General features: G+C 43.7%; 1 protein-coding gene across 1 annotated transcript; it reads right to left on the reverse strand.

Annotated features, from left to right (window-relative positions):
* Nucleotides 1-9179: 9179 nt before the first annotated feature.
* On the reverse strand, nucleotides 9180-52181 carry Slc38a1 (solute carrier family 38 member 1). The gene is made up of 15 exons (XM_035439210.1): nucleotides 52060-52181; nucleotides 40122-40197; nucleotides 39723-39838; nucleotides 21387-21460; nucleotides 19429-19521; nucleotides 19060-19141; nucleotides 17661-17746; nucleotides 15593-15651; nucleotides 15367-15477; nucleotides 13921-14000; nucleotides 12750-12850; nucleotides 10859-10977; nucleotides 10213-10354; nucleotides 10021-10118; nucleotides 9180-9281 (listed from the first exon to the last, which is right to left on the reverse strand). Exons 1-15 carry the CDS (start codon nucleotides 52179-52181, stop codon nucleotides 9180-9182), a joined length of 1461 nt encoding a protein of 486 aa, XP_035295101.1.
* Nucleotides 52182-72089: the final 19908 nt, after the last annotated feature.

The raw sequence follows: 72089 nt of genomic DNA on the forward strand, positions 1-72089 counted from the left end.
GGCTCCAGCACTCTGGTGGCAGAGGCAGAGTTTGTGATCTCTGTAATTTCAAGGTCAGCCTGATTTTCAGAACAAATTCCAGGACAGCCATGGCTCCACAGAGAAAATCTGTCTCAGGAAGAAGGAGGAAGAGGAGGAGGAAGAAGAAAAGAAAAGTCTTGAAGACATAGAAATGAGGGACACTGGCAGTTCCTGGGTGATCTTTCACTGGAACACTACACAGCCCTGCAAGCGTATTTAATCAGACCTATGGTGGGTGAATAAAATGACAGCTATGTGCTATACAGTATATCAACTGTAGCCATCCAAGTCTCTTCTCTTTATCAAGCAGACTTCTGTTCCTGAAGCTTGCCTAAGGCTGTCACAAACTACAGGCTAACACCAGGATCTCCAGCAAGGCCTTCCTTCCCCAGAGTCTCATAAGAGAGAGATTGTGCCAAGGCCCTTAAACTACTGACATGTCCAAGAGGAGACACTTGGGCACAGACTTTTGAGTTGACCTTCCCCAGACATATTTCAAGCTGCACCAGTAGACTGAGGGTGAGTGTTCAGGATTGTTTTCAATCCAGAAGCAACAACTTCATGTACTCCAAGTGCCAACCCAAGGTTAAGCAAAACAGAATCCCAAAGGGCAGGATGACCCAAGGAGAAAAGCTTCTTCAAGCTGAGGGGGTTTTAATGCTCCATTTCATGTCTATATAAGGAAGCCATATAACAGTGCAGTAGAATCTGCTCAACAAAACTGAGTTAAACTTCCCTGCACCTACTAACCTCTGTGACCAAGTCCCTCTATTTTGTCAAGCAATGCAATCATGTGCCTCAGTTCATGAGAAGCTTTTTTTTTTTTTTTAAATATAAACTGAAAAATTGATGGCGTAACCCTGGCCTGCCTTGGAAGACCATGCTGGAGAAAGCTAGCCATTTGCCAGATATGTCAAGGAGTAAATGTCTGCAAAGCCCTCCCCACAAAACAAAACAAAACAAAACAAAACAAAACAAAACAAAACAAAACAAAACTGGCCTAGACCCAATCTTCTAGGCCTGTAACCTGCACCCTAGTTCCAAAGGTAGGGTACTAATCATGTATAGGTTAACAAAGGGCACTTCCTCATAGACCATGGACCTCATCCAGAGGCAAATTCAAGTAGAAAGGAATTCTCTCAGGTATATAGACACTGCAGGTGAACACACTCAGTTCCCTGGGTTAGCTTTCCTAACTTGGAGCTAGGAAACAATAAACCTTTAAAGGTGTGTTCTGCCAGACAGTACCTCAGATCTAGATTGCAAAGGAAGCCTTTATGGTCACTTAACACCTAGCCACACCTACGCAGATAAACAGGTCAACCCTACTGAGAACAGCCGTTTTATAGCCAAGAATAATCTGCAGGAGTTTCAGTGCAACCAAAAGGGAAGTCAGAAAGAGGTAAAAAAGACAATTGGGTAAACCTCCAGTGAACAAGTATGTGTCCCTTCTGGGTTGTGGTATTCCGCATATCCTACAAGTTGTTTTTGTGCCCCACTTTTAACTTTTTGTCTTTGAGTTACTTTACAATCCTGTAAATTGTAGTAAACTGATAAGAGACAGAGACTTTTATTGTCCAGAGATAAAAATGAATTCTTGAGATATTGATAGGCTTGTCCTCCTTGAGAAGGGCAGCTTTACATCAATTACTTCCAAGTCTGGTCTTGAATTCTTCTTTGAACCTCCCACCTAGGCTTCCTGCTAAAATACTGAACCCAGAGCCTTGTAGATATTTCTTTTATTGCATCAAGTTCTTATTAGACAGTGCCAGGCCAGACTCAGATGTTCCATGTAGTCTAGACAGCCTTCCTCCTCCAACCTCATTCTCTTGAGTGTACTACCATGCCTGACACTAAGTCATTTCCAAACATCTTGTTCCTTAGTTATTAAATGAACTAAAGTTGGGTATGGTGGCTCATGGCCTTAATCTCAGCACTCAGGAAGCTGATGTAAAAGGATTACCATTAGTCTGAGGTCAGCCTTGTCTACACAGTGAATTAATTTTAGGTCAGCTTGGGCTACACAGACCTTTTTTTTGTTTCCCCTTCACCCAAGACATGGTTTCTCTGTATTGCTTTGGAGGTTGTCCTGGCACTCACTCTGTAGACCAGGCTGGCCTCGAACTCACAGAGATTCACTTGCCTCTATCTCCCAAGTGCTGGGATTAAAGGCATGTGCCACCACTGCCCGGCTGACCTTGTCTTAAATAAATGAATGTAAGTTAGCTAAATAAAACATGATTTTAAGTCGTGTCTCAAGTATACAGGCCGTTCATTTGTTGTGTGTGTGTGTGTGTGTGTGTGTGTGTGGTCTTTACTTTGAGTCCTCTTTAGACATGAGGTAATAGTAATCTGGGTTTATCTTCCTCATCGACCCCTTCCCCGCCCCAGTATTTATCAAGTACCCTTAATCTTCTCCATAGGCTCTAAAGACCACCTCTCTGGTACCATTTGTGCTGTGGCAATTATTTTTATGCCAATACCAATTTGTTTTTACTGTTGTAGCTTTAAGAGGAATTCATAATTTGGTCATTTTGATATTGTGTTAAATCCAGCAAAGCACAGCAGACCATAATTCAGCTTGAATTATTCTAAAATTTATAGTCACCAGAGATTCTTTTAAAGGCCCAGTTATTTAGGCCTCATCTATCTCTCCAGGCTATGTAGTACACATTAATGTCTCTAGTATGCAAGCAAATGGGACCTGAGGTTCAGTTTCCACAAAGTCCAGTTTACTCTCCGGGGTGGAGCAGACCAACCCTAGCCCAACAAAGATATATTACAGAGGACAGAATGTGACAGGACAGCACCCACACACATACACACAGAGACAGTAGTGGGCATCAGAGCTATCAAGTCAACTCAGAGCCTCAACGGTGTATAGGCTCTTGGAAGTCATTGTTACACTGCCCTCAGGACTTTGATCAACTAAGAAGTTTGTGGTGATACATGTCTTTAATACCAATACTCATGAGACAGACGCAGAGGCAGAGAAATCTCTGAGTTCTAAGTCAGCCTGGTCTACATAGAGTGTTCCAGGACAACCAGTACTCTTTGTAGAGAGATGCACTGTCTCAAATACACACACACACACACACACACACACACACACACACACACACACAACAAAAGCCATGTAAATGTAATGGTATCAGCTTTAGTCCTAGCTTGGACAACCATGTTCCTACTTCTCCCTAGAGATCTGGATGTGCCATTAAAGCTCTGTAGGATGGGCTGTTATCATCTACAGATCAGCTAGCCTCATATCCAGTCATAGGGAATAAAAACAAAAAAAACCCCAAAGGCTAGATTTCTCCCCAGAGGTAAAATGTATTTGTTGACAGGATTCTGGACCTCATGGTGGCTGCAACGTGAGCACAGTCCTTACTGCAACATGACGGACGTTGGAAATTCTGTGTCCAACCCGAAGAACAGAAATACATGTATATGCCAGACCAGATGATACCATTCAAAACAAAAGAGAGGACATTGCTGTATAGCCCAGGCTGGCCTACCATCTTTCTGTCTTAGCCTCTCAAGTTGCTAGGGTCCAGGGCTGTACCATCAGGCCCAGCTACAGTCTGGGTTCTTGAAGAGGAATTTTTATGGTCCAGAATCATGTGAACAAGCCCTCCTCCAGTAACTTACCAGCACACACAACACTGCTGCCCCTTCATCGCTGCTTCCTGGAGCATCACACAAGACTCTCAATTACTTTTAATTCACATTTTAATGTTTTAAAACTATGTTAACACTGCCTTTATAGAACATAGCTTCTTACACTTTCTTATTTATACCACACCCGAAGGATAAAAACAAAACAACAACCCAACTTTATATGATGGACAGTGAACAGCAAAGTTTTGTGACTTGTGACTCACTTTGGATGCCCACCAGAAACCGTGTACAAGGTTTTTTACATCAATAAAAACAGTGGTGTGTTACATGTACCGAGTCAGAGGGAGTCTAAGACACACTGGACTCTAGAGACTATATTATGGACCAATGGTTAGGTTTCAGGTGATGGGTGTTGGGTGGGGGGTCAGACAAGACAGCCTATGTTGGCATCAACACTAAAAGGCAAACATGCAAGACCTTCCAAAGCTTAAATAACAAGATGTTTTCCTTCAAATCTGTGCTCATTAAATTCAGCCCTCCCCTGAAGGATCCCAAAGTTTGGGAAAAGATAGTTCCATTTTGGAAAAAACCCCCAAAACCCTCCCTAACTTCTGTTTTCTTAAATTCTATGCAGTAGCATCAATGTGAACTGTGAAAGAACATTGTGAAGAAACAACTTCTCGTTTGGGGCATGTCTGTTTCCATGACAATGATTTTCTTCTAAACGACCCTTATTTGTATCCTCTAAATAACAGATCATAACGCCAGCATAAGAAATCAAAGCACTTATTTCTCAGCACTTCTTTTTTCCGAACAATTAATTAAAGTTTTAGGCTCCAGGTTTACATTGATAGAACTATGGGGAGAAAAGGTTAAAATTCTTCTAAAATTCCCAAACAAAACCACTAACAACTATGAGAATGTATATGTCTTATACACAGATACTAGTGACCTCTATTTCTGTGTGGATCAACAACTGCAAAAATATACAGCCTCCTATGTATTTACAACATATTTACATACAAATGAAGATTCCTAAAGGGAGCCTCATATGCATAGATTCTTCAAGCCTGTGTACAGATAGGCCCAGTGCTTTACCGCTCTTCCTCAGGGAAACCCTAAAAAAGACATCTGCATCCATTCGGATTTTGAGTTATTCAAGAACCCACACCCTTAAGATTTAGCATCATCTTCAGTTATTACCTACGACCTCGAAGTCTTTTATTACTACCAACAATTCACTGCATTTGAGAGGAGTATGTTCTATTGCAGAAGGATTCTCAGCTCTGCTATCTTGAGAGGAAACCACTGATTAAACCCTCTAGGTGGCAGTGTGACTTCTTTTCCCCAGTGCCTGGATGTTCCCCTGAAGAGGCAATGCCATTCTTAAAGCCTAGCCCCTTTCTAAATGGATGAATGGAGGCTTTGCCCGAAGGCATACACCACTCATATGATCACACCACCCACCCTGCCCTACTCCAATTAACAACACTGCCTCACACTGTGTTCCACTGAGATAGGCTGGGCTCTGCTCTTCCTTCATAGCCCCTTGCAGCTCCCTCACTCAGCAGTTCGGACCTTTCACTAGAACACTCATTGCATTGGTATTTTATATTTTACAATGCCAGGACTGAACTGCACCGGGGCCTAGCTCTGCCTAACCATGAACACAGTCCTCTTGGAGAACTGACTCCTGAAAACTCCTGAAAACAGTGCTCTTAGAGTCACATTTACAAAGACATTTTAATTTACCTACATTTTGCAAAGCCTCAATTTGATGTCTCCACAGCTGTAAAGAAGTATGTTAGTGCCTTAGGTTATTTTCCCTCACGTGCAGACACCCTGAGTTTCACCCATGCAGCTGCATTGCATTTCCAGCAGGTGGGAACACAGGTAGGGCCCAGCATTAGATGTTTCCTGCATTTGCAGAGACGCTGGCTGGGGCCCTTTTCTACCCTTTCTGAGTCCTGGCTCTAATTCCTCACCCCAGGAACTTCCTTCTGAGGTCCGACTGACTGGTTCCCAAACTTGATGCCACTGTATCACTGGGAGTCTAGACCTGAGACTTGCAGAGAACAGTTTGCTTTGTCCACAGTCTGGTGACGATGAGGATTTGTATTCTGAATCTGCAAATGAGGTCCATGCGGCTGGCCTGGGGGCCACAATTTGAGAGACACCAGCTTGGGGGGCCTGAGTTCAACTGCAGAATTCTTGGCATAACCATTGGACGCGTCTCTGCAACCCACCCCAACGGCACTCTTATGTTTCTCAATATGGTCCATAAACACACATGATGGAGACCTCTTTTGTACTTTTCATCTGATTACCGAGCACTTAAACCATGATTTAAAAAGAAGACATTAAAAGTGCTGTGTGCCGGTCTCAAAGCTGGCACCTGGGAGGAGCTATGACGTCAGTGGCTATGACATCAGTGGTCGAGAAGGAGGTGAACACTAGGAGGGAAAGGCCACACAGAACAGGAAGTGCCAGGCCAAACTTGACAGTTTAAGAAAAAACAAGAGGTGGTAGCTAAGGAATTCCTCTTCCTCCTCCATCACCACCCTACCAGCAGGTTTCTGAACTTAGTTCCTTTAAAGTTGCAGGAGCCCAGGCCTCAGGCCACTGTGGTGGAGCCCCAAACCCAACACCCAGCAGACACTGTGGCAGATATGAACAGTCTGGATTCCACAACAACAGGCAGTGGCTTACTCTTGGTGACTCTGATCTCACCCCCCCCCCCAATGCCTCCATTCTATCCAGGGACTTGGCTCTTCTGCAGTCCTGGTACACTATTCAGTTTCAGCACAACTGTGGGTTTGGTAGTCTCCTCCAGCTGCTCTGGGGGCCTAATCTTCACATATTACAGAAAATCCATCCAGGTTACAAAGCTTTGGAGTATGTTCTCCCTGTGACTTGGGGACTGCCTGTCCATGCCTAAAATATGGGTTTTCTTCCAGCACACAGTTGGCTAACCCTACTTCTAACCAGCAACACTAAGCTAGGAATCTACACTATTCTGTGTTATAGTAGCCAGAGAACAGGTTTAAACCCGAAGTATGAAACTAGCCCTGGCCAACAGTGTGGAGATCCTACGTGCCACAGGAAAACACTGCTTCCCATGGCTAAGGCCTACTACTCCCAAATCTACTAATTTAGCAGGAAAATGTCTATTGCATTTGACTGTGCTGTTGAATTCTACCGAACATCTGTGATACAGGTAAGTTTTGGCTACCAGTTCATTATTCTGAACAAAAGTAAGAACAGTATACAGGAACACCACAGAAACCAGGGAATTATTCTGAGGTACCTGACACATGACAGTAAGGTCTTACATTCAAACTCAGGTACATATATAAAGGAGCTTAAAAAAAAAACCTCATATCACAGACATCAACAACAGTGTGCTTCCTGCAAATAAATATACTGTAAATAATACATTAGTTTTACCAACACATAAAATCCAGAGATCCGAAATCACAACACATCCCAGAGTTAGTGACAGTTTTTGAATTCACTTTGTGAATGTAAAATTAATGAATGGTAACAGGATAATGAGGAAAACAGAGGGTAGTATAGCTTGCAAACTGAATCAATATATTCTTTAAACAGTGACAAACAAGCTACAACGGTTGGCAAGTTTTCTACCATTCTCTGTGACATGGAAAGAATTTCTGAAAAGGGCAGAGGCAGCTGTGGGTTTTCCCCTTTCCCTGTCTAGGCCCTGGGGTTCAGCTGCTTGAACTCAGGGTGTACAGAACTCTGAAGCACTGTACCAAGGTGATGATGTAATACAGGAAGTAGTATTCCCCTCCCCCCCCCAGAGGATGGTGGTAGGTGCTTTGATGCCTATCTTATCTGTGAGACTTCAGTGTCTGAAGGGACATTTCTGTGTGACCCTCATGAGATTCCTGAAGAGCTTTGGGGACTTCAGTCAGTAGGAACAGTCTCTACAGTGAGTGTCTGGACCTTCTGCCAACTCTCTGTGTTAGATCCTACCTGTCTCCAGGTGAGAAATCTGTGCTCAGTGCATTTTTGTATCTGAGAATTCAACCAGTGTGCATCTGGCTGCAATACAAGCCCTGTCTGCAGAGAGTGGTCACACAGCATGTGCACTTTCTACTGTAGCCAAGTTATGGGCAGCCACAGGTATGCCCACGAGTAGGACATGCAGCTCTGGGTTCCCTAGTTGCCGTGTCCACAGGTCTTGTGGTTTTCAGTCGCCTTGTCATTTTTCTCTGCTCCCCTTGGGAGGGGTTGAGGAGAGAGTATAGGAGACTCTGCCCTCCTGTGTGGGTCACATGGCACTGGCAGTAAAGGGATAAAAGCAAGAAAAACAGACGGGGAAGGGCCTCTTGTCTTCCCCAACTGGGAAAAGAGGGGACACAGTGACTTCAGAAGTTCTCCATAAAGACTAACTCAGAAGGTTTACTTTCAAGATTGGATGGAGCGTTAATGGAGAATAGAAATGAGGCTTATTTAAGATACAAAATCTTATATAACAACCTAGATTTATAGATATAAAACAAGTCTTTTAAAGACTCCCCTAAAGTAAAGTACCCAATATAAAAGAGGATGACCTATCCCAGGTCATCCTTAGGTACATTGTTATTCTCTGTTGCAAAAAGCTGGTGGACATGACTAAATGCTGCCGGGCTTACAAACAAACAAATCATCTCCCGATTCAACAATATGGATGTTGACTGAAAGCTGTCTACATCGGGAGTATTTCCTTAGGCATCTTGGACAGTCTCATTCATCACTGTGGGAGCCAGGGGACCCCAAGCAGTTGACTCAGCCTAGAGTAACTGTGACACCAGATGCCAAGGGGGGGAAAACAAAGCTTAATTTGTGAGCTCTCCCAAGTGTGCATTTTAATATATTTCCACAAGTGCCATGTCCACCCTTCCCAGCCACAGACACTCCCAGGGAATAGCTCTGTGTGGGAGCAGGATGGAGTACCAGCAGGTTTAGGACAGCCCACGTTGGGCGATCAGAGCTGCCTCAAATACTGGGCATGCTCAGAAGCAGCAGTGGCACCAACCTGTCTCTCAAAGGGTTACCCCTGTGTGCTATGTTAACCAAAATAGGCAAAGTATTTATGAAACCTTTTTTTTTTCCTGAAACTTTTTTTTTCTGTAAAGCAAAATAAATATATACAATTCAAGATTATTTTCTCTTCTAAAAAGATACAGATAGCGTGAGCGGGGATGCCAGTAGGAAAATGATTTTAGAACCTGGGTATCTAACAAATGAATACACCTGATGATCATGTTTTCAACGGAGAAGAAGCCACAGAACATAATGGCGAAGAGAGGGAAAGATGACTGCGTGAAATCTGGAAAAGATAAAACCCATAATTCCTAAGTGGATATCCCAGGAGGACACGAGTCATTCTAGAAGGGGGTCTCAACCCCAGTGTCGCAACCCGGGTGTTGTCGTGTGCATTTCTGTCTATGTAAACTTGCAAAAGAAGTGACGAAGGACTGCTGATGAGTGGTGACCGGATGGGCGGGAGCAGGTGCTGGCTTTCCCTGCTGGTCTCAGTGGCCTTCGTCACTGCTGGATGAGCAAGCCCAGTCGTAGATGACCAGTGGGATGCTGATCAAGGAGAACAACACCCCCAGTGCCAAGAAGAGGGCAGCCTGCAGCAAAAAAACATGGGTTAACATTTCCCACATTTACATGCAGGAAGAGGGGAAGTCTCTGCCTTCCTCCTTTGTGTCCCGTGGTGTTTGGAGTTCATTACAACCGTAGCTAAACCTTGAAGACTCTTCTAAACTTGGGTAAATGTGGTCCTGCAAGGATGGGCAAACAGCAAGCAGCCTGGTCTTCTACATTTTACACTTTGGCTTCTGGGTCACCTCAGGTGTGTCCATGCTGTGTCTCCTCCTCATGACTTCCTCTCTCAAAGGATTACAACCTAACAAATGAGGCATGGTGTCACACGCCTTTAGGCTCCAGCACTTGGGAGGCAGAGGCAGGCAGATCCCTGCAGGTTCCAGGCTAGCCTGGTCTATACAGGAGGTCCAAGCCAGCCATGAATGGTTACACAGTGAGACCGTATCTTAAAAAGAAAGAAAGAAAGAAAGAAAGAAAGAAAGAAAGAAAGAAAGAAAGAAAGAAAGAAAGAACTAAAAAGAAAGCTTTTGGAAATATTTCCAGGACATATTGTTGGCCATTACCTATCAACCTGCATTGTTCCTGAGAAGCAAATGTTTCTGTCTGTAAGAGTGTATGTAGTACATGTTGGCTCAATCTCAGTGTATTGGCAACAGGGCAAAACTAAGTTATGCAACTGAAAGTAATGTTAGGAGACTGTTTATCTGCAAGTTTAGCTGGTTTTCTAATGAGAAAAATTAGAGCGACTGGCATCAGACATACCCAAATTCTTTGAGTGCCTTTGTCTGCATCCTGGTTTGTGATTTTTAAATAAAGAGATGATGGAAGAATGAAAATGAGCATGTTAGCAGACGTCACTCCTGCAAATTAAGGAAACAACTGTTTAGGGCCATTATTTGGAAGTTTTAACCAGAAACAGCTTCTGAATACTGTAAAATGACTATAAAACCATACCTACGACGCCAAAAATATCCTTCATGGATGGAATAAAGATCACCAACAAGTCGATAATCAGCAAAAGTATGATGGTCACCAAGACATGGCGGCATAAGTGGAACTTGGTCTTCTTGGTCAGTTCAAATAATGATGAACGGACCTGCGGGGAAAAGCAGAGATTCCCGAGGGCTCCAGATGTTCTCTGCCCACTCTCACCAGAACAGCTGAATTATTTACTGATGCACGGAATTTGTCAAGACTTTTCTTAATGCTCTGCAAACTTAGAGCCAGCATAACGGTTTGAAGATATGGGGGCTTGACTGCAACTCTTAGGATCCTCATGTATGGCATAGTAAGTTTTCCTTTGGGTGGGGTAATTTCTATTTGAGTGGTCTCTGTAGTAAGGTAAGGCAGAGATGCAACCACTCTACATTTTTGTAAAAAGAGGAAGGTGGAAGGTCAGAATGCAGATCCAGCCCCTATAAGCTACACTAACATATGGATGCCACTTGCTGCCTAAGAGGTAGAAACTTGGGCTGAGCCAAGTGTCGATGACCAGAAAAGCCACTCCTGTGGCAGGCCTTTTCTGGGAACAGGATCCTGGAGTCAGGAAGAAAGTCCAAAGGCCAGTGTTTCCCCTATTACGCTGAGGCCCTTTACTTACTGTGAAGAATAACACCGGCACAGTGAGGATAACAGCCACGATGACAGCCAGCTGCACAGTCAGGATGAGAATGTCATTTTGGCCCTGGTACTTGTGAAGGAGGTCTGGCTGCACCTTTTCTGAAACGACGGGGAGTCAGAGGGTTTTAAAAGGCGACCCGAGCACTGCTTAATGACATTTCCCCTAAGCCACCAAGACTCTGTAAAGAGAAATGGAGGCAAGGTTTCGAAACGTCAATTACAACAATCCGTAAATTCAAAGAAATGCCCGAGCAGGCCACAGTCACTGCACATGCGCTGTTAGCTAAAGTGATCTGAAGTCACCACTAGAAAAAGCTGCCCAGTGTGGAAGGCTTCATTTGTACTAACACACACACGGAGGAAGCCTTAAGCCCTTCATACCTGACTTTTCACACTCGGGGCTCATACAAAATACTGTCCGTCTCCCTGCAGCAACCATGGGCCACACAAACATCTGTCCTTTCAACTGGCTTCCTGTAACTCAACTTCCAGTGGCCAAGCAGCAGAGGGTAAGTAGCTCAACCACCCTCGGCAAAGAATCCTTCCTGGTCATGTTCATCACTCTCACAACAGTCTTTAATGTATGGGTTCCTCTGATTTTCCTCAACTCACAACTGTAAAAAGTGTCATTTCAAAGGCTGTTGGTGCTGTAATGGATGCCTTGGAGGAGCTTGCAAGCACTCACTCTCTTGACAAGTGTCTACCCCCTCATGGCTCTCATCCAGGGCTTCTCACTGCACCTGTCTCAAGGTTGTGGGCAAGGAATTCAGATTGTAACCAGTCTCACAGATCATGATGTCAGCTTCTGAAATGGGACTGGAGGTTATGATAAAAATCTCATTAGATTTCATTTTCTTTACTCAAATGCATAACCATCTATAAATAGCTGAGATATTACCCCCTAATCATGTAAAAGGACCCGTATTCAATCACAGGTGTCAAAATGAACTTACAAAAAAGACTCATAACGAGCAAGGTAACTCAGGCTTTGAGTGTTAGCTCTCGTGTCTCTCCCCTCACCCACCAGCCCTGCACGGAATCTCCTAACATCGATTCTATAAAAAACGAAAGGCAGTGGTTATGCCCTCATTCGGCAATGCCACCCTCTATTGGTTATGAAATCAATATCCTTTCCCCAAGCTGACCTAATCTGTAAAGATTTTAAATCTGTTTAAATTTTATTTGTTTTTATGGTGAGGGGGGAGTCCTGAAGAAGCATGTAATAGAAAAGACGGTAAAATCTACTTAAATAGTTCTCAAACGATGACACTCAAGGACACTCACAGCTGCAGGATCATCGGATGAGAAGCTGAGGCAGGAAAAGCCACAACCTATCCCGACAGTCAGCAGCGCAAATGGAACATTCTTTCTCAACTTTCACTTCTTTTCTGTGTCATTGCTTCCCTTCCCTGTGGGGCACCAAGTTCCGGCGAACAATTAGCTGCTTTATTTTTAATTAACGCTGAGTGTCATGAGTGTGGGCTCTGCTCTCTCTCACTTTCATCATCTTTTTCTCTCTCTCTCTTCTATTAATGGAATCTGACCCAATTTTCAGTGTCAAGTAGGAAAGTCTTCTCTGATGTGGTTTTCAATTTTCCTAAGATGGCATGGAATTTCAATTTCTCTGAAGAAGAGAAAGCTCCAGAGGAAAATAATTTTTAATATTTTTTCAGTGATTATTTTTTATGCAGCCTCAATGAATATGGAAGGAACCATCACCATTTGCTATGAGGAAAAAAACAAAATGAAACAAAACAGAAAACATGGACCCTTCTGTTGCACTCTTTGGCTTCAATGTGAAGTTACTTCAGTATTGGTTTTTCCTGTTATTTTTAAATACAGAGAGGTACACACCCGTGGAAGTGACTTACCATAAAATGTCAAGTACCCAAAGATGGCGGTCAGGAAGTACATGACAAACATGGCGAAGAAGGAAATATTGGAAACCATCTGCATTTTTTTCTGTGATCGGCTAAAAAGAAAGACCAGGAATTAAAAAAAATAAATCACACACACACACACACACACACACACACAGAGAGAGAGAGAGAGTTGAGAGTGAGAGAGAGAGAGAGAGAGAGAGAGAGAGAGAGAGAGAGAGAGAGAGAGATACTAAAATCCTCTAAGTTTAGGACTATCAGGTAAGAACAAGGTATGTGTACATAGATGCAGGCACTTCAAAATTCAGCAGTGTGTCAATTAAATAGGAAAGATAGAGAATGAACAGGAAACTCAGTGTCATTGCTAAGGGACATCTCAAAATGGGAATGGGCAACATGTGTCTTTCTTCTGAACTTAAGACTATGTGGGTGACAATCTTTGTGTAGAGTGACACTGACGACAGTGGGCTAAAAAGAGAATACAGGAGGAAATTATAGGCAGGCCTTCAGCTCTGCCCATCAGGCCATAGGAAGGCAGTGTAGTGGTACTCTACTTAGAAAGCTAAGATGGGGATTGTGAGCTTGAGGGTAGCCTGGGCTTCCTAATAATAAGATCCTGACTTAAAAATAACAAATTCACTTACAAAACAACCCTGAATAACAGAATTCAGTACAGATACTTGAACTCCTAAATAACACAGTATTTACAAGAAAAAACTAACTAAAAAGCCCATATGTGTGGATTGGGGGGTGGTGTTAGGGAGATGGTTCAGTGGCTAAGAACACTTGCTATGCAAGCCCAAGGACGTGAATTCAAATTCTCAGAAGCCAATTAAAAAACTGGCATAACAGAGTGTGTTTTTAACCCCAGTGTTTGGGGGCAGGGATGAAGGGAGCAAGGTTGGGACAGTGACAGAACCTGAGTGCATGGAAGTGTGGTACACACACACACACACCTAACTAAGGCCACATGGTTTGTCACTTTCTTATTTATAGGCAAAACTATTGCAGATTTCAGAGCTTCCTGAACATAGAGTTTGCTCAGGACTGGCAGTGGACATTGAAGTCGGATGATGAATGTGTGTTTATTCCCACACAAAACCTGCCCATTAGTAGGAGGTGGGTAGTAAAGAATGTGGCATAAAACTGAAATGAATCTTACTCTTTGAGCTCGCTGTAGATTGGCAGGACAGATGGGTGGCAGACAAACGCAAATGCAATGGTTGGTAAAGCATACACCGTCTATTTGAAAGAAAAAAAACATACTGTCATATTTCTGAGCTGTCATTATAAGCCTGCTACCCAAGATCCTGGGATTATGAGGTTATTAGGAGGCTTTTGGTCTCCAGATAGAAGCAGCTTTTCCAAGAAGGCTCATCTAGCAGAGCCCCAGGGCACTTCTGACAGAGGGGCTTTACACCCGGTTCCCATGGTGAGCATCAAGTATCCCAGCACACCTTCACTGTATTTGTGCTGGACTAGCCAGGTACACAGAACCCGAATGCAAATGACAGCAGAGGGCAGGGCATTGCTATTCTCTGACATCCATCAATAACTGAGGTGACTTGCCCACTGCACACTTAGAAAGATGATATCTAAGTTGAGCACGGTGATGCACACCTTTAATCCCTATACTCTGGAACCAAAGGGAACTGAGTTCAAGGCCAGCCTAGTCTGCAAGGCAAGCTCCAGGACACCCAGGGCTGCATAGTGAGACCCTATCTCAAAAAACAAATAAAACAAAAAAAAAAAGATTGCATTTAGAAAAAAAATTAGTTCCACAGCTTACTACTTTGGCTGAATTTTTAGAATCAATAAAGAAAGACATCTGTTAATTTTCTTGGGGGATTTTTTTTTTTTTTTTTGAGACAAAGTTTCTCTGTGTAAGCACCATGGCTGTCATGGAACTCTCTCTGTAGACCAGGCAGGCCTCAAACTCAGAAAGATCCCCCTGCCTCTGCCTCCTGAGTTGTGGGATTAAAGGGGTACACCACCACACCCAGCTCAAACCCATCTTTTTATATAAAAAAAAGACCTAAAAAAGAAAGAAAGAAAAAAAAGTCTGAGAGAAAGAAAGGGGAGGTCACATAGCTTCTTTAACTGTACCAAGCACCTTCCAACTGGGACCCGAGATACAAAGGTAGGACCATCATTTTTACATGGCAGTTGAAAGCCCCCTGATGATTCCAACCTGTGTGACTGACTACATAGGCCACTACTGTCTTCCAAGCTGCCAACCAAATCCCAACAGTACAAACGTCTTTAAAGTGCCATTTTGGAGTGTTTCCTCTGCCACCTCCACATAGCAGCAGTGGCCTGAGGGCGTGATTAATCAGAGCACCAATCAGCATGCCACACAGGAAGAGAAATGTGGAGACAACTATCTGGAGAGATGGTCACAAGAATATGAAAGTTGACCTAAGCCAGATAAAGGGTGTGACTATGTGAGCATGAGTGTATGCACAACAGTGTTGTGTGTTTCTAAAGAGGTATGAATGGATTGTAAATTACAGAGGAACAATGCTGTGCCTCCTTTTAGAGATGAGTATCTCCAGACAGGTGATTACAACAAGCAAAAGGAGTAGTGCCCTTAAACAAGTAAACTCACCTTTGAGTTGAAGGTGACGTATTTTGGCGTACACATGTCAGTGACATTGGCACTTATTGTTGAGTTTTGTTCTATACTCATGCATGAGATTTGAAATTTCTTGTAGATAACCTGGTATTGAGAAACACAGGAGAATCAAGAGAGACTGAATTAAAGCCAAAACATGAACAACTATTACAGAGCTTTGAACATAAAAACCACAGCAATTGCTTCAATCAGAACTTACCACTATTAGGAAAAAAACCATGCAGCTCAAGGAAAATCCACTAGTGTAGCCAAGGTACCCTTTTAAAAAAGAAAACAATCAATTAGCATTTTATTAATGTAATTATTAATATTCATCATTAGTATTAAAAGTATCAATTACGTGTACATATTACTTCAAGCATGTTTGGGACTTCACGATATGACCATGTGTCCATATGAAAACAAGATATATCAGCTGGGTGTTGGTGGCGCATGCCCTTAGTCCCAGCACTTGAGAGGCAGAGGCAGGCAGATCTCTGAGAGTTCTCGGCCAGCCTGGTGTACAAAAGCTACACAGAGAATCCCTGTCTCTGACAACCAAAAGAAAAAAAAAAAGAAAAAAGAAAAGAAAAAGAAAACAAGATATTTTATTTTTTAGTGCTATTTTATTTGGCAAAATAATAATAGTGATAGTAGGGCTTTTAGTAAAAGCATATTTGGTGTTTTGATTCCAGACATCCTTGGCACATTCTAGGACACAGATCTCAGAATCTAGGAAGGAGCCTCCTGGCTTTGACCATGTCTCTGTGTTGGTGCACTCTAGTGTTAAACCGAAGCTCTTTCTTGAGCATCTACTGTGGAAATCCTCAATGTTACTGATAAACTCTCTCTCAATGAGAGGCCAACACAAGTCAATGTAAGCTTCAAGGAATAAACAGAGCAGTGGTTCTCAACCTTCCTAAGGCTTCCTTTATCATAGTTCCTCATGGGGTGGGGACCTTCCTCCAGCATGAAATTATTTGCGTTGCTACTTCGTAACTGTCATTTTGCTACCATTGTGAATCATAATGTAAATATCTGTGCTTTCCAATGATCTTAGGTGACCTGAAGGGTTCTTCGGCACTGCCCCCACAAAGGGATCGTGAGTGGCCCACAGGTTGAGAACCACCTAAATAGAGCATTTGTGGGCCTTACTCCTCTTGGAATACTAGAAAGGTGGTCACCACAATCTCCATAATGACAGATATACTCCCGTGAACTACATTATTCTTACACTCCGGGAAAGGACCATTCTCTATACTAACTGGAGGGTCAGAAAAGCCCACAGAAATACAGAGAGCACAAAAATAAGTAGTTAAGAAAAATCTACTTGTAAACTTCATAGCTACCATGCAGCTCTCAGATATCTTAGCTAAACTAAGACAAAAAAATAATCAAAACCTCCTACGATTCATAATTATTTTTGAGAGAACTTCAATCCAAACATTTGCCTTGAATTAGCCCAGATTTTAAAAGTGCATCTCGGAACGTTTGGAGATGGCAATCTGGCCTCATTATTCAGTGTATGAAATCCCAGTAACTCCAGGCACGCCTGTCTCCAAATATAAGCATAAAAACAAATGTCAAGACCAAATGGATGACTTGGAGATCATCTGCCTTTTTTTTTTTTAACTTTAAATTTCTCTCTTTTTTCCTTTGATGGGTGAAGTCACCGAGACTGGCTACACTCTAAACTGAAGTGTGATTCGTAACACCTCTGTGCTGCCTTGCTAGCAGATTTGGAATGTCTGAGTATGAATGATCAGAATTTTAGACACTACAAAGGAGCCAAAGTGGAGAGATCCTGAGGTTAAGAATTAGGGAGACCCTGTGTCTGGATTCACAGGATGTAGGTAGGGGTGTCACTCAGTAGTAGAGGACTTGGGTAGCCTGCACAAAGCCCTGGATCTGATCCCCAACACCATGAAACAAAAAAAGAACAGAACTTTACAGGAGAATTCCATTTTCTGGACTTTTCTTACAGCAGCCTGTACGCTATGCTATTGAAAACAGTAAGAGTCTATTCCAGTCCCAGAACCGCTGTCCTTCCAGCTCTGGCATTGTGCAGGGACTTCTTAGAAAATCACATCATGTCTTTAATCTCACATTAAGATCAGGCCTCATTAATAATTGCAATTTATGATTTATCTTGTCATTATCCTAATGAAGGCAGGCAAAGGTGTTCATTTTCTTTCTTTCTTTTTTTTTCAGATGGTGTTCATTTTCTAATGTTCCTGATTCATCTGGAACTAGAGAGAGCCTGAGATAAAGGTCAGGTCTTTGCTCACCTAGGTTCTTCAAGAGACATAGTGGGAGAATTATGCAGCAGGTAACCAACACAACCAGGACGCGGCCATCTAAGACGTACCAGTCTCTGAAACGCATGAAAGTGGCGAGATTATAGTCTCCAATTAGGAATTTGTTTTCCTCAAATGTAAAATTTCACAATCCTTATAATGACTTATTATCACTACTTTCTTTTTGAGGAGTATTCCTCAAGTACATCAACCCCACTACTACTTTACTACTGCCTCATTTCCATGTGAATAATGAAAGGGGCACCCCCCATTGGCTAAATGTGGCATTCCTATGAATTACTTTGCAGTTATTCCTATGAATGACTGCAAAGCCAACTGCATATATGGCATTCTGTCAGATTACAACTTGTCCTATCAATTATTTAAGGAGAAAGTCCCTTTTTCTTTTGTTTGGACGCCATCAGCAAGAACGGAGTCTCCACCAGTAGACACTCCCCGCCCCCCACCCCTGATCCTTTAGATTTGATCTTGAACAGATGGGGAACTACAGCTTCTACCATTTCCCTTGAAGGAAAATGGAGAGACTGGCCGACAAGGACTCTTAGATGAGAGGTCAAATGATGTTGTGCCCGATGGTGCTGGCAGCACTCCCCAGGGCGAGCTACATTTTTAATGATGTCAGTTCATGGAAATTTTGCTCCCAAAATGCCATGGACTTTAAGAAAGAAGGGAGGGTTTTCTTTTTTCTTCTTTGTATGTCCTACTTCTGTGTTTAAAATATCTCATATGTATTCTCTCTCACAGCACAGAGATGCACAGTCCAGGCTCTCTTCCACGTTCAGAGTGACAGATGAAGCCACAGTTAAGTGGCTCTCTGCTTCTTCCATTTATATTGCCAACCCACCCCACCCCACCCTGCCATAAAGAAAAAAGAATTAGGTTTAGGATCATTTTATTTCTAAAACTTTCACAGAACAAAACTTGGCCATTCTTCATTTAAGTCAGTGGTTCTCAACCTTCCCAATGCTTCAACCCTTAAATACAGTTTCTAATGCTTTGGTGATCCCCAACCACACAATTATCATCATCATCATCATTATTTTCTTTTTTGTTTTATTTTTTGAGACAGGGTTTCTCTCTGTAGTCCTGGCTGTCCTGGAACTCACTCTGTAGACCAGGCTGGCCTTGAACATACAGCGCTCCACCTGCCTCTGCCTCCCGAGTACTGGGATTAAAGATGTATGCCACCACTGCTCAGCGTATTATTTATGTGTGTATGCATTTTTAAATATCAGATATCTGATATTCGACCCCTGTGAAAGGGTCATTTGACACCCCCAAAAGGGTTGCGACCCATAGGTTGAGAAACACTGAAGCAATCTATTTAGTTACATCACACACCAAAAGTAAGAAAAGGTCAAAAGCTTACAAAAATTCCTCCTCCTTTCCCATGAGGAATTTTATGGCAGAAGGAAGTTCATTTTTTACTATGAAGAGGTAGCTCAGCATCGCTGTGGAAGGAGAACAAGTTTAGAAAGGCAATACCACAGCTCTTATTACAAGGCACAGGAACAGTTGGCAGCTGTTCCCAGGCTCAACGACGTCGGTGAGCGCAGGTAACCTTAGCTCCCGCTGCAGTGACCAATGGATGCCTCTGCTTCACTGTCCACATGCCATGTAAGCAACAAGGACTCTGCTTGGATTATGTTAAATTGCATGTGGACACCCAACCACCAGCATTAGAAAAGCCAATAATATCCATGCTCGGCCATGTCTCGTAAGAGAAATAAGCTCTTACCGCCAGTGTTCTGTAGAGAGGTGGCTCCAAAAATCACCAGCTTTCCCGTGGTGCCAAAGACTTGTTCTCCCAGCTTTTCATAAACCATGCAACCTATTTACAAATTGAATTTGGGAGTACAAGAAATGACAAGGCTCTCAGAGTCAAGAGAACATCTTACGCTGCACACTACTTTTTAAGTTACTCTGAACCTTTCTCAAACTCATACCTTGGCACTAGAGGGGTTAAGGCACTGTCACTTGAACCACTTTGACATGTCTAAATGTCAGACACCAGCACTGTTTCTCCTTTGTCACTTTGGCTCCCAGAATATTACAAGGAAAGATTAGGCCATACTTTGGGGAGGGGAGCACTCCCATGCTGACCTTCTCATATCTGGTATGTAATATTAAAATCAATATTTTATTTTTAAAGACCCTTATGTTTGAGACAAAATAGAAAAATTTCTTCTGAATTAATGTGCTGAACTGATTAGACTGACAGAGAACCGTCTTCATATTTTAACCCCCAGCCCTGCTTCACCATTTGAGAATAATGCCTTCTTGCTGTAGGGGCCAGTGGTTAATGAGTAAGTCCACAACAGACCACAGTGCTAAGGACAAGTGATGGTGAAATGCTTGGCCTCAAATATGACAATTCTATCACCTCTGAGGGTCAGGGAACATCATGGAAGAGGGGTTGAAAGAGCCGGAGGATGAGGAGGGATGCAGTAAGACACTGTATACTGGGCATGGCACAACTGTTGCACTTATGAGCTCACTGCATCTGTGGTTGTCTGCACAAACCTGCGTAAGATTAGCCCCATAAACATCTCATCACAGACTGGGGAGTGCCCTCGAGGCTCCACCCTTCCCTGAGAACTACTGGTGATTAATGGTTGGAGGAGGGGTCATTTTCTTGAGTGGTGTAGCCACTGATAGTTGCTCTTGCCCCAGTACACAATCTTCCACCCATGCATGAAACTATTAAGTCCATCAGGCTACATACAAGAGTAAGGAAGGGATGACTTGTTGAGAAGGGTTCCAGTGGGAAGGAGTGGGGAAGAGAGAGAAAAAAAATGGGTGTAAAACTACTAAAATTCACTCTATAAATGTATGAAACTGTCAAATGCTTTTTCAAAACTCAAGTATCTTCACAATATCCCATCAATCCCTCCTGTTCTAAATATAACTATGAAGTTAGAAGGTCTAAGAATCACTACAGAAGAGTTTTCATCACATGCAAATACAGTTCAAAGACACGCAACTGCCCAAAGAAAAGTGGCAGCCAAGTCTGCCTGGAGAGAATTGTGGCTGTAGCAAAATTCTCAAGTGGCCAACCAGCTCATTTCAATAAACAGTAAATTTCTAAACCAATTCACAAAAAAAAGAAAAGAAAAAGAAAAAAAGTTTATCTTTCTTGATGGCAGTTCATAATTTCAAAACGTTCACAAGAAGCAATTTGGGTCAGGCTATAATTAAACTTTTGCTCAACCTCATGCAAGACTGGTGTTTAAACTAGATAATGGCTAGACCCTAAATTTATTACAAAACGTTCTAGTCATCTGTATACAATAGCTGGCTAAGGTGGCTTTAGCTAATGTAAAAGTCAGAGTATTACAAACATGATCAAGTGTCCCAGCAATAGAAAATAAACACTTCAGGTGTTACACTGCCCAGAGAACTTGAAGTCCCCAGTAGCATGCTCACTCCCACAATGCCTTTGGAGTAACATTTTCTCTTTGTGGAATATGCACAAAAGAGCATGAAAGACCTGTTTGCTTAAGACCTTGGAAGCTATGATATGAAAACATAGGATCTTTGTGCAAGGTTTACAACAGCCTAAGGAAACAGTGAAGCCTTTAAAAGAAGTGATCTCAAGCCAGAAAAACAGATACGACTGAGAGTTCACTATAAATTACGAGATACACATTGTCCATGAGCATCCCGCCTTCAACAAAATTGTACATCTCAGCTTACCTGTTTCCTTGGAACAGATCAATAGTAGGTTTATTGAATATATAGACAGCAATGTCACCGATGTCAGAAGTATCCTGTAGCAAAGAAAATAATCCAATTGTAGTATCTAGAAAATACATTTTGGAAGCGCAAAGGTAGGTGTGTGCGTGTGTCCCCGTGTCCTGTGCTCTCCCCCCACACTTCTTCCCATTTAACATGACTGGTTGGCATCAAGTTAGCTGCCTGCTTAAAATCCTCACAAAAATTCTTCTATCAGATGTACCAGGCCCCCTTTGTGATGTAATTCAAAACCCAAGCAGCCACATGGGGACATTCAGGTGAAAGGACTGCTAGATCTGGTTCTGAAACAAGCCTTTGTAGCCTATGGCATGAATACTCTCGGGTTACATCCAGTGGTTTGCAGACAGGGTGGCAGAGAAAGATGTCAGTGACCTTCCTTAAGAGAGTGACCATGTGACTTTAGCAGACCTGCTTGGCTTTCCCACATATGACCCAAAGGCACGTCAGGTGATGTGACCTATCACTCCGAAGCTGTACCTCAATCTTGGCATTATGCCAAGATTTTTTCTTTGCACCTGGTTCCTCTTCCATAAATGACAACCTCTCTAAAATGTGGGGCATTTTCACAATTGAGCACAACACAACAAATCCCTGTTTTTGTTTTAGTACACCTGGCTCATTAACAGACCTTTCTCAAGAAAAGGGGGTTTTTAAAGTGATGCGGGAGGTGACACAGATAATGTCTAAAGCACTTGGATAAAACAGACATAACTGAAAATAAAGCTTGTTTATTAAAAAAAGAAGAAAATACAACTCCAGTCCTCAAACAAAACCACTTACTTCCTTACACAAAGAACAATGCCTTGTATATATTGGCCCCACACTAGCCTTAGCATAATTAAAAGCAGTTATTTTCCTAGTAAGTGCTGTTGAGAGGCACTTGGCACCTCAGGCAGTTCTTAGTGATCTCAGGCTCCCAAACCTCCCCCACTGCACACCTGTGGGCCAGCAGTTCTGGGGCCAGAGGCCACCTCTTCTGGCCTCTCTCCTCTCCCCCTGGGCAGAATGGCATCTCCCTCTGATTCCATAGCATTTTGTCTCCCCTGTCCACTGCATTGCCTTGGAGAGATGAATAGGGAGTTCACGGTCCCTATAACACAAGGACTCCAGAAGCAGATCCAGAAACAAGGAGGCAAGTTCCATAGAGACAAAACAAACCCCAGGAGGAAAGAGAGGAAAACTGAAGACTGGGAAAAGTTACAGCACTCCTCCTGCTGAGGAGGGCAACTGAGGTTATTTATGATTATTAAGAAAATGCATCCAGGAGCCAGAGAGATGGCTTAGTGGTTAAGAACACTGGCTGCTCTTTCCAGAGGACCTGGGTTCAAGTCCCAACACCCACATGGCAGCTCACAAATGTCTGTAACTCCAAGACCTCACAGCCTCACACAGACATACAAGTAACTAAACACCAATGTAAAGAAAATAAAAATAAATTACACACACACACACACACACACACACACACACACACACACACACCATTCTGATTTATATTTATTTGGCAAAGATCCTTGAGTGAAGAGGGTGAGAGGGTGATAAAGACAGTAAGTCCATTCCAACTGAGGGGCAGGAAGAGACCATGCGCATTGATTAACCAACCCAGGAGTTTGTAATGGGACAGGATTTGACTAGTGTTAGGAAAGGGAGAACCAGACAGTCTTCTAAACAAAATGCATGTTGAAGAAGCAAGCTTTGGGTTTTATTGAACATCAAGTGGTAATATCTATAAGCACATGTGACAGGCCCCCAAGATGAAGGGTAATGTGGACATCCTCGTGTGGACAGGGAGAGGACCAACTCAGGATCTGTCATGTGCTATTCTTCAATGATCATGGACCATGTTGGGATTCTGCAGGGACCAACTAGGAGTGTAGAGGAGGCATTCATCCAAAGACCCAAGAGTGACGGAATACATCTGTGTACTTTCCCATCCAATAAAGAGTGCCTGGGACCACACAGCCCTTTCACACGGTTTCTTTTCCCCATTCTGTAAGCCCCATCTCAATGTAGATGACACTCAGAAGCCTCCAGTCTATGGCAGAGGTGAAGAACCTCTTCAAAAGCTCTTGTCACTCATCTTCCTTGTTCAAGGAGAAATACTGATGAGGGAAGATTTTTTTCATTTCATTTTGATTTTGTTTTTTGAGACTGGGTTTCCTTGTATAGCCTTGGCTATCCTGGAACCCATTTTGTAGACCAGGTTGTCCTTGAACTCACAGAGATCCGCTTGCCTCTGCTTCCTGAGTGCTGTGATTAAAGGTCACCACCACCCAGAAGATCAGGAAAGATCTTAATAAAGTGTGCCCATCTTTCCCACACCTGAACACAGCAGGATGAGGTATTCCCATGATAATGACAATGGTTTACTTTTTCCATGTTTAGTGACATAACACGGCACCCCACAGTCAACAACATGGAATGTCCCATAGCCTTTGTCTCAAACCATCCAATCTCTGGAGATTCTCTTCTTCATCTTTCCCAAAATACAACCCTTCTCCTTCTTCTTTCTCCACCCTCCTCCCCTAGTACAGTCTTACCACATAGTCCAACCTACTCAAACTCATGAGCCTCCTGCCTCAGCATCCTGAGTGCTGAGATTTCAGTTCTAAGCCACCATTGATCTTGCCTGTAACTGAAAACCAACATAAAACAAAACCTGGGGCTGCAGAGATAGCTCAGATATTAAGAGTACTGGTGGCTCTCCCAGGAGGCCCAGGGTTCAATTTCCAGTAAACACATGGCAGCTCATAACCATATGTAGCCCCAGTCCCAGGGGATTTGAGGCTCTCTTCTGACCTCTACAAGGCATTGTACACATATGGTATACCGACATTCAGGCAGACAAAAGACTCACCCACAAAATACTTTTAATATCTTTTTCTATCAGACTATTGAAAAGCAAACTGTGCATGTAAAAGTCCATGAATGTAGGCTACAACAAAGTCTAGCAGCTAATATAGCAGGGTGCACCTTTTGGTTTAGATTTTAGAAAGAAGCAATTGTTGTCTAACATACCTAGACGAGTTTAAGAAACTCAAGTTAGAGATGCTTTAAAACCCAAACACTGTGACACCTGAAAGAATGAGCCAAGAGGAATAAAGCAGAGAAGTGTGTGTGTGTGTGTGTGTGTGTGTGTGTGTGTGTGTGTGTGTGTGTGTGTTGCATGTGCATGCGTGTATGATCACTTATCTGAACACTTGGGTTTCCAGCATAACAATGACCCTATTTGTCCAAATAGTCGAACACATAATTATGGTTTCCTGCAAAGACACAAGTCACATAGAGATCACTCCAGCCCCCACATGACTAGAGAAAAGCTTGGTTGTATGGGACAACTGTGTTGTAGAGGTGCTGCTCTTCTAGCCTTGTGTCAATTCTAGACCCCTGGATCTGAGCACAGTCCTGAAAGACTGCCCGGCACTTCACCCCTGAAAGGAGACCTTTGTGCTCTGTGCCAAAGCAGGTATCTTAATCTGCGATGCCTCCTGACGGGAAAGCAGTAGGCAACCCAATCCATTTCTAGAAGTTCTGTGTGTGAGAAATGAGGCTGAACTTACATGGCTGTAATTACTTCTACATTCGGGTCTTCACTTTACTTCTTGGCCTCTGTCAATTTACCTGAACTCTAATGGCGGCTCTGCCGAACGACCTTTCAAACTGCTGTGCCCTTTGGCCTAATCAACTCCAACCCTTTCGTGTGTTTATCTTGTAAATATCTGGGCTGTCTGCACCTCAGTCAACCTCAAAGGCTGTGTGCTGGTACAAACATAAATCACAGCATCACATTTTGTCTAAATAGTGCAAAGCATGATGGGGTTTTTTAATTCTCTGAGTTGAACTTCATACATTTGAAAAAAAAAAAAAAGCTTGGTTTAGATTCACTTTTCTGGCAGTCATACCACCTTCTTGTTTTTTTCTGTGGGGGGAAGGTCTGTTTGCTTGGTTTGGTTCTTTTTTTTTTTTTTTTTTTTTTTTTTGGAGATTAGGCTAAGTTTACCTGGCTCTATCTTGTCTATCAAAGAGCAAAACTCCACCTGTACATATACTACATTCCAGACTCAAGTCTCAAAAGTGACATCTTTTTGAATTGTTAATCCTCCTTACCCTGTACTATTCATCTCATCAGCTTCCTGTCTTCTGTGCCTTCCCCCAAACCACTGGTAGGGACTGTATAGAGTCCCATGGACTACACCTGCACAAGATGATCTGAAATAGCCACTCATTAGGCAACTATTCAAGCCCAAACCTTCAAGTAAGACACACCTGCCACCTACTGTCTCATGCCTCATGTCTACCCAGCAGTAAGTAAGGACTATTTCTACTGCAAGCATGTCCAAAGGCAACCATTTGTTCTTGCTGAAACCGCCTTTCCATCAGGCATCCAGAATCCTCTTCCTGCCTTACTGTTGTACTGTGTCTTCATCCCTCATTACAGGTTACCATTAAATGATGGTTTAACTCACTTATTCATATTCAACACCAACATATAAATGAGCTATGAATCAATGAACTCACAATTAGGATATTGCCTGCAAGTTATTCGAGACTACACTGATACCATGGTAAAAATCAAGACACACCTGTCTACCTAAGACAGTCGTGTGACCTGGCCATTCACACTTATCTCAGTGGTTGACGTCATAGTCTGGTGACTCTAAAGGACAATGTTGGAGCTTTCTCCTGCAGCAACTGTATGTAAATGAGCTGCTTAATCATTTACTCTGGGATATGGCTTGAGCCCTCCAAAAGCACAAAAAGGAATCTATGGAATTACTGTTGCGTGTTCGAAGATACATTTATTCTACTTTGTGCTAGAAATTTTAACTCATCTCAGTGAGCTTCTAAGGACCTATTTTCGTGTGTGTGTGTGTGTGTGTGTGTGTGTGTGTGTGTGTGTGTGTGTGTGTGTGTGTGTCCGTCCCTGCTTGTGTAGGTGCATGTACATGTGAGTCTAGAGGCCAGAGGACAACACAGGTGTCATTCTTCGGAAGCTCTTCACCTTGTTTTTTTGAGATAGTTTCTCAGTGATGTAGAGCAAATCCCAGGGATCTGCCTGTTTCTACCTCACCAGAGCTGGGATTACAAGCTTGGACCACCACAACACCTTTTAAAACACAAAACCCAGGTTCTGGGGATTGAACTCAGGTCTTCACACTACATATTTTACCAATGAAGCCATCTCCCTAGAGACCTTTACTTTTTTTATATTTTTGGTTGTAAGCCTAGCCTTTAACGGCTGAGCCATCTCTCCAGCCCCACCTTTAATTTTTTAAAGATTTATTGTTGTTATTATGTTGAATTGTGTATATATCTGTATGTGGGTACATAAATATCGGTGCCTTGTAGACCAGAGGTGTCAGGTTTACTAGAGCTGGAGTGACAGACAGTTGTGATCTGCCTGACACTTGAGTGATGGGAACCGAACCCAGGTCCTGTAGGAGAGCAGAATGTGCTCTTAACCCCTAAACCATCTCCCCAATCCCACCTATCTTTGAGAAATGTGTATGTCATTGTTTTGAATCTTACAGAACAATAATTCCTCAGACTTCTATAACATGTAAAGACAGTATAGCTAGGAGACAGGGAGATGGTTCAGTGAGCAAAGTTCTTTGAGGACAAGAGTTCAGAACTCTAGAACTCACATGAATGGTAGGTGGGTGTGACAGTCCAGCTATACCCTAGTGCTCCAGGGGCAGAGACGAGATTTGGAAAGCAACCTGACTCACCAGACTGGCTGACTGGTGAACCCCCAGTTCAAGTGCGACAGAGACCATGCCTTAATATGGAACATGGAGACACCCAATGTCCACACCTCCGGCATCTACATACATGCATACACGTGTATGTGCAGCCCCGACATACATGCAAACAAACACACACATTTGAAAAAGATTACATAGGTAACACAATATTAACCATGACTTTAAATTGGGGATTTGATTGTAAAGCATCCCTGAGCCACCATCACAGACAAGTATGTCATGATACCTTAGGAGAGGTGACACTGGATTGGAAAGGTCTAATTATATAGCAAAGTGCTTCCAACACTCCCACCTCAGCAGCTGAGCCCTTGGAAGAGAGGGAGATAAAACAGCAGCCACTGCTGCGAATCCAAAAGTAGCTCAGGTGATGGTATCTGGGGCTGCCGCACAGCTGAGAGCTTGCAGCTCCTCCAGGACCAGTTCTCTGAAGAACAGATCGCTCTTCCCTGCCTTGCCAAAGTCTGTACCACACCTCGGACTCCAGCACGAATTACTTGGAGGTCTCCGTAAAGTGAATATTCTATTCGTCAGGCCTGGAGTGGGACCTCAGGTCGTACGTTCCCAGCAAGCCTCCCTGAAGTGCTGATGCTGGTGTTCTACAGACCATGTCTGCAACATGAGACATCTGGCCCTGTGGCATACACATCTCAGTTGTACCTGATTCTCAAAATATGACATATCTATACACCTGCCATGGTATCTGTAGAGAGATGCCCTACCAACATCTCTGCTCAGCTACTGGGAACAGGGAAGAATATAATGAAAGAAAGCACGCCTCTCCCAACCATCGCTGTCATATGGCACTGAACGGCTCTGTGTCTGTGTTTCTGGTCAACTCCTTTAAGCTTCCTTCCTTCACAAAGGTATATATTTAAACATTGTTTACACCCCTCCCCCACGCCTTCGCTAGGCTTTGAGCATCACCACACTATGTAATTTTTGTCCATTGTTAACTAGCTGGGCAACCCACTATGTCATGTTGATTTCATCCTCATGTTGTCATGAGGGTGGCAGCAACCAACCTTGCAGCCCACAGACTGAACAGTCCCCAGGATCTCAAAGGTTCCAGAGAGTTCTCTCCCTAAAGATTCAGGTTGTATTTATCAGGCAAATTTTGGCCATCTCATTAAAGGTGTTGTCTCCAAGGCATCAGGGGTTTCTCTGTTGCCAACTGTCTTCTGGAGGTTTCCTGAGGGTTCTGAGTATCACCAGGACAGGGTAGAAACTGCCACCTCACCCCAGCCTGAGCGTTTAGTTTCACTGTAATCCTCAGGCCCTACCACTCACTGTTTGCCTGTGCCCTGTGAAGCTGTTCGTGGGAGCCAGGAATGCACATCATATGCACTGTCTGCATCTTGTCAGGGCTGAACCTCAGTGGCACGGTGGGAACAGCTGATGGCGTATCGCCTTGATTTAGAACCACTAAGGAGAGTGGCTTGTTGTCCTCTTCTGCGCTGACAACCAAGCAGTCAATTCATTCCCTTCTAAGTCCAGGTAGGAATATAAAACAACTTTATCAGTTTTGATGAGATGGGCAGAACAGCTCACATAAAAACTCAACCAAAGCAAAGGCAGTCAGTGTGACAAGTTCTGTTTCCCAGAAACCCGCGCCCCTCACTTAAAAGCTCAGTCTTCTGGGTATTTGTAAGAAAGGTTTTAAATCCAGCACAACAGAACTGGATCAACCAGAAGGAAACAAACATTGCTTTCTGGCCATTCACCTTTCCCCAGTGCTCTTTTTCTCTACTGCTGGCCTCTAGTTGCCCCCCTTTCACTTCTGCTAACCTCTCCCACTCCTCTTCTGCCACATCCTGTAAAGACTGGGATCTCTGCTGAGGAGAACTGGAAACAGTGTAAGGGCAAACAGCACAGAGGACCCGCTGAGGGCACAGACCAAGAACTGAAAGTGATGCCCTTTGTCTGATGGGAAAGCTCAGATCTGGGGCTTTTGGCAGGGTCATGCGATAGAGATCTTGGCAGGGGAAAAGAAAAATGGGGGCAGGGCTGGAGAGATGTTTAGGGGTTAAGGGTTTGGAGTCCTCCTCCAGGAGACCATAGTTTGTTTCCTAGCACTAACAACAGGTTGCTCAAAACCGCCTGTAATTCCAGTTCTGGGGGATCTGACATCTTTGGCCTCCCAGCCACCTACACTGGTAAGTACACACACACACACTTAAACACAAACACATACAATTTCACAATATACTCACACACACACACAAATGCATTCAAACATACAATTTCACACACATACTCATATACACATGCACACACACTCAAACTCACACATTCACACATACATATATGTATACACACACTTAAACACAAACTCAATTTCACACACATGCTCACATATACACTCATACATACGCACTCACACACATACTCACTCACTCACCCTCTTTAAAATAATAAATCTTTTTTATTGTTTTATTATCTTGTCCAAACTCAGTTTTCCTGAGTAAGTGAGGGACCCTGACACTGATAGTGGCTGGGGAAAGAAACACTGACTACAGGGTCTCAGGAGGTTCCAGTAGTGGTAGCCCCCACCCTTGGAAGCCACACACCAGTGCAAAGATTAAGTACAGAGGTAATGGACACAGAGAACTTCATTCACTAGGAACTCAACGAGAAGGAGACACACACTGAAAGTGATAAGGGAAGGACAAGAGTTTTCAGTCTCTAATTCACATGAATATCTTAAACGTTTTGAACAACCCAAAATCTTCTTAGGTGAAAAGGAGTTTTTTTAGACATTTAATGTCATGGGATTCCCAACATAATTAATAAAGCACTGTATTGACTAATAACAAAAACAAACTTTGTAGTGTTCATTCAAGCACTGTTTGTATTTTACTTGTCAGTGTTACCATCCCTGGTCCCATTTACAGATCACTGAGGCACAGAGAGGTTAAGTATTCTGCCCAAAGTACCAGAGCTAAAGGATCAGTACACTGGGATCCCGTGGTTCACAATTACTTGTACTATTTACACAATGGCCCACGAAAGCCTTGGTTTTAATAGGCTGGCTCAGGAGCAAGTGAGAGTCAATCACCCATCCAACACCTTTTATCTGTTTCCTTGTAGACGAGTCTAAATTCTTCTATGCAAAATTTACTTTGAATGAGCCCCATGGACAGTTAACTATTTTTGTCCAGGAAACAAAATCATCTCACTGATGTCTGAATCTAATATTACCCTACAGAGAAAGGTATGTTTAAAAAAGACATGAAGACAAAAATAGGAAGCAGGAGGCCTGAGCTTGGAGGAAGCTGTGTTGGTTAGAAAGCAAGCGGTTCCTTGCAATCACTTCCTGTTTTCTCAGTAGTGGGTAGAGGACTGTGCATTTGTGAGGGACTTGTGTAACTGTTGACACTTGTCCTCACTCCTCCTACTGAATCCTACAAGGACAACTGGCTTTTCTTCAAACCTACATGTTTACCCTTTAAAATAATGTCCCACCCACTTTCAGCCTCTGAAAAATCTAACTTTTTGTGAAAGATAAATTCTTTATAACAAGTAGAAAATGATTTAGACCGGGTTTAGATTCCAGTTCCAGAAGCCTATTGGGTGTGTGGGGGTGGGGAGGGGGAGGGCTCCATCCACGCCCCCCCTCACTCCATTTCCATGGGAACTTGTACATATATATGCCCATAGATACAAAGTTGACCAGGAGTGCACAAGATATGGCCTCTGGCCCCCAGGAATTATTGTCACTCTAGAAAAACTATTTAACCTCTGCAAATCTCAATTTCTTCATCTATAAAATGGGGGGTGACAAATAAGGTTCTTGGAATTCCATAAAATTGTTTGTAGTTTATGGCTGTCTTCTTTATATTCTTTTCAAAAATTAAAGGCCACTCTCAGGTAGATCCTGTGATGCTGTTCTGTCAGCAACTGTGCACCAACCCTTGACACAGATGTTGACCTTTGATGCCATGCGTCTAACACAGAGCAAAGCACAACCAACTGGATCACACAGGAGCAGTTCTTCTTTTTACTAAGTTGGTTATTGCGCTGGGAGATGAAATTTAAGTTAGCTTTACAAACTCCTATCTTCAGACTATATTTAACCTGCCCTGCTGTACAGATGCATACCCTGTCTACTGTGAGTCAGAACGAAAGGGAAAACATTCTGTGCATCACGGAGCTGAATAATGGGGAGAAGACCAAAGGCCACATAGTTGTCTCTTGAAAGCTAAAAAAAAATACAGTAAGACAAACAGAGGCCATGGTGCCATCATCTTGATAGGACTGAAGCATCCGGGGCAATGAGGTATAAACAAGGTGAAATCTTGCACACGTGCATAGCTCAATAAGCAAATCCAAATACAGGGGCTCCAATCTGAAACCAAGAGAACTGAATTCTTGGAACCAGTTTATCAAAGGCATCTCAGATGACCCAAGCTAAGCAATAAGAGTTCAACTTTTGAAAACAATGCATTGGGACCTATCTCCTACAGCCAGTTCTCTCTGTTTATAAAACAGGCCTTCATTGTGAGTATTTCTCTATTTTTGAAACACTTCTAAATCCAATGAATTTCAATAGAGTTCAACAGCTCTAGCCCTGCTCTTTCTACATGAATTCCAAATGTTGGCAAGCTGACTGTGCCACTTCCCCCCCCCCTTGTGCCATTATTCCCAAACAAGGGCCTCTGATGCCAGTGGGTTTTGCTGCCAGCACAAGAACATTTTTTCTCTTCAGATCATTTCTAAGGAACCATGACTATAACTCAAAGAATTTTAAAAACAAGTAACTGATTGACAAGAGGGTGACGAATATGACCATCCCCATGGACCTCCTAGGATCATCTGGAAGAGTGAGGTCTCCTTGTTGACTTCCATTTAACCATTCCATTTTTTATATTACGTATTTGTCTTTCCTTGGGACTGCCCAGAGAGGATGACTTAGCATTAACAAAAAATAACTTGATATGTAGCACATAAACCATCTTTGCTTGGAGCAAAATTATCATCTTAGGGGGTGTCCTTTTGGGAGTATATATATATGAAGTAATAATGACAGTTTTAAGAACAGATGATCTTTGGAAAGATGCATCACAAATTTCAACTCTGGAATTTGTGATGTTTAGCTTAATAACAACTGGTGGTTAGCTTAATAATGAACGACTCAAAGTTCAGGTACTTCTTTGAACTGGTTCTTTAGTAGATCTGAAATTGAAATTCAAGGGAGGGCAGGAGCACCGGGACAGCCACAGTGGGAGATTGAGTGAGAAGTCCCTACTCATTTGGGCATTTCAATACTCTGTCCTCAGTTGGTGGTGCTATTTGGGTAGGTTTAGATGGATGGCTCAGGCCTGCTTGAGGAATACGTCACTGAGGGTGGGCTTTAAGGGGAGAGCCTCTTCAGCTTCCACTTCCCTCTTTCTACTTCACACTTGTGGTAACAGATGCGAGCTCTCCTCCACACCCTCCACTGTTGCTGTGCTTCCCCGACCCAATGGGCTCTTAACCTTACTAAACCTTAAGTCCAAACAAACCCTTTCTTGCCTTGGTCATGATATTTTCATCACAGCAGCAGAAAAGTAACTCAAAAGGCCATATGCAGTTTAGAAGGTTTATTGTTTTGCAGTGGACTTTAGGCATGGCATGTATCTGCTTTTGCTCAAAACTTAACTGTCTTAGATCCACAAGGTGCACCACCTAACCCTGCAAAGCTGGTTCCCTTACTGCGGAGGATCCTAATCTTAAAGAAACATCATCGAGATCATTCCGGGATGCTGATGATTTCATTATCCTAAAGCTACACTGCATTAGGAAGTAAACAGTAACTGACCGATATCCATTGGTAAGTAAGGCTGCATTTCCTCCAATACATTAGCAACATGTCTGGTTCCCAAGGATGGCAACAGTGAGGGGCTGTCCCCTGTTTTAGACCATACAAGCCTAGATGGAATCCTGGCTCCCCATAGTCTAACTCACAGTCATGGATAGTTACTAAGCTTCAGTTAAGCTTGTGGGGATAGTTCATGGGGTTAATTAAATGGAACTAATACTTCACCCGTAGTGTTGGTGGTGGGGATTAAACAGGATAATGTGGTCTGTATATTTATAGTTACTGTGCAATAAATGGTCATACGTACTTAGTGACTATTAACTTAGTACTCTAGCAAATACTGACCACAAAGTGCTTATTCTGCCAGACACAACTGGCACTGTCTGCATTCTTTCTCAACCGCATACATAGATGATATACACACATGCACACAAATGACACACTCACTCTGCATTGCAGCCTTGGAGTCCTTGGGGCTGGTACCATTTACCATAGCTCCTCTTCCTTGACAGTTTGAAGAACATGTTTTTAGACACCTTACCCTTTTTTTTCTACAGTCACTACTCAAAGGTGACCAACTTTTCAGAAAGCAAAACACCATAAACACCTGACATTATAACCAACCAAATTAAAATTTGAACTATTATGTTTGCACAGACTGTAACATGTGCAAAGGGTTGCTTACAAACTCACTGTCTAGAGTGAACTGGTATTTCGGAAGTTCTCTCAGATTGTGCGTTCTTCTTCATGGTTTTCAGTTTAAGTGCTGGGCTAGGGAGATGGCGCAGAAGATAAAAATGCTCACTATGCAAAGCTTACAGCCTAAATTCAGTCTCTGGAGCCTTAGTAAAAAGCCAAGTGAAAGGCATACGTCTGAGAGGTCTATAGTGAGAGACAAGGTTTCTCCTTTATGCAGCCCTGGCTGTCCTAGAACTCCCTATGTAGACCAGGCTGGTTTCAAACTCGGAGATCCACCTGCCCCTGCCTCTTGAGTGTTGGAATTAAAGACATGAACCACTCCACCCAGCTCAGTAAATTTTTTTAAAAAAATTCAAGTGATTAAAATTTAAAGGTAATATTGTTAAAATAAGAAATAGTTTTTAAAAAGTACTAAGATATTATAGAAAAGTATAGTTTATTGTTTCACCAGATTCTGTCACTTAACAGAATATTTCGTTTATTTAGTACTATGGAAAATAATATATTCTAAGAGATTCAATTCCTATAAAAGATATGCCTTTAACAAAAATATTTAGGAAATGTAAAAATATAAATAAACACCATATTTCCCTATCAGTTCTGACTGAAATTGTATTTTTGGTTTTTAGGGGCTATTTGTTGAGACATCTTGCTGTGTAACCCAGGCTGGGCTCCTGCCTCAGTGCCTCCAAGTACTGGGTTACATACAAGCAGGTGCCACCAGTACTGCTCAGCTAATGCTGATTTTATTATTATTATTATTATTATTATTATTATTATTATTATTTATTATTATTATTGCATTCATCAACTTAATTTATTTCAGGGGAGCACATGCCACAGTGCACATACGGAGGTCAGAGACAGCCTGCAGGAGTTGGCTTTCTCCTTACAACACAGGGGTCTTAGAGATCAGGCTTGGCTGCAAGGGCCTTTACCTGCAGAGCTGCCTCACCTGCCCTCAAAACTGATTTCTAACCCTTAGTTTTGCTAAGATGAAGATGGGAGATGCTTATAAAAAGACTAGAGATGAAGAAGAAATAACAGTGTCTCTTCTGCCGTTATTCCTCATTAGAATCCTACTCCTGTGCAAAGAGCATTCTATGGTCGCTTTATCCCATTTTGTTTCCCACAGAAAATAAATCTTCTTTGAGCTGGACTTTGAGATTCCTCACCAGCACACTTTCTGTTTCCTAAATGCAATGTTAAAATTTCAGCAAAATCCAAAACTTAACTGTGTTCTTCTAACAGGCCAGAACCCGTCGATTTAATTGAATTAGATGGGGCACATGGCAATGGCAGCCGTTATGCTAAGCCAGAAACTGAACCTGAAACTCACCCAAGAAAAAGAAGTCACACCAATAAGTCTCCAGGGGACCCACTGAAGAACTCCACACCCAGCCGCCAGCTGCCGGGCGACAGGGAGGAGCCTTCCCAGCCTTGGACCCCCCTTCCCTGCTGGCCAGGGAGCCTGGATCAGGGCCCTGGAGCAGCTGATACCTGAGCCTGCCAACTGCTTGCTGGCTGTGAGCGGCAGGAGCAGCTGGTTTTAAAACAAGTCAGTGCTTCCTTGTCCTGAAGCCACGAAGTTCCATGCTCTTCGAGAAACTTCTGTAAGCTCTTCATGTATATCAAATAAAATGACTCCTAAGAGCTTCATCCAGGGGTATGCTCCCCCTTCAACACTCAACACCGAATACCCAGGCCTTAGCTTCTTCCAGAGATTAAAAGCAACACACAGGATCAATTATCCCTAAACCAGTATAATTAAAAGTCATTGATTTTCCTAGGAAAAGTTGATTGGGTTCAAGGATTTACTCCAGCTCCCTCGTGAAAGGCCATGGAAGGGATTTTGTTTTACTTTATTTGTAAGCTTTCTATTAAACTGCTGAGTCAGTAACACACAAGCAAACATCATTTTGGGGGAAGATTAGACAGAGCTGGAAACTGAACTGAAAGAAGAGAAGGGCCAAGATCAATCTAGATCATTCCAGAATCCCCCAAAAGTACTGGCAGCTTCCCTAGAAGCCATAGGCAATGGGAGGGTGGGCTAAAGATATGCCGAGTACCTTTAATTTCCTTGAAGAAGCTGCCAGATGCCCCCAGACCACAGTTATAAGCCACAAAGACTGTTTTGGCAAAAATCTGCACATGTTTGTCAACATATAGTATAGATCCAGCTAGGCATGGTGGCACGCATCTATAATCCTAGCATTTAAGTGGCTGAAGGCATTAGGATGGCAAGTTGGAGGTCAGACTGGGCTACACAGTGAGACCCTTTCTTTGAAACCGATAGACATAGTCGCAAGGTGTGGAATAGGCATGGGTTGTAACTCAACTGGACATTCAGGAACACATGCCCGCTGGGACGCTCTCCCTATCCCTTTGGTCCCCACAAAGATGGCAGCCATGGCCATGCCTTGCAGGTAGGATAATCTGAACATCCAAAGAGGAGCATCCTACAGAACCTACACTGGTGGTCCCTGGAGTGAAGGACTTCTGCAAGTAGCTTGAGGGAAGCTACTACCTACAAGCCCTGTGCATCTGTGCCAGGCTCCCCTTAGCCTTGTTTTCCCATTCTAGACCAGAGACAAAACAGAAACACCACCTCACACTAAGGAAAATGTGATATGGAAGGCCGCATCCAACAAACAAAAGTTAACTGGGAGAATGGGGGTCCTTCAGCAAATACAGACGGCCTGGAAATCAGTAGACAACATGCCCAGTTTATCCAATAAAGAGGAGAAGTGGGAACCTTCATAGATTTGAAGAGACTTAAGGCATATCAGCCAACTGCAGTCTACAGACCTTATTTGAATAACCCAATTGTTTGTTTGTTTGTGGTGGTATGCACCTCCAAACCCAGCACTGGAGAGGCAGAAGCAGGCAGATCTCTGTAAGCTCTATGAGTAGCCAGGTGTCTACATAGTAAGACGCCATAGCAATAAAATAAAAACTACAAATCAGAGCAATTTTAATACCAGCTGGGTATTTGCTATTAAGAAACCATTACCTATAGGCTTTAGCTATGACACTGGAGTGCTTACATTTTAGAGCTATACATAGACATGTCTGTAAATGAAGTGGGGTGATGTGGCTTGGTTTTCAAGGAAATCCAGGGGTAGAGCTGGTCAAACATGTGTAGTTGTGCAAGGAAGGGGGCCATGAAAACCTTTTTATTCCACTCCATATTTGAAATTTTCCATACTGGAGAAGAATCACTGTTGGAGTCCTCAAGAACATGATGAAACCATGTCAGAGAGCCAAGTGATACTGGAAGGGAACAGTTTAAATGAGCTTCTCCAAAGAGACTAACAGATGTAAAACAACCTATAAAAAGTTGGAAGAAAATTGATAGCCTAGAAAATACAGTGAAATATCATTAAAGGTGGGGAGGAGGAAAGAAGGTCCAAAGCTGAACAACAACAAAAAAATTACATCAATACACGATGATGGAAGGAAATGTTCCCAAATGGAAGGCCATGCACTGAATTTCAAAATGAAGATGAGCAGGGGTAGTGGTGAACGCCTTTAAGACCAGCACTAGGGAGGCAGAAGCAAGCAGATCTCTTGTGAGTTTGAGGCCAGCTTGGTCTCCATAATGAATTCCAGGATAGTTGGGGCTATGGAGAGATACCCTGTCCCCAAAATAAAACCAAGAAAACGAAACAAAATGAAATGAAAAAGACGCCCCAAGGGCCTGATGCCACTAAAGAAATTTCACATCAAGGCACTACTGTGGACCTGCAGGACAGTGGGGACAAAGACATGTAGCACGTTCCAGTAAAACCAGAATGTGCAGAAAAGATCTCAGGTGAGAGGCACAAACTGTTACTAATACAGAGGGCTATGACTGCCCAAACTGCTAATCAAAGACACAGGTATAACAGAAGAACTGTTCATACGGGCGTGTGTCTCAGTACCAAGGGTGAGGAAGCAAATCCAGAAAGAACAGGTGATAGATACAAAACTCCAGGGATTTGGCAGGTAAGAGAATTCCGGAGGTGTGGGGAGGGGGAGGGGGGTTGGCTAAGACCCCAAGCCCAAGAGTCTGTTCAAGCACTGGTTCCATCATCTGTGAAACAGGGAACTGGCCACAGTACCTTCTTTCCCCTGTGCCAACACACAGATTCCATTAAGACCTGGTACAAAGTCAAAGCTACAGGAGTGGTTGTGTCAGCAGGGAGGCGATGCTTAACACCACATCCGCACATAGCTTGATATGTTACAGTAGATTTTTCAAAAGAAAAAAACCAAAACGTTGAGGCATGAGACGGCTTGTTGAGTATAGGCATTTGCTTCACAAAAACCATCTGATGACCACCAGACCCCGTAAAGGTGGAGAACCAATTTCAGAGTTGTTCTCTGATCGCCACACTCACGCATAAGCCCCCCCCAATAATAATAATTTAAAAAGAGAAAAAGCAAAGGAAATTGGTAAAAAAAAATACACATTTCCAAATAAATAGATGGCTAGCACTGGAATGACTGAAGTCACAGAGCTATGGGGATTTAGAGATTGGCAGTGGTCCGAGACACTCCTAACAAAATTTCCTTGTTCTGAAAAGGGAACCAAATCTCAGAGGGGCCCAGCTAGCTGCTTAAGACAGCACTGGTGTAGAGAAGAGGAGATGGGGGTGGGGTGGAGCACAACAGAAAGATGCCTCATTTGATGTACAACAAAAATCAACTGTAACTACCTAATCGTGTCTGTGGCATCTCAGAGGTTCAAGCAGGGAAAAAAAGAAAACACCATAAGAGTATATTGTCCAATGTCAACATTTTACTCTTAAACTTGGCACCTGGCTTGTAATCTGTATCACATATACACATGAATTGTGTGTCTCTCTGTCTGTGTGTCTCTCTCTGTGTAAACATTATTTGGCTGGCTTGGTCACTGCTTCCAATAAAACAAAGGACCCATTGAAAGGACCAGAGGAGCACGGCGTTGGCCAATGTGGTGACAGGAGGGTGCGACCTCCCAGACACCTGAGTGTGAGTGTCAAGAGTCAGGACATGTGACTATTTTCCATGCAGCCCATTTCAATCAAGTTCCAACTGAAAATATTTGCCAAGCCCCACCTAACAGTCTGAGACAAACTTATGCAAACAGAAAATTGCCCACTGTCACTGACTCTGAAGCAAGGTGCACACCAACAGCTCGTCTCCAAAACAAACAAATCCTTGGTACTTGTGGAACAGTTACCACAACACATTTGCAATTACCTTCCAGCCCAGTGCATGCTCCAAAGCAGCCCAAATACCAGAGTGATGAAAGCCTGGGTTAAACGTGTTTTAATATTGTGGCCATGTGGCTGAGATTTACAGTGACAAGCAGAGTCCAGATATAACAAATATGAAAAAAGTTAAAGCTAATCTTGAATGTTTCAGTCCTTACAAATTTCTTCTTTCTTGGAGGCACTAAGTGTATTCCTCAAAGTATGCACTGGTTCCTTAGCCAAATAAATAAAAACTGTTCAGGAACATTTCCATTTCTTTTTTTCTGGGTGGTAAAGGGAGTGAGTGAAAATGAAAACATGATCGCTCCCAGGTATGGTTGAGGAGGTTTTAATATAGATATGAGGGAGAGTAGAGCCAGAGGCATGGGGAAGAGTCCAGACTGAACCGGGCCATGAGGTATGTGAGAGGGGGCGGGGGAGCAAGAGAAAAAGATAAGAGAAAGATAGAAGACCAAGGGAGACGCGAGTGGGGCCTAGACAGAGAGACCCAAGAGAGGAGCGGAAAGAACGCATGGCTGAAATGACGGGTGTATATAGGAATGAGAAGCTGGGGGGAAAGGAAGTGAAGCCCCCTGGGCTGGGGAGGTTTAGAATAGGGAGTGGGGTGAGAAGTGCTGGGAGGTGCCACAGGTACTGAGTGAGCCTAGAGACCAAGAGTGATCTTTGGCAAGCTAACAGACACCACAGTTAGCCACTCGTCCTGGGTTTCTTTGGGACCTGACAGGAAGCATGCATAAAACATATAAAACAGAATACATGTCATTTCAATACTCACAGGAAAAGGAGGATTCCAGTGTTGGCCAGGGCAAAGGCGAGTCCCAAAATCCCACTGCCCATAATGGCGTTGCTCAGGTTAAAGACAGACATGCTCAGGGAGGTCGTTCCTGGAATCTGAACGGCAGAAACAGACATGCTCACTAAGCACATGGCCAAAGTCTTCAAATGCTACCAAGAACCCAGACAGAAATGAAACTGGAGAACCTTCTTTGCAGTCTAAATTTTGTAATGGGTTGCATGAGAAAACGCAGCCAGCAACACACTAACATTTTCAGCGCTGAGCTGTGTGAATTAAAGCGGCCTCCCCATGCATCTGACTTTTATCCTGCACTACACACACACAATCACTGTCCCTAGTCACATGGCTAGAGTTGGTGTGCACACCAGTGACACTTACATATTCATCACATTTCCTTTTCTCCAAATGACTGTTGGTGAGACTTCTTCTGCTTTCACGGTCAGAGATGAACTTGCTGAAAGACACACAACACACCTTTACCTTTATGCTAACGACTAAGGGTTTAGCAGCAATGCTACATGATTTCTTTCCCAAAACACCCTGCACACAGAAAGCTGTCAGTTGGATGCCTACAACTGTCTTACCCAACACCTCTTCACTGTGTGTGTGTGTGTGTGCGCGTGCACACACTTGCAGGTATGCTACGTACACATTATCTACAGTCTTGCTTTATCAAATAAACTCTAAGCATTCTCAGGGCAGGTCCTTCGCCTCGTTCATTTTTCTATCTCTCACTTTACTAACTAAAAGGCAATAGTTGCTTAACTTGAACGAGATAAGACTGCTATAAGCTCTAAAAGAGCTGTTGTACATTTTTGAATCATTTTCAAAGTAAGCTAAAACACCACACACAATATATATTTAGCTTTCATGTAAAGTTTTCACTAAGTAGAAAATTAGATAAAGCCAAGACCACTATGCACCTGGTATTAGAAAGAATACTGGAGGCAAGGTTCCTCCTAGTATTCTTTCTAAACATGAATTCCCCTCTCCCTTTCCCTTGCAAAAAAGACAGCAGCTGCTTCACCATCAAACACTGAGCCAGAAACAGGATACATGAACGTGATACAAGAATAGACACCAGGGGCTGGGTGTTGGTGGCGCACGCCTTTAATCCCAGCACCCAGGAGGCAGAGGCAGGTGGATCTCTGTGAGTTCGAGGCCAGCATGGTGTCCAGAGCGAGTGCCAGGATAGGCTCTAAAGCTACACAGAGAAACCCTGACTTGGAAAAAAAAAAAAGAATAGACACCAGGGACTGGAAAAGACCTCTAGGCTACCAGGGTCAAGACCAGGAAGTTATGGCAGAGCAAGTGGCCCACAGTGAAGAGTCAAAGCTGGGATTTAAGGAAGTGTGAGGGACTCAGAATTTGAATTCAGATTCTGACTAGATCCAAGGGCCTGGGCCTTCGACTTTACGATTGTCACCTGTAAAATGGGAGTAATACTATCACAGTGGCTGTGGGAGGAAGGAAGGGAAGCAGATCCAACAGCAAGCTCAGAGCAGGAGCAACAAAGGTCAGTGGTCCTCTCCAAGGCGAGGGGGTTGCACTAAATGGGTGAGACCCAGACAGGGAAAGAAACTCTAGCAGGCGACCCAGACCTAGCTACACAGAAGACTAGCATGATGCATTCATGGTTGCTTTCAGAACTTTAAACTTGTCATCTGTAAAAAGTCAACATTAATGGAGACCTTCTGTCAAAGAAAAGTCCACACAGACTGATACTTTTATCCTTTTCTTGTTTGTGGTGCAGACATGCATAGGTGTATCCTGTGTGTCACTGTGACACTTGTGTCACAGTGTGCATGTAGAGGTCAGAGTCAGTTCCCTCCTCCATCTTTTCACGGGTTCCAGGGATTAAATTAAGGTTTCCATGCTTGTACAAAAAATGTCTTCACCCACTGAGCCATCTCACTGGCCCCTCTTGTGTATAGTCTTAAAATATTTTAAGAATGGTTTTTGGCCCTTGTGGTGATGAGTTTTAGGTCACCTTGACACAAGCTAAAGCCATCTGAGAGGAGGGAACCTCAATTAAGAAAATACCTCCATAATATCTAAGCTGTAGGCAAGCCTGTAGGGCATTTTCTTAATTGGTGATGGAATGGGGAAGGCTGAACCCATTTTGGTTGGTGCCTCCTCTGGGCTGGTGGTCCTGGATTCTACAAGAAAGCAGGCTGTGCAAGCTATGAGGAGCAAGCCAGTAAGCAGCACCCCTTCCTGGCTTCTGCAAAAGCTCCTGCCTCCATCAGTTCTTGCTCTGTTTTGAGTTCCTGTCCTGACTTCCTTTGATGAACAGTGATGAGGAAATGTAAGCCAAATAAAACCTTTCCTAGTCAACTTGTTTTTTGGTTATGTTGTTCATCACAGAGCTAACAACCCTATCTAAGACAAGCCTTCTAGAGAAATTCAATCATCCAGTCATCATCAGAATAAATCGCAGTAAATTTTAGTAAATCTAAAGCCACCTGAATCTAATTCAAAGAAGCATCTTTAAATGGTGCTTAGAATTTTATACATTTTTTGAATATGCTACATTTCACAATAAAGTTACTTTTAAATGAACTGTAGGTATCAGTAGCGTCAATCTTATTTACCTGTCTTTTTCATCTTTAATTCAAGGGACCTGGTTCTGCCTTCTATCACCTCTCGAAGTTCATACTGTTTTATTAGAATAAGCCAAAGGCTGCTATGGACGCACATACGACAAATTTACTCTTAGACCTTCGCTTGGTGGGAGCTGCAGGCCACAGACCCTGTTTTGCTTAAGGAAGAAGAAGGAAAAAAAAACAAAAACAAAAAAACAAAAAAACAAAACACTGCTCTCCTAAAACATAAGTGATCATGTTCCAACTGAGAAAAGACCACATCAGCTAACACTGGCATAGGAGTGTGGGAATGTCCAGAATGAAGACAAGGAATCCTGAGAAGTCAAAAGCAGTATTTGGTAGAGTTAGGCAGAACAAACTCAGAAGCAGAAGCCAGAGTCAAAATTGCTTATTCTTAGCAGGGAGAAAGAACAGTGGGGTTTTTGAGATACCTGGCATAGCACTGTCCCTAATGCTTCATGTGGCCCTGCTTTTGTCCCCAGCATTTCACATCTTTCTACAGAAGGAAGGCTTGCAGATTTGGCTGCAGAGAGGAAGGGAAAGCCAGCCCAATGGCACATGGGTGCTGGGATTGTCCAAATAAAGACTCCTGCTTAACCTACTCAATAGATTCAACCAGGCTAAATTTAAAACAAACATGGACCTGTGGTATCCTGGTCTAGCAATTCTCCCATTTGCCTTTCTTATGGAGGATGCTTGTTTTCCAAAGGGAATTTCCATTGTTATTTTTAAACAGAGGAAAAGCCTGAGCACTTCCCCCTCCCCAAATAAATCAAAGCACCAATAAGTTTGATGTTCAAGCAGACCTCAATTCCAGGCCTGGCAGCAGTCCCTGCAGCTAGACAAAGAAGAGAAGGGTGTGGGAGGGGCCTGACAGGAGGCACAGGTGCATGAGGGGAATTCAACAGGTTCAAACACTTGTGCAAGTGCAGAGGATGAATACCGAGGCCTTATGCAGAACAAGAGGAATGATACTAACTTACAAATCATGGCCACAAAAATACATTAAAACAATTCTGTCTCTCCCTCCTCCTTGCCACATGACAGTAGAATGCTCAAATATCTCTGCTGGTGTCATAGTCCTTTTCTATCCCTGCGATAAAACACCATGACTAGAGCAACTTATAAAAGAAAGCAATGGGGGCTCAAGGTTCCAAAGGGTTGGTGTCCATGACCATCGTGGTGGGTAACATGGCAGCAGGCAGGCAGGCAAGGCGCTGGAGCAGTAGCTAAGAGCTTACATCCTGATCCACAGACATGAGGAAAATAGAGAACTGACCAGGAATGTTGTGGGCTTTTGAAACCTCAAAGCCCACCCCCAGTGACACACCTCCTCCAACAAGGCCACACCTCCTAACCCTTCCCAGACAGTTCCAACTGGGGACCAAGCATTCAAGCAGATGAGCCTATGGGGGCCATTCTCATTCAAACCACCACAGTTGGCTTGTCCATTGGACATTTTGGATGTTGAATTTGGTTTGGCCTCAGTGTTCCAATCACAGCTTCTCCCTACGACTCTAGGGGATCCTTTCAAGCTCGGCTATGGTTGTGATCAAAACAAGAAAAAGTCAAATACAAAGCAACAGCAGGAATCTGCTCTCCCCAACCCTGAGTATCCCCTCCCAAAAGTTCCCTCCAGCCAATTCAAACCCCTCAAACTATCACAGGTTTTCTGACATTCCAGTGTGAACTGGCCTTTCTGATCTATTTACTACACTACCTGTAGTGTACATAATGCCCTGAACTCATCTACAGCACCAGGAGATACCCAGTGTCACTTAGCTCCCCAAGTGTGTACCTTCCCACACAGGAACTCAGAAGAACCCTCTACTAATTAAGCATGCATCTTCTATTAGTAATTAGGAATTCCCTTAGGCTGCAGGAAAATTCAGCTATGTAAGATGGAAGTATTTAATTATATGTATGTATTTGTTTATTTGTTGTGGGGGTGCATGCACGCGTGCACATGTGTGTATGTGTGTGCATGTATCTATGTGCAAACACACGTGTACCCACATGTGAAGATCAGAAGACAACTTTTAGGAGTTGGCTCTCTCTTTCCACCGGAATTAGAACTCAGGTTGCTAGGCTTGGCACTTCAGACTCCAGAACAGTTGTTCTCAACTCACGGTGCCTTTGGGGATCAAACGACCTTTTCAAAGGATTGAATATCAGATATTTATGATTCGTAACAGGTGCAAAATTAGTTATGAAGTAGCAACGAAGATAATTTTATGGTTGGGGGGGTCAGCACAACATGAGGAACTGTATTAAAGGGTTGCAGCATTAGGAAGGTTGAGAACCACTGCTTTAGAATTAAGAATTTAAAGAAAGTCTCTTTATTCTCTTTACTGCTTTTTCTTTTCTTCAGTTCTTAAATCTTTACTTCGTATTCCTGTAAACTTTAAAAAAGAGAGAAAAACCAATCTCTCTTTTTTTTGTAATGGAAAATTCCATTCAAACAACTAGGTCAGGCAGCTTTCACCACAAGTTTTATGTCACCCTTTTTAAAAGGCAACTGGCTGTTTAAAATCAGCCTGACCTCTGGCACTGAAATTGACATGAAACTTCATTTTATTGACTTAAAAAGTACTAAGGGGGGAGGTACCTATGACAAGTGATTTTAAGATGCAAACATATTATTAAAAAGTTTACACTGGTCCAGTCTGTACCCATAAAGCAGAATTTGACAGACCATCAAGTACTCAATGGCTCTGAGAACGAAACAAAATGAAACAAAGCCCTACAACTGATGATTTAGTGATAAAACCTTAAAGAGGGGGGGCTTAGGTGTCATCTTCAGACACAATGTGAGAAGAAGCAATATAAAGCTGTTATTTGACATTAAGAGTAAATGAAGAGACTAGCTAAGGTTGTGTTGTTCAATAGGAAGATAATCTTGGACCAGAATCTCAACCAGCTGGGTTCCCACTAGATCATGGTCCTGAATTTGAGGATTTACAATACAAGAGATGAAAAAGAGAAGAGTGGTTGAACTTCAGTGCTGGTTCCCAGACCTTTCCCTGATATGCAGACACGCTACAGAGGAAGAGAAGGAAAGACAAGACAGATAAAAATGTTTTGGGACCATTGTGGTGGCATGTGCTTATAACACTAGCCATCAGGTGGGAGAAATAAGTTCCAGGCCAGCCTGGGCTACACAGTGATTTCCAGCTAGCCGGGACCATAGAGAATGACAGAGACTTACTAGCTGGCCACATGGACAGCCGCTCCCAGAGTCCTTCATAGTTGTTGAGGGCAGAGGCTTTAAGGGTACCTGCCTTCTGCTATTAGCACAGGGCTTGCAAGGCCCCACAGGGTCCTGTGGATTAGGAACTTTAGGAAGACTTGCCTACTGTTGGCCTTAGCAACATGGAGAAAGTTGATTCCATTGTCCTCTTGTCCACAGTTCAGAGTCCTTTGCAGCAGTTGAGGTGAAAGGCAGGGTTGCTCAGTGGCTAGAGTTACCACTTTTGTAGGTGGAGTTTCTTCAGTGCCCACCAGTCTTCTTGGAAGAAATGGTTGGTGCCAGCAGTTGGCCTGTCTCTCTCTTATGAAAAGCTTTTTCATAAAACATTTTAAATGCCATATTCTCTGTATCTCTAAGCATCTGAGGGCTGTCTGTCTAGTATATCTCAGCAGATTTGTCTTCAGTTACTTGCTAGGTAAGGCTTTATCCCTGTAATTAATTAACGTGTACTTAGTATGGTTACCATGACATTAGTGCAGGATGTCTGAAGAACTGGATTTAAGCTGAGAGGCTGTGGAGGGATTTCGGAGCCCTCCAGCCTGACTGTAACTGGTTTTAACTTAGTAGGTAGATTTACGCCTGCAAAGGACAAAGAAGTAGAGAAAAATCCCCTTTTGTTACAGAAGTTTAACCTTTGTAAACGGTTTACAGGAAGGACTGGGTATTGTAAATATTTTGTTAATTTGAAATCGATCTTTAAAACTTAAAATTTATCATTTTATCTACATAACAATTTAGAAATATTTGAGACTTAACAGTTGAATTTAAGTTGCATATAGTTAGCTTACATTCACATATATAAAGTTAAATTTAAATCACATGTACAGAGATGCGCAGAGACACACAGATATATCAAACAGAACTGGGAAAAATGGGAGAACCACAGTGTGATCTCTGATTTGCACGTTGTAGCAAACAGACAAGACATTTAAAGACACAATAGACTTAAAACTGCCAGTGACAAAAAAGCAGATCCCCTGGAGATGGAGCAGGTAGGGTTTTTGTGTGAAATATTTGCCCTACCGGGCCCTGGAAAGGCATGCCATCATGCAAACAAGCCATGCGCAACAGAAGAAATTAGAGGCAAAGAAATAAAGGGCAAAAAGCAAATGAATTATGTCTGGCAGCAGGGTTTGTTGGCAGAAACTGGCTAGACTGTCCCTCTGCCTAGGCTAAAGGAAGGGAATAACCCATGGGGTGGGTGGATCTACAGCTAAGTCACATGGTCATTTTCAGTCCAGATGGCGGCTGCCATAAACAGGTTCCCATCCGCTAGCAGGAGTTAGAAAGGTCCCATACAGTTCTGAGATATCATTTTGTTGGCTTGTTTCCCGAGAGTGAGGCAAAAAGATATGTGAAACCCATAGGACACCAGAGTTCAAGGGGCACAACATCCAAAAAGACCACTGTAGTAGGTCTCAGAATCAAATGCATCAGTCAGGATGGACGGTGCTAGGGTGCAAAACCTGAAAGCCCCATTTGTGGAGAAAAAAATAAAAATAAAAAACTAGCTGGGCTTTGGTGGTGCACGCCTTTAATCCCAGCACTCGGGAGGCAGAGGCAGGCAGATCTCTGTGAGTTCAAGACCAGCCTGGTCTACAAGACCTAGTTCTAGGACATCCTCCAAAGCCACATAGAAACCCTGTCTCAAAAAAACAAAAAACAAACAAAACAAAAAAACCAACTCCCAGAGTGTCCTGAACAGATAGATGCTTTCTCAGGCCAGCCCACTGTGAGCCGCTGGCTGGCATCTGCACAGAGAAGAAACACCACAAAAGGGCAGCTGGGTGGAAAAGAGGAACCCACCATGCCAGGCTGAATGGCTCAGCAGAGGCCAGACAAATAGGAGAGAGAGACATTTTGAACAGGAGCATAAGATGCCTAGCAAAACTGAGTGTTTCCAGGCAGAGGGAGGATCCCGCCCTGAGACAGGCTTGGCCATGGTGGGAGGCAGCAGAGAGTTTTAGCATGCCAGGAACAGGAGGGAAACAGACAAGTGAAAAAGAGCAGAGGCCGAACTCCCAACTATGGATCACTGGTAGAATGTTGGGTGCCAAGAAGCAGGCACATGGTCTGATATGGGTGCTCAGTTTCCACGAATGAGGTAGAGAAAATTCAAAGCCTATAATCTCCAGTGTCCCAGAGAACTGCCTGAGTGATTTCTGCCAGGTGACAGGGGCAAGCCAGCATAATGCCTGAATCCTTACAGTGACCCCTTTGGAAGTCAAAGGACCCTTTCACAGAGTCGAATATTAGATACCATGCATATCAGATACTTACATTATGACTTGTAACAGTAGAAAATTGCAGTTATGAAGTAGCAACAAAATAATTTTATGGTTGGGGGGTCACCACTACATGAGGAACTGTATTAAAGGGTTGCAGCATTAGGAAGGTTGAGAACCACTGATTTAGGGTAACCTGCAAATATTTAACCAAACTGAGGACAGCCATAACAGCAGTCATTAAAACCAAAAGCAAATCATTGCTCCATGGGGTGGAGAAGCAGGAAGACAGGGTTACAGTTTTATAGATGCAGACACTTCTCATACTAAGAGGCTTAGAACTGCCAGGCCCAGACACTGGGCCAAGGGCTTTAAGTGGATGCGTCCATCTATTTTCATAACCATTAACTGGGCTTGGTACTATTTTAGAGACATTAAATAACCTGATTGAAGTTACATTGCTAATTCCTGAGCTGCTGAACTAGAATCTGAACCTAAACAGCCAGCATTCTTAATCTACCAAATGTGCAGCTAGGATGATTCCTCCCAGCTCTGTAGCCCGCCTCAGGGCGATAGGTAAGGCTCTCAGAGAAAAATCACAGAAAGTCTGTGACAGTACCAGGATTCAACACAGGTCTAAACTCAAAGCTATGCTGTCTCTTCCCATCCCTCCTTCATCTCTAAGCCAATGCAATAAATCAGATCAGACTGAATTAATAAGATCTGGTTTAATCTGAACAAAGCAACTCTTGGGTGATGGGGGAGGGGGGACCATGTGGCAGGTCTATGGGCCCAAATCCCCTGTAGGAATGGTCTTGAACAACTGGAGGAGAAGTGGTAGGGGTGGCAGGGTTTGGGGAGAGAAGAGGGGGTGAAGTGGAATTTCCATCCAAACACATATATGAAAATGTCTCCGATGAAGGTCTAATTGGCTATTTACAAGGCTGGTCATCCTAAGCTTAAGCTTTTCACCATCAGGCAATACTTAGGGCATAAACGAAACAACTGGCCTGGAATAATAGCAAGCATTTATTTGAATGCATAGGTGGCTCTACTCTATGATTAATTAAGCCTCAGAAATCATCCTTATTGTATCCAGGGAAGTGTCCAGACAAAGCTATGACATGTCAGGTGACATGTCAGCCAAGATCAATGTCATCTTCAGTGTTTTCTTCAGTTCCCTACAAAGAGGCACTGACAGGGAGAAGCCCAGTGCTTGGGGAACTTTGTTCTCTTAGATTGATATAAACTGGTCCCACCTTTCCACAAATGTGAGCAAGCTACAGGAAGCTCGAAGGGCAGGCAGTCAGAACTGGAACCAAGGATAGACTGGAATACACCAAGGAAGAAATGCAGGACACTCAATGGGGCCTTCAATTAAACTGGCTGGTTTATTTTTTTAATGTTTGTTTACTTTTATTTACTCCATGCTGCCATATGTTGAATTGTCAGAGCCAGAAATGAAGTAAGGGCTGGGGCTCTAGCTCAGTGGTCAGGCTCTTGCCTGGCATACACAAAGTCCTGGGTTCAATTCTTTTCTTTGTTTCTTTCTTTCTCTTTAGACAGGGTTTCTCTGTGTAGCTTTGGAGCCTATCCTGGCACTCGCTCTGGAGACCAGGCTGGCCTTGAACTCACAGAGATCCACCTGCCTCTGCCTCCTGAGTGCTGGGATTAAAGGCTTGCGCCACCAACGCCCGGCTCCTGGGTTCAATTCTTAATACCGCCAAAACAAACAAACAACAACAGAGCCAGAAATGAAGCAAGCCTTCTGAATTATGTCAGTAAAGAAGAAGAAATAAAATGAGGTTAAAAAAAAAACAAAAAACAAAAACAAATGCAAGGCACTGAGTTTGAGAGGGTGGAACAAAAACTCCATGAAACATCAGCCACAGCTCTCCTGCACCAGATGTGGGCTAGTCACCGTCTGTGGGGGAAGTAAGCACACCCTGCAGGAGGCCCAAGTCTGGACGAGCAATGGGTGTTCCTTCCACCTACTGCAAGTGACAATCACCTAAAAACCCAATACTCTGTAAGCAGATCTTATAAAATTCCAGGGTAGACTCTAGGCTGAATGCTATAAATGACTCACTTTAAGGTCCTCAGGGTAACATCACTGTGAGAATAAGGCTTTGTTATCAAATCAAAATAGCCTACTTCCCACAGTTGGGTGGAGGTCAGCCTCAGCTGTGGTTACAGAATGCTCAAGAGCACAGTGCACAAACATGTCACTATCAAAGCCCAGACTTCTAACCAAAGGCCCAGCACTGTATCAGGTGCAGATGACAGAGAAGAGAGACAGATTTAGACCAGGCAAGATGGTCCCTTGACTCGCAGATTTTCTCTCACTTTAGGATGTTTGCTTTTAGCCATGGTCTAAGGATCCATGCAAGATAACAAACAAACAAACAAACAAACACACTTAAGACTTAAGAAATGGATACAAGCTCTGTGAGTTCAAGGCCAGCCTGGTTTATATAGAGAGTTCCAGGTCTACATAGATAGACCCTGTCTTGCCGGGCAGTGGTGACATACACCTTTAGTCCCAGCACTTGGGAGGCAGAGGCAGGTGGATCTCTGTGAATTCAAGACCAGCCTGGTCTACAATCTAGTTCCAGGACAGCCTCCAAAGTCACAGAGAAACCCTGTCTCGAAACACCCTCCCCCCCCAAAAAAGATAGACCTTGTCTCAAAAAAAAAAAATCAAGATAATAGCAACAACAACAATAATAGTAAAGCAGTTATGAGATCAGAGATGCTCTGTGGCTAAGTATACTTGCTGTTCCTCTGGAGTACCCAAGTTCAATTCCTAGCTCCCCTGTTAGGAGGCTCACAACTGCAGATAACTCCAGCTCCAGGAAACCTGACGCCCTCTTCTGGTCTGCACAGGCAACTGCACTCACATACACTCCTACATACACATTCTCATATACATAATTAAAAAGAAAAAAAGGAAGTCATTATTAATGACCACTCAAAAAGGTGGGAGAAAGAGTAAAAATCTGATTCCAATATGAAGAGATGTCACTTAACACTGTAAACAGACTTGGACAGTAATGAGGAAGTGTTTGTATAGGAGGCCTAACCGTCACTACAGGAAGAAAAGGGAACTGTGAAAATAATGACAGTCCTGGGTTCGGCTTTCCAAGGCATGCTACATCAGAATTATTTCAGAATGTATTGCTGACTGTCAGAAATGACTTCTACAAAGATGTCTGCTTGTGTCGATGTGCTGTCCCTCCCATCCCTGTGGCCTTAACAAAGTGTACCATTGATGCCATTCCAATAAACAGTTCTGTAGGAGTGATGAGATGGCCCATGAATAAAAGGCACATGCCACCAGACCTGACCACCTGAGTTTGATCCCTGGAATCCACACATTGGAAAGAAGGGACCAACCCCCACAAGTTGTCATTCTTACCATGACATCACACACATCCAATTAAAACTTTTTTAAAGGAGTCCTGCAGGCACCACTCTCTTCCAGCGTTTTAGGAGACTGTGCCAGTAACTCCTACAGAAGGGAGGCTTCTTGCTAAGGATCCATAAAAAACAGGTAAAAAGTCACTTTGTCCCAAGATGATCTCAAGTCATTTAAAATAAAAAAATAAAAAATGTTTCTACCCTGGTAATTTAACAGTCTCAGACTCAGGACTGGGGAGGACCTGTACTAGGCCAGCCCTCTCCCCTCCCTGCTCTCTATTCCCCCCTCCCAACCTTTTTCTTTCTCTCTCATGAACTATTTCTTGCTCACAGTCTTTCACAGAGCCATTTGGGTCCATGGATGGCTATTATTATTTAAGATCCACACTTCAAATGCTGTTCATAATGATGATGATACCCCTGTAGTTTTTACTCATTTGTAGAAAGACCACGCAAACACAACTTGGATAGTTTCTTGATTAAAATGTGTAGCAATGGTTACAGCACATTTGGATATGAGATGTGATGAAATTCTATAGCTGTCTAATTCACAGGCATAAAGTTTTGAGAAGTTTGGGCTGGTTGGAGCCCAATGTATTTATTCATTTTTTATTAGACTCAATTGAAAGATCTGAAAAGACAAATAAATTACTTTCCTAGTCCCCTCATCTGCTATTCCAGACTATGTCCAACAGATGTCACATAAGAAACTGAAATTGCATCTTCAAATGAAGCATAACTTTAGTAAATAAATAATTCATGAGAATAACTGAAAACCAGACAATTTTCTAAAGCACTTGTGGAAAAACACTCACCTATTTATCTGGCCATTCTCTACTTCAGTGAAGTCATTAGACTCGTTGCTGATGTTGTCATCTTCGGGCACCGTCATGTTCTGCAACTCCGTTAACTCTAGGCCACTTTTGAAATGCATCATATTCAGATGTCTGCAGTCAAAAAGTCAGTCTGAACTACTTCTGCTCTTAGTGTCTTTAGAAGCAGGGAGCAGCACGTATAGATAGATTCTTGAGACCCCCTAAAACAAAGCAAAATATAGGATCATTAAATCGATGAAAGACTGATGATACACAAACCATCGCTGAAAGCAAAAAAACAATAAAGTCAGCAAAATGCCACTTTGAGATTTTGCTACTGGATATACTAAAACAGGCTTATCTCTGAATCTTACGTCTTTTACACATCTCCGTCCATTTTCAGTGATAAAGCAAGTCATGTCCCATGATCTTTGCTCTCATTTAAAGAAACCACATGTTAGTGACAGGCAACATATACCCCTTTATGAACCCGGGCTTAAAAATGAAAGCGAAAGGCCAGCAAGATGGCTCAGCATGTTGAGGCACTTGCTACCACCAAGGCTAAGGATCCGAGTTCAATTTCTATAACCCACAAGGTGAAATGAAAGAATTATTCCCTGCAACAGCCTCTGACTTCCGAATCTGTGCTGTGGCACACACGTCCCCCAACCATAAACAAATGATTTAAAGTGTGATAAATAAGTCACTGAAGGAAAGTGATTTCAGTGATTGTAATGTGCTTGCTCGAAGGGCAGAGAGGTCTGGACCGCAGGCGTGCACACCTTCATCCCATGAAGAAATTCGAGTTGAATGAGAATGCAAATCAATAAGTGGCATCCCCAGGGATTGGTCTACAACCTGGACAAATTTTATTTTGGAATTTAGCAAATAGTTTATACATCAACAGCAAGAGATTAAATCAATCTCTTCAATGAAATCACTCCATGTCGGGAATTAGGGAATTAAAAACTGAGTCAGAGGATTTTGGTTAATCCACCTGATACACTATTTTCTCATCAGACATGAAAGACAACCAGAGATGGGCAGCTGTGGCACCAATTTCTAAGGCACCACTGACAGAACGAATAAGAGAGAGTTTGGGGACACCTCATTAGAAGTCAAAAGGGTGGTCACAAAGGCAAATGAAATTTCAAATGCAAGACCAAACCAGGGGTGATGGCACAGGCCTGCTGGAGTAACAGTCCACACTTACATAGCAGGACTCTGCTTCAAAAAGGAGAAGAGGACGGGGAGGAGAGGAAGAGCTCCTGTAAGCGTGGCTGCCTCACTGGGCTATTCTCAAGTGTCACTTCAAGGACATTGTGAAATGTCATAGAATGTCAAAAGGATACACTCCTAGAATGTTGTGCTAGAGCAGTGGTTCTCAACCTTCTTAGCACTTCCACCCTTTAACATAGTTCTTCATCTTGTGGGGACCCCCAACCATTAAATTATTTCCTCGATACTTCATAACTGTAATTTTGCTACTGTTATGAATCGCAATGTGAATGTCTGATGGGTAGGACATCCAATACCGACCCCTGTGAAAGGGTCATTCAATAACCCCCCACCCCCAAAAGGTTGAGAACCACTGGCTTAGATGAAAACTTACAGGCAACTTCTAAGTGACGGAAAATCAGTCTCCTCCAGGGACCAGTGTCCCCCTCCCAAAACATCATCCAACCCCAGTGGTCAGCCAGGAACACATGTATATGAGCAGCACTAAATGGACACACAGGCTGTATTTATATTTGCATATGTGTATATAACAGTAATAATTAAAGAGGCCATAAATTTGAGGAGTAAGGGACATGGGAGAAGTTGCTAGAGGGGGAGAGGGTGGGGGGATTACGTAAATAACAATTATTCATGTATGAAACTCTCAAAAAATTAGACGAATGTTAAAAAAATAAAATTGAAGCTTAAAGAAGTTACTACAAGTAAACAAATTTTCTACGGAGTACTTCCTTACGAACATCTGATGTATTGTCTGACCCTGGATACCAAGATGACTGTGACCTAGTTAAGTGAGATCCGATATGCCTATGCAGGCGCCTCAGCGGGCACACACCAAGAAGCATTTTACCCACTGATCTCTAATGAACCTCCGAAGCACCTAGAATAACACAATTTGAGGTATAATCTCTTGGCACATGAAAACCACACGGTAGTCCTTTCCCTTCCAGGTCTCCCATCAGAAGGCAATTTCTCTGGTGCCAGGTGTTGAAACTTCTACAGCATAAGCACATGGTAATATCTCAGGTTCCAGGAGCCTCTCCCATCTGGACCATGCACCTCTGGGAAGTCAGAAAGCTAGGAGGGGCAGCCAAGTCCAGTTCTGACTGTTTTGGGAATCTTCAGATAGCAGCAATGGCCGCTCCTGTCTTCTCTGGGCAAAGCTGAGTGCTGAATCCACTCTCACCTCTGGGACTCCTTTAATGAAAACTGGCTACAAAGCAGGCTGGGTAATTTCTGGTTTTTCTCTCTCCAAACTAGAAGGTAGTGGGGTACTCAGCAGGGATTTTCTAAGAGCAGTTTTTTTTTTTTTTTAGTAAGAGATTGAGAGTTTATTGTTTGAAGTTAACCTTTTATTTCTCTGTGTGTGTGTGCGCGCGCACCCGCTATTGTAGGGTTTCTATTGCTAGGGCAGAACAGATGATAATTGGGGAGGAAAGGGGTTTATTCAGCTTACCCTTCCAAATTGCTGTTCATTACTGGAGGAAGTCAGGGCAGGAACCCAAGCAGGGCAGGAACCTGGAGGCAGGAGCTGATGCAGAGGCCATGAGGAATGCTGCTTACTGGTTTGCTCTCCATGGCTTCTTCAGCCCGTCTTTCTCATAGAACCCAGGACCACCAGTCCAGGAATGGCACCACCAACCATGGGATGTACCCTCCCCCATTGATCACTAAATGAGAAAATGCCTTATAGCTGAATCTCATGGAGGCATTTCCTCAACTGAGGCTCCTTCCTCTCTGAAGACTCCAACTTGTGTCAAGTTGACACATAAAACCACCCAGTACAGCACTCCCACATGCATGCATGTGTGTGTGTGTGTGCGCGTGCACAGTATACAAACAGCATGGCCTTGTCATGTGGGGAAACAAACATGACAATGCTTACCAAAACCCCACCCACTACATTTACGCAAACACCAGTCAGTACCAGTTCATCAAATAAGAAGTTGTCAAGGATATAAAGTAAGTCTCCTTGAAGCCTAACAGGTTCTTGAAGATGAAAACTGGAGAAGGAACAGAAACACACAAAGTCCATCATGCCCCTCATCTTGCCTAGACTTTACTTGAGAAATTCTTGATGCTCAAATTATCCTTACTTGAGAACTAAGTGATGATAAAAGTTTTTAAAATGGGAACTGGGACAGACAGTGTTATAGAAAAGTTAGTTGGACTGGACCATGCATCTTTTTTTCCCTGAGAGTAATACACACTTGATGGAGAGCCTCTAGAACAAACATAGAGAAATTCCGACACCTAAAAATAGGCCGCCAAGACACATTCATTTCCTCCTCCTCATTCTCATTCCTCTCTCTTTCTTGTCTCTTTTTCTATCTCTACCCCCGCAACTTCCCCTCGATTTAACACTGAAGATTTTACATTGTTTTTAACCTACTTTTTTCACGGAGCACCAGACTGTAAGGGTTCTGAAGGGCAGAAGTGGTTTTGCTAAGCCATTAGTTCCAGGGACATGGCTCAGGATTAAATCATGAGACCCTGAATTCGAACCCCTCAGTCCTCAGGGGAAAGCTGTACACACTGTGTGTGTCTATAATCACAGAGTTGGATCCCTGGAACTCAAACTGCTAAGTTCCAGGTTCAGTGAGACAATCTGCCTCAATAAACAAAGTGGAAAAGAGATTTCGGAAGACACCCAGGGCTGACCTTTGACCTCCACCTGCATTCGAGGGGACATGACCACACTTACATCCACACTTGTGCACACACATGTACATGGATACTCACAGACCACATGCATACATGCATATGCAAAAACAAAAGTCAGTCCCTCGATGATAAATAATACAGGTTTTGTTAGAAATACAACATTACAAAGGGAGGAAAACATGTCTAAGGGTGATCTGTTGTCTCAGCAAGCAGTGACATCACTGTCAGTGAGTTACTATAGGTTGTCCAGTCTTCTGTGGAAACGCTGCCTCTCAAGGACACCCCCAGTAAACCTATCAAATAAAGGATGACTACAAAAAAATGTACACATTCAAGAAAATGAGACTCAGACAATCCATTGAGAGATTTTCTTTCTTTCCACCTTTCTTTTTTGTTTTTTCCTTTTTTGGAGGCAGGGTTTCTCTGTGTAACAGTCCTGGCTGTCCTGGAACTCACTCTGTAGACCAGGCTGTCCTTGATCTCATAGAAATCCACCTGCCTCTGGCTCCCTAGTGCTGGAATTAAAAGTGTGCACCACCATTGCCAGGAAGAGATTTTCTTCACGTGTGTTCTTATTTTTTAAGTTTGCTTTGCTTTGAGACACAGTCTCACATAGTCTCGGCTGTCTGAGGATGCCTCTGAATTTCAAAATCCTTCTCCCTCTACCTTCCAAGTGCAGACATTACACTTGGGCATCACCATGTCTGGCTTTGAAATATTTTAAAACATATTAATTTTCATTTAAGGTATAATTTTCTACCCTGAGTTCTGTCAACAAATCTACAAGACCACTGCTAATGCCTGGTTAATGGCTTGATGCCTAGTCATACCCAATGGTATGCAATGGTGTCCAATGGTGCTCAGTGGTGCCCAATGGTATGCAATAGCACTCAATGGCACCTAATGGTACCCAACAGTATGAAATGGCACCCAATGGCACCCACTCTCTCACTAATGATGCTCAGATGCTTGATGGAGAGACTGACGGGTAGAAATGGGGCCTGAGCTGAAACTTCTCGGTCGAAGTAACACACACTCAGTCAATAGAGGTAGGAAGTACAGGCTAGATTTAAGAAAAAAGAAACAATTATAGTTTCCCTTGATGATAAGAACGACCAGCATTAAGGTAGTAACACACTCATGTGATTTGAAATTTGGGGTATTAAGACAGAAGGACCATGAATGTGAGACCAGTCTGGGCTACCCCAGAGAGCCTTTGATTCAAAAGAAACAGGTAAAACAAAAGAAAAAACATCAGGGTCTGGGGAAATGGCTTAGTCAATAAAGAACTTGCTATGTGAGCATGAGGACCCAAATTCAGGTCCCCAATGTCCAGGTTAAAGTCTGGCAGACTGCCCGTTACCCCAATATTGGGTTCAGGAGTTGAGGGAGAGGGAGGAAATGAATGTATCCTCGGGGCTCAATGGCTAGCCAGTCTAGTGGAAATAGTAAATTCGAGGTCCAATGAGAGACCCTGTCTCAGAATATAAGAAGATGGCCCAAAGAGGGAAGTGGGTCAAGGTAAAGCATTCACCACCAAAGCCTAATGACCAAGTTCAATGCCTGAGACCCTCACGGTAAGGAGACAGCCAACCCACAAGTTGTCTCTGACATCCACATGCTTGCTGTGGCATGTATATACACACACACACACACACACACACACACACACACACACAAATAAATAATACATATATTCTTTTTGTTTTGTTTTGTTTTGAGACAGGGTTTCTCTGTATTGTTTTGGAGCCTATCCTGGAACTCACTCTGTAGATCAGGCTGGCCTCGAACTCACAGAGATCCACCTGCCTCTTGCCTTCCAAGTGCTGGGATTAAAGGCGTGTGCCACCAACGCATGGCTATATTCACTTGGTGAATACTTTTGGCTTCTACGTATTTGTGCATTAACATGCACCTGCACACATGCACACACAAACAACAGACTACACAATTAATTAAATAAAAAACATCATATGAGGATATTAATGTTGACCTATGATTACTACATCTCCATATTTAAAGTAATTACAAATCACAGCTTATTCAATAGAGAGTACTTTTCACCCTTACCACAAGAATCCTTGTTCTTGAGACAAGGATTACTATCTTGGTACATTTTAGCACAGCACTAAAGTAAAATACATAAGACTGTACTGTGTTATGTATCAGGGAGGGCATATACAAGTAAGCTCGTCAGGCTTTAAGCCACCCAGAACCTAGTTAAGCATAGAAGGCCATCCCATATAAGATGTTAGTACACCACACAACATTTTGCTCGACAGAGATCAAACTAACAGAACAAAGACAAAATCCAGAAAGACATCAGAAATATGCAGGTACATGTATTGCATTCATGATGAAGGAATGAAGTAAAGAAAAGAAAAAGGAGAAGAGATAAATAGGACCTGGAGAGATCAAGGTTTCTTAGACCAGGGGATGATCATGAGACGCACGCTACTTACACTGGGGACCGTACTAATATGCTTAGTGCTAATACCAGACGATGTGTTGGCTAGCTCAGTATTACAAGTGGTTGTCAGCTGCCTTGTGGGTGCTGGTACTGGAACCTGGGTCCTCTGGAAGAACATTCGGTGCTCTTAATTGCTGAGCCATCTCTCCAGCTCCTGATGTTTTGTTTTTATTATGAAGAACTAATATGATCATAGGTATCCTAATTTGAAAGCTAGTAGGTCTCCTAGGTCAACAACTGGTAGGTCTCCTAGGTCAACACCTGGTAGGTCTCCTAGCTAAACAGGTAGGTCAACAGCTGGTAGGCATCCTAGCTCAACAGCTGGTAGGCATCCTAGCTCAGCACCTGGAGTCAACTGTAACAGCTGCCTAAATCAGCAGTTTAAGGAAGTGTTAACAAAGAGGACATGCCAATAGCTCCCGGATACATGAAAAGTACTCAGCACCACTAATACCTGGAGGTGCAAATCAAAACCACAAAGGAACTACAACCTCACACCCATTAGGATGGTGCTCAGCAAAAATTCAAGAGATAACAAGTGTCGGTGAGGGTGTGGAGACACAGAGGCCTTGCACACTGCAGGTGGAAACTTACATTGAAATTCCAAAGAAATTAAAACTAGAACCACTAACTGGGCACTGGTAGTGCATGCCTTTAGTCCCAGCACTTGGAAGGCAGAGGCAGGCTGATCTCTGTGAGTTCAAGACCAGCCTGGTCTACAAGAGCTAGTTCCAGGACAGTCTCCAAAGCCACAGAGAAACCCTGCCTTGAAAAACCAAAAATAAAAATAATAAATAAATAAATAAATATAGAACCACCATATGACCCAGCAATCCCTCTTCTGGATAAGAACCCAAAGGAAATGAAATCACCACTTCTTGAGGATATCTGCACTCACATGTTCATTGCGGCATTATTCTAATAGGCAAGACACCAAAATCAGGGATGTGTCCACTGACTGGAAGGATACAGAAACAGTAACACACTCACACACACTCATGTGCACACACACACACACACACACACACACACACACACACACACACAGACAAACCAACAAACAGACAGACAGACAGGCAGGCAGACAGACAGACAATGGTCTTATTCTTCCTGGCCATCTCTTCTTGACACTAGTTGAGCCTGTTTACACACTTGAGAGTCCTGGAACTCTGCACTTATACTATAGTGATAAGTATACATATATATCCCAACACGAGTCCATTTCAAAAGGCCTCAGATAGGTTAAACAAGTTAACTATAATGTCATCTTATATAACATTATAACATATATATATATATATATATATATATATATATATATATATATATCCCATCTTTTAGTTGGGTTACCTTAACTAAATGTAATAAACCAAGGTTGTAGTTAACAATGTCACATATCACTGGGTAAACAAAACGAAACAGAAACAAACAAACAAAAAACCCACAGTAGATAGCCATCCTTAGTAACCACTACACACAGAATCTGATCATTATGAACCCAGAATAGGGGCACACTTTGTAATCACAGCACAGGGAGGCCAAGGCAGAGGATTGCTGCAAGTTCAGCTTGTCTACACAGTGAGTGAGCCCAACCAGTGCTACACAGTGAGACCCCATCTCATGCAAAACAATAATAAACAAGCAAACAAAAACAAAGATCTGGGGCTGAAGAGATGACCCAGCAGTTAAGAGCATCTTCCACTTTAACAGAGGCTCTGAGTTCAGCTCCAAACACCTACATCAGGACACAGCTCCAAGGGATGTGACACCCTCTTCTGGATTCCCAGGCACTGCACTCATATATGCACATAGCTACACACAGACACAAAATACACATAATTAAACAATGAAAACAAATCTTAAAAAAAAAACCTCAAAGATCGATGCTGGAGAGATGGCTCAGAGGTTAAGAGCACAGACTGTTCTTCCAGAGGTTCAATTCCCAGCAACCACATGGTGACTCACAACCATCTGGAATGAGATCTGGTGCCCTATTCTGTTCTGGAGGCATAACACTGTATATATAATAAAATAAATAAATCTTGGGGAAAAAACCCAAAACTCAAAAGATCTAGGGCCAGCAAGATGGCTAGGCAGATTACCATGTTTGCCAAGCCTAATGACCTGAGTTTGATCCCAGGATCTGCATGGTGCAAGGAGAGAACTTGCTCTCAAAAGCTGTCCTCTGACTCTCGAATGCATGCATTGGCACCATGCCTGGCACTGAGTGTGCACACACACGCACACTCTAAATATAAACAAAACAAATATCTAAGTATTAGGGTGCATATGATACTTCCATTAAAAGTTTAATGTTGACAATCAAGATCTTTAAAACTTGAAATCCTTGGGAGACAGGCAACAATAGAAATGGTCTTTGAGACCAGAGAGCAAAAGACATCCTCTTTGGCTTCCTGGCTTCTGTCCCGCACTCCCAGAACACTGTACCTGCTATGTAACATGTCCAGAGCTGCTTGTTCCAACTACCTTGGACATACTTGCCCTCATCTTCCCTGCTCCCCTAATGCCAGGTTTGACCAGCAAATTCTTGATCCACCTTCTTTTGCCTCAGCTTCCCCATCTAGGAAATGAAGATACACTATTACCCTGCTCATAGAGTTATTGTTTTACTTAGGGTTTCTGTTGCTGTGATAAAACACCATGACCAAAAGCAACTTGGGGAGGAAAGCGTTTATTTCAGCATGCATATCCTGACCACAGGTAGTCAAGACAGGAACCTGGAGGCAGGAACCAAGCAGAAGCCATGGAGGAGCGCTACTTCCATGCTCTCCACTGCTTCCTACTTTCTTATATAACCCAGGACCACCTGCCCGGGAGTGGCTGAATCCTTCCACATCAATCATTAGTCAAAAAAATGTTCAAGTGACTTGCCTATAGGCCACATCTTATGGAGGCCTTTTCTTCATTAAGATTCCTCTTCCCAGATGACCACAGCTATGCAAGATGACATACACTTGTGGGTGCAGTCATAAATGCCATGGGGTAGCCATGCACTGTAGTTACTCTCCGTGCCTGCCTGGTTCTGGTGAGCTAAAACGACTTTCCTTATCAAGGCAAATGGCTCTCCTCAGCCTTCTTTCTCCAGACTCATGACCTCTCAACTTGCCTCTCACTGCTTCCCCTCTTGCCTGCTTTTTAGCTGCTCATCAGCTGCCTTCCTGTGCCTGCCTTAAGGGCAGGGGCAATTCTCTGACTGCTCTTCCAGCACTGCACATTCCAAACTCAATCCGAGTGCAAGGTTTCATCCCACAAGGGCCTTTCAGATCTCCTTTCCCAGTCTTTCATTCCTTGGCTATACTGCAACTCAGGATTTCCCTTCCAAACTCTACTTGATAATGACCATGACATAAAACACGGTGTCTTTCTTTTTTTTCCCCAATCTGCAAAAAAGAGAGGGAGGGGGAGGAGAGCAGATCTGTCGGCTTCTTCCTGCTCAGAAATTTCCACAAATTCTTCAAGTCTCTGGCAAACACGGATGTTTGCAGTCACCACAGCCACCGCAGAATGGAACCTGAACACATTACCTGACCTCAGTCAAACTTCAACCTTTTCACTTTAATCAACTGTATCGCTTTAAGACAACCTATCGAATCAGTCCCCAAGGCCTGCCTGTTTTTCTTCAAAATGTCCCATCACTTCCCTCCACTCCTTCAGGTAGTGCAATCCTAACTCTCCCACCTTCCCCTCCATGGCACCTCTGGGACCCTCCTCACTCCCAACTGTAGAAAAAGATTCTTCTGGAAGACATTTGCCTTGCATGTTTCTCTTCCCCACAGCCATCATGACTTCAGTTCCAAATGTGTGCAGATGTGGTTTCTGGATCCTAGAATTGGAAGCCCCGCTAGCTCCTAGCTTTGTCGTTGCTTTCCTTTCTGATGTGCTGGGTTACTGCATTCCTACAGTGGGTCTGCTCCCATGCGGTTCCCACAGGGTCCTGGCCACACTCTCCCCACTTTCCATTACACCTGTGCAAACTCAAGCAGGACCTTGTTTTCAAAGCCTGTATTGCTTGTTTGTATTAAGAATGTCAAGCCAACCTCTTCTGTAGAACCTTCTCTAGTGACTGACCTGTGGTTATTTATTTGTGATGAATTCATACATACCTGTTATTCGGATTACTCACTGGTTTAGATCAAGGACTCAGATATTTTAATAATGTCTTTTTGTTTTTCAATTTCTGTTTTATGGGGGAGAGGTATCAAGGTAACACATGTATGTAGCTTCATAGGTACAAAGCATAGAACGCATTCTTTACACACTCAAAATGATGCAAGGTTTTTTTTTTTCTTTTAAGCTAAATCCACAGACACACAGTGATCCTAACAAGCACAGTTTCTCCAGAAAAGAGAAATAAAAACAAGCGTGTGAAGCGGCATAAACAGCCTTGCTTTACCTTCACGACCTTGTGCAAAATTTCCTTCATGCTGAATTTGTATAGGACAGGTATGAAAATACATTTAAAACCATCGAAGGTATTTTCATCATACCCTGCCACTGTGCTGGAATGTTTAAGATATTCTGTTTTGTTTCTAAAAGTCAAGGCATGAAAACGTATCAAAGCTGTCTGTCTCAACTGGGAGCAATTCTGCCCATCAGGAGATATTTGACAAAGTCTGGAGACATTTCTGGTTACTACAACATACAAGGGATCATCATCACAGGCTTCCAGTAGGCCAGGCTGGAAATGGCACTAACCCTCCACAGCAAAGGGGGATGGGACCTAGTTCAAAATGGCAGCATGCTGATGAAATACCAACCCAGTGTTAAAGAAGGCTCACCCAGAACAAGCCCTGCCAGTCACTGGGGACATGGTGATAATCTAGAACAGACTGCCCCCTGCACTCTATTCTATCCACTGTGTCCCAGGACCTGTTCCTATTGCTCCATCTATAACAGGTCCCCACAGTATCACCTAACTTCCCGCTTTCAATATGCCCAAGCTACGTTATCTGTGAGTTAATATCCATATTTACATTTCAAAATGGCACTGATTTCTTTGAGATACAAACTCTAGAAGTCAAGCCAACATATAACATCGGATGTAGGGAAACATGTAAAATAATAATACTACTACTGTAAAATAATAATAAATGGTATATAGTTGAAGCTTAATTTAATGAGAACAGTGAGTATACTGGTGTGAATAGCAATACAACTAAAACTCCCAGTAACTGAAAATGGATTTCTAGAATTACTACATGAATTTTTAGAATTACTACAAAATATAAGGACTCAAAAATAGTGTGGAACACTCTAGAGAAAAGTGTTACTTTCTGCATATCTGTTCTGTTGCACTGATATCTCTGATCACAGATCACCCTTATACTAAAAGCAGTAGGCAGTAATTGTCCTGTATTTAACTCCTACTTGAGCTCTAACATCAAGTCCTAACAAAATGCCCAAGGAAAAACAAATGCAGAGAGATGAATAGCACCAAAGTAGCACGTGAAAAGTGGATCATTTTGACAAGTATATCTTTAAATATGTACCTCAATTTGAAAAGAGAAACAAGTCCCCAAGACACTTTGTTATTGAAACTTCACACGATGGTGCAGAAAGGGGACAATTCCTCTTTTCTATCTGGTCTCTGGAAGATGAAGAACTGATGGTCTTTCAAGCTCTCTCCCAGTTCTCACACCCTCTGGTTAATCTGGCTGTTTCCAGGTCAACTTTAACTGAGCAAATAAACCTACAGATACTGCTTCTCAACATCCAACTCAATTCTAGTAGCAGTCTAGCTGGACATGGGAACCAACCAGGAAACATAAAAAAAGAAAATCAGAGATCAAGTGACCTCATACTTCATGGGTCTAGGATGGGATCCATGTGTATTTTAAGTGCTCTCCAGGGAGTCTACTGGGAAGTCAGCCTTCGGGTCTACAGACTGAAATTAAAGGCTGAGGTCAAATGCAGCTAGTGTGTCCAGGCAGGCAAGGCAGATGGGCACCACAGCATAGGTTCACAGAACTGGAGAACACTGGCCTTACACAAGTCTCTCCAACCAAGAGCAGGAGTAAACTCAATCTTAAGGTTTTGTTTAGTTTGAGATAGGGTCTTATCAAGTAGCCTTTGCTGGACTCAAACTCACAGAGATACGCCTACTTTTGCCTAGTCTAGAGTTCTGGAACTAAAGGCATGTGCCACCACACCCACTGACATTTTTTTAAAGGAATGATGGAAATTCATATGTGAAATTACAACCTAATTTTTACCCAGTAATTAACTCCAAATAATTTTAAAAGTGTAACTCACAAGCCAGGCCCACAAGCATCCATCAGTTTACAATCAGAACAAAAATGACTTAAGGCCAACTTTACTCAGTTCTGCCCTCTCCCATCAGCCCCTGTCCTTCCACACCTCAGGTCACCTATCCCTTTCCTTTTCCCTTCCAGTCACCTTCATCATTGCAAGAGATGGAAAACTGAGATCCTCACATTACATCTTCATGTGATACTGGCTGTCTCACTGGAAGGGCCTCCAGACCTGGGAATAATACAGGCCACGCGTTGTAACCTGAAGCTATGGCCCCATGATGTCAGTAACTGGGTAGTTTGGTAAAATCTAGGTAAAAGCCAGTCAAGCTTATGGCTCCTTATTGCTAAGATTTCATCAGGTGACACCCAGACATCCTCATCTAATCTCTGATGCTGGGTCTGTGCACTCTGCCTTAAATCTAAACCACTACAGAATCGCCCCTCCCAGTTTTGTTTGCTTGGGCTTTGTTTCCTTTTCTTTCTCCTGTCTGGCCTATCTTTGGAAATGGAGTTCATACCTTGGTAGATTTTAAAAGACACAGGTTGAGTCAACCATGGAGCTGGGCTGAGAACCACTAAGACTTTTTTTAAGCCTTTGATTGGCAGTGGATTTAGACTAAATAGGCCTGACTTATCCAACGAGTTCCCTGTCTGGTTCTCATTGTATCTTCACAGCTCTGGATGGAGACAGTGAGGCCTCAACCTGTTGACTGAGTTGCCTGCCCAGTTACTGCAACCTCGCTGGCAGTGAGTCTTTTACTGCGCTACCACCCCACCCCCATGCCATGCTGGCTTCTCAGTAACTGAACTCCTCTACCATTAATGACTGGCTTAAAACCCATAATCACCAGAAAACCAATAACTGAGCCATCAAATCGTACAAATAAGAATGTGTGAGTAACCTCATCTCCATCATCTTGATTAAAATCTCTAGGATAACTCATTAACGACCACCAGCATCAGGCATCATCCTCATTTAATAAATGGGGGGGGGGGAGATCCTGAAGCACAGAGAAATTCAACAATGTGTCCCAAGTTTCCTAGGCCATTAAGTTGCAGCCTGGCAAAAAGACCGATTTAGCGGTTAAGCCTTACCATCTGCCTCCCACATCGAGGAGTGAGAGTAACACCAAAAGTGAACAATCTTATGAAAACATCACTGAAGGTGGTCACTAAGCACTTCTAAGGGGCAGAAAAATAGAACCCCGGCTAGGCTGTCACAAATACACAGGACTTCAGTAGGCATTCCAATCTGGAAGCTACACAGCCATTGAGGCAGTACCTGGGGTCAGGTGGATTTGCAGCGTGCCCTGGGAGAAAAGAGAATGTCATTTGGGAGAGATAGAAAGAGGTGAGGGGTCAGACTGTGACGGTCTGGGCACCTGGCAAAGGTAGGAACTCACTGGAGATCTGGGCCTTAAAAAATGTGAACAATTTTTAAAACAGAATAAAATGTAAGACTCTTGGAAGTACCCAGATTGAGCTAGAGCAGCTATGTTTAGTATGGATGGGAACAAGAGAACAGCTGTAACATTGCCTTCCTTAGCTGACTGCTTCACTCCCGAACACATAGACACTTCAAGGCACCTCCCATCTCACAATCCCTACATCCCAAGGATCTACTTGATAGGCTTGCACATTTGCAGACAGGATGACAAGTGAGGGGCAGTTTCAATAGCTCGATTACTGCTCAAAAGTGGGGGCTGTGGTAAGAGAAAGAAAAGCAGGACGGACTAAAATGTTTCAAACTTAAGGGAAGAGGAATGGGCTATGGAAAAAGGAAAAGGAGAGATGGTCTATGGTACTGTAAAGGGCTAAGTGAGCTGCCTGGCCAAGGTCACAACCCGGCAAGAATTTATTAAACAATCCTCTTATCCCTGGCATTGGGGGTGGAGTAAGTGAGCACCGCAGCAGGGGCCAGGCTTAAGTCCCATGCTCCCCTCATCATACCTCAGTTCACAAAGCAAGGTTAAAATGTACATATGCAGCAAAAGTTTAAAGATTCACAAGTATCTTTACATCTACCTATTTGCTGAATTATAGTCACCCTGGGGTACAGGAAACACTACTTCTTCTGAAAGTCTACCCTTAATTATTCAGACAGTGTGTCCTTTCTCCTCATTAAGAGAGGAAGACCGTGTCACCTCTCACACAACCCCTCCTAATAGGTCACCCTATCTCAAGCATCCTCGGGTCTCACAATCCTGTCTCATTTCTTCACGGCCTGAACACCTGGCATTTCTGTATGCGTTCATCCATAGCCTGTTTCCTGGTGAGAATGGACATGGCAAAGGAGCCGGAAATTGATCTGATTAGTTGCTGCCTGCTACACTGCATCCACTAAATTCAGCACTTGGTTAAAAAAAAATTTTTTTAAAGCCCTGTTACGGTTAATACCTCAATCAAACTAGGCCGCTTTTCCATTGCTTTCAGTCACACGCTGAGAATTAAGTAACTGAACAGCACAGTCATTTAAGTCATCTGAAGGCAGAGGTCAGGAGGCCATACCAGATGGGTGGCGGGACCTGCCAGTTTCCTATAGGGTGAGTTATTTGACAATGAGGCCAGCCAGCTCAGGTTTTATTTCCGTTGTCCTTCTGACGTCAGAAAAAGCACGAGTTGCAGCACCGTTTCTTCCATCAAGGTGACAAATTACAGCCTTGCTGGCCCTGCGTTCTGTAGACCATACATTTATTTCCCCCTCTATTATATTCTTTTTAAGTTAAAAGAAAAACCATGCAGAGGTGTCAAATCTTGCAAATACATACCGTCTCCTAGCAGTGGATCGGTTCCTCTCTTCCACGCACAACACCGTCTATCCGGCTGAGAATAGTGTGCGATCCCCAAAGCCAGTGTGTTTTCCACCGATGGGAAGAGGCTAGCAAAAGCCCGGGTCCACGCCGCAGAGCGAGACACAAAGGGCTGGAGTAAGCGCCACCTTCCTCGGCCCAAGGCAGCTTGTGAAAGGCAGTCCACGGCGTGACGCGCTTACCGCGAAATTCCTTTTGCCGCCATATGCACTCATGTGTGGTGCGAGCACAGTTGGGCCGAAACCAGGCAGCGGGCAATTCGCCGGGGAGGACCGCGCGCTGTTCACGGGGTGTGGAGGAACCTCGCGCCCGGAGCGGGGCTGTCTGGAGGGCGAGGGCGAGCCACACAAAATCTCGGGAGCGTTTCCTCCCCGGGAGGAGCCGGCCAGTTTAAGCCTTTTTGCCGCAATGTTTGGGACCAGGTGAGGGGGAGGGGAGACCAGGGCACCAGGCTCCCGGTCCTGAGCAAGCAGTGGCCTTTTGTTCTCCCGCCCCGGTGGACCGGGATCTCGCAAAGGAAGTAGCCTATCACCGGCTCTTCATTCTGGAAAGAACCTCCAGGGCGGGAGAGGAAAGTGAGTCACTGCCAGCATCCTCCCACTAATCCGAGCAGAGACAGGGGCCGAGAACCAGGAGGTGCAGCCAACGTGCACCTGTTTACGGCGCTGGGCAGCCGGGGCTCCTAGACTCGGCTGCCCTGCTGGTCCCGAGATGTAGACTGACTCACTCCTCGGTGTACCTTCCGTCCCTCACATCGCATGCTTGGTCCCTAAACCTCGAAAATGGAACCAGATCTGGTGCCACACTCCACCATCATGAAAAAAAAAAAAAGTCCAAAAAGTAAGCCACGGTACGCAAACGGTAGAACCGGGGGTCCCTGCGTTCGGGGAAGGGCACCGGACTCTGCCTTCTCGAAAGGCACCGCCGCGCTCTGCCCGGGTCCACGAGACATGGAGGATGTCCGCAGTGTCGCTTGCCCTCCCCTCCACGTTGCCGCTCCCACTGCCCTCCGAACGCACCTTACCTCGAGAAATAAAGGGGAAGGCGCCGCCAAAGTGTCCGCTGCCCCCGGCAGTTAGATGTCCTTTGTGTCAAGGTCTGGCTAGGGAAAGATGGCCCCACGTCAGCAAGGCTGGGCGGGGAGGATCCGCGTGGCGGGTTTCGGAGGGAAGTGAAGGGCCGCGTTACCGGCGACCTTCAAGCAGAGTGGCGTGGCCGCGGCTCTCCCAGCTCTCCTCCTCCCCGGGCTGATTGCATCAGAGTCCCCCTCCACCCCACCCACCCACCCACACTCTGCCCACCAGCCTCACACTTACATCCACACGCCCGGCGCGGAGGGGCTCCAGCCTGACTCATTGGCTACCGCAGGGCGCGACGCCCTTTTGCTTCTGCAGTTTGGGGACAGGAGAGCGGCCTTTCAGACCATCATCCCTCCCTGCCTGCCTGCGCGCCCTCCGAGCTGAGCTGCGTGCGGCGGAGCGGTGTGGGTCACATGCCTCTGGTTGCCGCACCTTCGAGCCTCTCTCTCCCAGGCTGTAGGACAGCGCGGCGACCCTGGTTGGCTCGTGGAAACCGAGCATCCGCGAAGTGCAGTGCGAGCGGATGCACGACCAGCGCGCAGATGCTGCCCGCCTGAGCAAGGAGGCTGCGCGCCGCCCAGCACCTGCCCGCGTCCTCCCGGGGGCTCAGCTGGGGCCACAGCTGCCGCACCCGCACCCTCGGGGTTGGAGGTGGAGCGGATCACTCGCCCAGGCGGTGGCAGGGGGCTGTCTCCTGGGGTGCGCCAGGACCGCAGCGAGCGGAGTTGCATTGTGGGAAGGGTGCAGCGTGAGGGTAGCCCAGAGACCCTGAGGAGGTGGCGGTCTATGGGACGCAGGGACACCTTTGGAAACCTGGTGTCTCGAGCCAGCGGGCTAAGCCGCTTCCCCTTTCCCACCGCGACAACTGCAGTCTTCCTAGAGTAGCGATGGGGACCCCCTTGGGGCGCTGGGTGTGACAATGACCCAAGGGGTCTACGCCAATGGCCTTGATGCCCCAGCCACGTGACTCTACCCTTGATGGGCCGGGGAAGGGAACAGGGTGCAAGCCTCATCAGTCTAGGGTTCCTCTTCCTGGCCCCCCTTTGTCTGAGGTGCAGCCCCTAAACTGAACAGGCTCTGGCTGGCACAGTCGCTTCTCCTTAAAATGGCGACAGGAAATCCCACCTGTGAGCCAGCCAATGAGACCACCACCGCCACGGAGTCTGCAGGATGGAAGCCTGAGCCCCTCTCACACGGATAGATCCTGTTACGGGTCTGGTCGGAGAATTCCCCAGTTTGACCATTAATAAATTTTAACAAAGAAGAGGCTTTTATTCAGATACTGGCGCCGGATGGGGATTCCGGAAAGCAGCACCCAGTTACCTCAGCCAGGGGTTTATAAAGGCAAATACAAAGTTACAATTTGTTCTCCTGCAAGCTTGTTTACAGAAGCAGAGCCAGCAGTAAAAAAATTAACCCTTAGCAGCTCTTACCATTTGGAGGTCTAATTTTGTTTCATACTTCTCTTAAGCACAGAGATTTTAAACTTTTAAACATAAAGTTAGCCATCATTAAAACGTTAGTTCCGTCTTTCTGTTCCATCAAAACAAGAAAACGGCGGTTGAATCATAATTTAAAAATGAGTCTACCTGGAGCCTGTCAAGCGGGTGAGTAATGCTGTTTTGCAGTGGTTACAGATTTTCAGTTTCCACTGGAAAATGAGAGAACAACCAAGATTTAAGCTCCTTAGTAACTAAAACTCTTGCTCCCTTCCAATGGCAGTAAATGGTCGCAGTTAGTTAAACACTGCCTTCCAGAGAAGCAAGTAGGAGGCGTGGTCTTTAATATGCCTGCAAACCGGAAGGTCATTGCAAACAGAAGGGCAGCCGAGCCCAGTCAGGGCAGTTTCTTCCTCAGACACAGTGTCTTTAACCTGTGCCACTTTTGTCCTGTTGCTGCTTCTTCACATGGAATACTTACATGTCACAATGATAATCTGTAGGTTTACACCAAAAAAAAAAAAAGTCTCCTTTTTACCTTTCTTTCTAAAGGTTGAAAGTGATAATTTTAAGGTACAATTGTAACTTTGACTAAATCAGACTGAATAAGTAAACTGAGGCACAGCTCCATAAGCCTGTTGAAAGGTGTACATTGTTAAAGGAAGATGTACACTCTTTTGTGTATCAGAGAATCTGATCCCAAGACTTTTAGCTCAGATTTTAACTTAATTCATCAGCTTCTGGACACAGACAGACTAGTTGCCCATTGCTGTTTGAATGCAACAGTTAAGAACCCAGGTCCTGTCCTCTCGATAAATAAGAAAGTAGATTCAAAGAGGTAAAATTGACCATATTGTCAAAACACAGGAAGGAGAGGTGAGGGAAGGGATTGCTACTCAGGTCAGATTCAAAGTCTATTATCAGTCCTTAGAAACACAGTGCAATCAGACATGGGTCTTCACCCCCTCCCGGGGATATTAGTTGATACCTGCAACTGGGAGGGAAGGGTATTCATCAGGGCTACTGCCTCAGAGAAAGACTGTTGCTATGTGGAGACATTCTGGGAATATGGCAGAGGCAATGTTAAAGAAGTGACTGGTTATAGGGGAAACTTCCCTTTTGAAGTCCTTTCAACAGCTCAACAAGTTAGCCCAACTGCTTTAGTCTTACGCCAGCCTTTGAGTGATACCATGATGGTTCCCCACTCACTGTGTGCTTACTGAGAAGCCAGCAGCAGGGTAAACATTTTATACATGGTTTCTCGTTTAATCCCCAGAACAGGATGTTCTGACCCAATCCCTGATTGAAGGGTTAAAGAATTTACCCCAAGACCATACAACTGTAATCGGCATATCTAAGTCTTAAGCCCAGAAACAGTTATCTGAGAGGTTCCTGGATTCTGGGAAAGCCCTGTTTACAAAACTAGGTGAGAAGAGTCCAGGCCACTGCATTTCAGATGGGAACCTCTGTTTCCAGTTTTTCTAGGCTCTAGGCGGTCAATTTGCCCTGTTTTAGATTCATGAGCACCACAGGCATTGATGTTAGGATCTGACTTATCTATCTACTTCCCAATTGAGCATACTGTCCAAAATGGTAAAAGTAGTTACAACACATCATCAGATTTTATCAAGGTGTCCTAAGGGACAGAAAATAGAATTTCTTTGAAAAGACTAATTTCAGCTTCATAAGGAAGCAAACAAACAAACAAAAAACAGGATAACTAAAACTATTCTAAATAATAAAAGAACTGCCAGAGGTAGCACCATCGCTGATTTTAAGTAGCATCATGGAATTGTAGCAATAAAAAGAGCATAGTATTGGCATAAGAAACGGACCCATTGAAGACCCAGACATAAGTTCACACCTATGAACACCTGATTTTTGACACAGAAGCGAAAAATACACACTGGAAAAAAAGACAGCATCTACAACAAATGGTACTAGTCAAACTGGGTGAGTACATATAGAAGAATGCAAATAAATCCATACTTCTCATCTTTCAAAAAGCCCAGCACCAAATAGATCAAGGACCTTCCTCTAAGGCCAGATACACTAAA

The sequence above is a fragment of the Cricetulus griseus genome, chromosome 2 (assembly GCF_003668045.3).
Source record: "Cricetulus griseus strain 17A/GY chromosome 2, alternate assembly CriGri-PICRH-1.0, whole genome shotgun sequence".
NCBI classification, from domain to species: domain Eukaryota; kingdom Metazoa; phylum Chordata; class Mammalia; order Rodentia; family Cricetidae; genus Cricetulus; species Cricetulus griseus.

What these genes read in the sequence shown, in the direction of transcription:
- Slc38a1 (XM_035439210.1), bottom strand. Translation starts at nt 52,181, where the DNA reads ATGATGCATTTCAAAAGTGGCCTAGAGTTAACGGAGTTGCAGAACATG. An exon ending in GATCTGTTCCAAGGAAACAG is followed by an intron (nt 19,522 to 21,386) that starts GTAAGCTGAGAT and finishes ATTTGTAAATAG; the next exon opens with GTTGCATGGTTTATGAAAAG. An exon ending in TGCCGGTGTTATTCTTCACA is followed by an intron (nt 10,355 to 10,858) that starts GTAAGTAAAGGG and finishes TTTTCCCCGCAG; the next exon opens with GTCCGTTCATCATTATTTGA.